Source organism: Lepisosteus oculatus, chromosome 16 (genome assembly GCF_040954835.1).
Source record: "Lepisosteus oculatus isolate fLepOcu1 chromosome 16, fLepOcu1.hap2, whole genome shotgun sequence".
NCBI lineage: Eukaryota > Metazoa > Chordata > Actinopteri > Semionotiformes > Lepisosteidae > Lepisosteus > Lepisosteus oculatus.
In genome coordinates this window covers 16,992,864-17,064,952 of record NC_090711.1, presented here as the reverse complement: position 1 = coordinate 17,064,952, position 72,089 = coordinate 16,992,864, and the positions used below count along the sequence as shown (strand labels likewise).

The following is a 72,089-nucleotide window of genomic DNA, read 5'->3' as shown; positions in this document are numbered from 1 at the left end:
CCTTATCATAACTGCTTAATATTAGACACTCTAAACCTGAAGCAACTCAGACTTGTGGGTTTCCTCGTCAGGGGAAGCACTCAGAATACCATCAACATACTGAGTGATCACAGCCAGTTGAAGCCACGTGATACCCTGTTCTGGATAGTCATTCTTTGTAATGCATAATATTCCAACCCAATAGATCTGGGATAAAACCACCCATTAAAATCTGGTACTTGGCAAGTAAAACTTGCTGCCCCAATACTCCTGTGGGCTCCTGCCATCTCCCCATATACATTACTCTATAGCACACTGTTGAACAGAGGAGTGAAACAAGCATGACAGTAGTGCTCCAGTATCCCCTAACAGAGAAACCAACACTCCATTAACAGTACATTTTTATCCACTGGACTGGGACAGATTTAGGGAGGCTACAAGGGATTTACAGGATCTAATCGTTAGGTAAACAGATCTTCTCACAAGACGTTATTCTCCCCAGTCTCGATTCTAAACCTACAGCGTTTCAGCATGTCTGGTTTCGAGACATTTGAATAAATCCAAATTGTTTCCACTATTGCAACTAATTGCATAAAAATACAAAAACTGTTTATCTAACTCCTTTTACGTCCACCTGTACTGTACTCATACGTTTCAGATGCTCTTATATTTTCCAATCTGATTGTTGATTTTCGTCAAGTCTCTTTAGTTACGTCTCTAGCCAGTCCCGCTGGCTGAACACACTCGCACCGTCATTTAGTATACCAAAACTCACAGTTACAGACATACATGCCGGCACACAAATTCATAAAACACACATACACGTCAAGAATATATTTTTCTCTTCGTACTACAATGTGCTGTATTCTTGTTTCACTTCTACATGAATCCTTTTAATTCCTCAAGCGCACTCCAGGTTCGCTGCATTCCTAATTTCATGTGCGGTACTTTAGCCACCGGTCAATATCTTCCGGTTTTGGATTTGATCGTATGGGGGAATCAGGGAAGGTAGGTGCAAGTGCAGACCCCCTCGACAGGGTGCGAGACATTTAGAGTGACGCAGTCATCAACAGCGCCAGCCCCCGCTACATCAGGCCCTCTCCCACTTAGGGTGAGAGTACAGGTCTGCAGGCGCCCTCTGTTTAAGAAGGGAGTTCCTGTTCTGTCTCTATCACACTCGTACCAGGTGTCATCTCATTCAGACCCCCCGTCTCCATATGGTTACTGTGGGAATTGATCCCAATTATTTTCATTTCCTGCCTGTCTGTTCCCCTATGGGAGAGCAGGATATAACACATTAACTAGTGCAGTGCGACCAGGAACTAATTCTTCCTTTAGTTTCTGATTCTCCTGCACTGCCTCTTTTCGCTTTTGTTCATACTCTTTCGTAGCGAGTAAAGTATCTTTTCTTTTGGGTTTTTGTTTTTCCCATAAACACACTTTTAAAAAGTCACATACCAATTTCTTTCTTTTCTTTTCTCTAATGTATCTGCCACCACTGGTGCCGGCCGTACACCAGGGTGGGAGCTACATGCTTGCGCTTTTGCCAATCAATACTCATATGCTTTCTTTACAGGCATCTTCGCCCCAAACTCCCTCTGACAAACTCAACTTTTCGCATATTTTTCTCCTTTTTTTCTGTCAACTTACACTTTTCCGATATATAAACGGACCCTTCTACCACTTTCTCAAACCATCAGTTAGCACACATGTTCGGTCTCTTTAAGAGTTTACTTTTGTCTCGTGTGAGGTAACAGCTAATACAGTAGGGGGATGCTTTCACTTGAAAAACCTGTGCATTCCTGCACTCATTCAGCTAAGGGCGTCTGTTACCTCCAGATCTAAATGCCTCTCAGAGCCTTTAGAGAGGACTTACACCGCACTGTTCACAGGCAAGGAACGAGACCTCGAAAACCCCCTTTCTTGATCAGTAATTCACCATCCCCAGAACGCCAGCATCCCTGCTTTTGCCCCGGGGTGGACTTACACACTGAGCTCAATCAGGGCAATTCTCGGATCTCAACGTCCTTTTAAATCCTGCTACTTAATGCTTTTCTCTTTTATTATGAGGTGTGTTTATGTTAGTGTACCAAAAACATACATATATATATATATCTTACTTCTGTTTCCTTTAAAACAAAAAACCACACCACGCCAATCCGTGCACGATCAAGGCGTAGCTAATCTCAGGACCCCAGGCGTCCCACACCAGTCCTGAATTACGTGCATTTAATGCACCACTCAGCTCCAGAACCCCAGGCGCAATTAAGGCCCACACCGATCCTGAGCCTCAGAACTCCGGGCGCAATTAAGGCCCACACCAGTCCTGAATTTCAGAACTCCGGGCGCAATTAAGGCCCACACCAGTCCTAAACTTCGCGGTAAAGGTCCAAAACCCGTTCAAAAACTCCACGCGCAATTAAGGCATACTCCAGCTTTGAACGCCTGTACACAATACCGCGGACCGCATGCCAGACCAAATTCTGGGCTAACAGCAAACCACCCATTACATACACCAGTATCTTCCCCGGGCCAGAGGAATTCAGGAACTCACGTTTACTCTGTCATCTCGGGCGATTCTCGAAGGGAGCAGAGACTTCCCAATCGGTCAGAGAGAGTCGGGACTTTTTTTTTTAAAAAAGAGGAGTCCTTACCTCTTAATAATGTGAGCGCTGACCGTCTCTCCTGCCGATGGGAAGTTCTGCGCCTTCTGGAGCATCCTGTAGACTACGCCAAATTTGTTGTAACAGAAAGAATAAGGTTCTGGATCCGAGATGAATTAAAACAGATGAGTTTATTGCATGCAAGTAACAATAAAGCCGAAGTCTTGTTTCCCGCAAGAAACAACAAAACCGAAGTATTGTTCCATGTGCCTGTACAAACTTTTAGGTTATATAGTCCTTCCTTGCTGCTTCGGACATCATTCGGTGTTATGGTAAGGGGGGGGGGGTGGTCATGGTATTTGGCCAGTTGAGAGGCCCTGGCCAAAAGGTCAGTTTAAGATTATGCCCCCAGGGGGTACCTTGCTCGCATCTGGAATCCTTATCAGTTAACCCCCTTTCCTGCCATAAACCCCTGTTGCTTAGAAGTCTAATTTTCAGGCAGAACTGACTTAAGTTATTAACCCTTTTTACATCTTGTCTCTTACTTCAGACCATATCAAGTGTCACTAACTACTGACTGTGCCATCTATGTGACAGGATGAGATCGCTTGACCCACGCATCGCACTTTCACCGAGCCACAGAACCAGAGACTGAGTGAAAAGAAAGAAGGATGTTGTTACTGTTTCTGTGTCTGATGCTTCCTAAGGTGGACCAACAGTGTGCTTGTTAGGCCTGAGGAGCATTACTGGGCATATGGTATTGTAGCGGCAATGCTTGTTAATAAGACAGAATTAAGTGTTCTGAGCTGTCCTAAAGGAGGCCCCATCTCACCCTCCATCTCTGGGTGCAGCCACAGAGAAAGAATTCATGCAGGCTGATTTAAGATGTTTTCTTTAGATAAGAAACAAGCTCCCAGACGGGGATGCAATTACCTAAGCCTGGCTATCATGATCAATGGTCATCCATTGGCGCCTATCAGTCTAGGGAGTGCCGAATGGACATCTGGACTGCATTCCTAAGTGTCAAGAGTAAGTGACTTATATCTCACCTTGACCAACCAATCACGGACTGGCAGGGCGTGGTAATACCACGTGGGTCTCCAATGCCCGCCAAACTCTCAACCAATCAGCACACATCTGGGTCTTGATCAAAAAGGGAGCGCAAGCTCAGATCGGGGCTCTCCTTGGCCATTTTCACGCATCCTCAGAGACAATCACGTGACAACTGCTGTTGTCTGCAAAAGGGCTTGGACTTTGTTCTAAGCGTGAGGCCGAGGATCCCGTACGTACTCAGAATTCTACCAACGTGAATGCTCCGCTTGATCAACGGCAGCCTACAGTTGGACCCTCGTCGACAACCTGAATAGCTTATTCAGAAGCAGCGCTGGACCAGGAACGAACCAGTTTCTTCCCAGGAAAAAGAGTGACTTGTGAGGACTCGCGGTCACACTCTGTGCATAGAGACTTTCTACTAGCCAGCCGGACTGCTGGTAGATCCGCTCGGAGCAACGACTGCCCTGCGCCGCAGTCAGATTCCTCCGCCCGTCCTACTCCGAGCTGCACCTCGACTGGTTGGCCGGTAGCCAGAGGACGCCGACACAACGCCCATTGGACAACCGCTGGAACAGAGGCTGCAACAGAGCCTGTCAGCTGGTTTGGTGTTCGTGCCGGGAAATTCCAAATCCAAACACAGTGGATAAGTAAACCCCATGTTCTACATTGCGTCTCGAGAATTCAATTGTACCTCAACACAAGTTGTTATCAATTTAATTCATGAGCAATGTATTTACTTCCGAGTTTAGAGTAACAGTGGGTAATAACGCTGATTAGCGATTTGGTAACCGAACGATATATATTGACATATATTCTCTGTTGTGTATCTCTTTGTGTTTGCATCTCTTCGAGATTATATACCTTGTTTATTAATAACCCTCACAGTAAGGTCTGCCACTCGTATCCAGGCAGACTAGTATATGTTTGGTGCACAGTTTATATTAATAAATGTATCTCGTGTATTGAACCCGTGTGTGTGCGTTGTTAGTTGTTCTGACGATTGATTTTCTAAAAGCCCCAACGAACAACCTCGTGATTACTGCTATAATTAATAATTGTCTCAGTAAACCCATCAAACCACTACATTTAATGGCGTCCCTGGGTGGGCTGAGTTAAGAATGAAATGAGAATCAATCGCACAGAATAACTGATATTGCTGTGAGTTCAAGTTCAGCACAGCACCGCGGCCTCTATGCGCGAATACCGGGTGTGCTGATAACTGCGTAAAGAAATCCCCCTGTTTTCTAGCGTTTAGTGTAACGTGTGCTGATTGGAAATCCATCTGCTCGGGTGTTTAGATTCCATACTGTATTTTGGTAAAAAGAAAAAAAAAGTAATACTCTTAAAGTTTCTCTGACGTAATGACAATGGCTGCTAAAATGTCTGAAGTGGAGTCGCTTATAAGTACTATTTCGAAAGACGACAATCCTGGTTACTGGAGCGGTATCGAAAAGTTGAACTTTGATGATATTGAGAAGCTGCAAGTAAATTTAGTAGCTAAAGTAGCGAACCAGCTTAACACAGGAGGGTCCGTGAACGCAGTTCAGGTCCTATATAGTTTTGCCTTAAATACAGCTAAACAGCTGGAACTCTTTGTCCGAGCTGACAAAGTTTCAAAAGCTTCAGGGAAAGCTAGAAAGATATAAGGCGGAGCGAGTTGAGTTGTTGGATATAATCAGAGAAAAGAGAGTGAAAAATGAGGAAAGTGAAGACAGACTCAGGGAAGTCTTAGGTAAATTAGATGACCTGTCTGCTAGAGAAACTGCGGCTGAGGTAGCTAGGAGAGACCTGGAAGCGAGCTTGAAAGAAAAAGAAAAAGAAATTGAGAGTTTAAATGAGCTCAGCCAGGAAAGGCAAAAGGAGTTAGATGCTGCCGTACTGGAAGCAAAACAGGCTAGATCCCACTCGCATGCCAGCCCACCTAGCAGCCCGGAGCGCTCACCCAGCGCGCCGGGAGGAGGTTTCTCCCGGCCAGGGTCTGTGGTCGGATTGGCATGGGGGAGATCGCCGAGTCCTGCGCGAGACACAAGGGTGATGCAATTCAGGCATAGACCCCCTGCTCCTGATCACGGCCGTCTCCCTGCCCGCGGAGAAACCGTAAAAATTAACCTCCACTCCCTGAGGCAGTTAGCCAAAGATGTAGAAAGGTTTGACCCGTCAGTGTCAGGGAATAATGTGGAAACCTACATCGATGAGCTGAGATATACTTTGCAGTTTATGCCCGGAGCGTCCGAACAGGAAAAGGCTATGTTAGTAAGGAAAACTACCAGCCGAGCGGTCCACGAGTGGATGTCTAGACAAGGACCGGAGGTCTGTAATAACTTTGAGGAGCTGTGTCAGGCAATGATCGGAGAATTTTCGGCTTTTATCGATCCCATAGCTGCCGTGGCCTATTATGAGAGGCTTAGGCACACTTATTTTGCAGGGCGGAATGAAGAGGGTTGCGAAGAGAACGTGAATTTCAAAGGTTTATTCATTGCTAATCTGCATCCCTCAGTCAGGAAAATGATTGTGATGCACACTGATGCAAAAGCCATGCAAATGGCTGACATTAGAAGGTTGGCTCAAAAAGCCTGGGGAGCTGAAGTCTCTGCTTCCTCAGAGCGAAAACCTGCTAAAACGGCCGTGTTCGCCACTAAAGCCAGCAGGGTTGACGACTCGCTGCAGCTCGAGGGAGCTGAGGTTCCTGAGCCCGCTAAGCCCCGGCGCAAAATAGGCAGGCAGGACCGCACTAAGCGTCAGAGCCACCGTGAGCGCTACGGGGAAGGCAAGGGCTCAGGCAGAGCCTATCATAAGGCTGGACGAAGGGAGTTGACTGCAGTCCGCCTGGCCCGGCTTGAACAAGCCCTGCTTGAGAGATCAGGACAGGGAAAACCTTCCGCACCGAATGCCGGAAGCGTGAATGAGCTTAGGGGGACCACGCCCCTTCTCACTGGAGGAGGCGGGGATCCACCCCAAACCCCTCCCTCAGTCTATCTGATTGGGTGGGAGGGTTCCTGCCTGGAAGAAGGCTGTGACTCTGAGTTGGGCGCTGACCCCGCCCCTGAAGTCAAAGAAAAGGCAGGCTTCCAACAATTCTTAGGGAATCCCAGCCAGAAAGGCAAAGCAAGGCGTATTTATATCAAGGTTTCTCATGAAAACGTCTTAGATAGAGAAGCACTGATTGACACTGGGGCTGAAATTAGTTTGATGTCAGCCGATCTACTCAGCGAGCTCAAACGAGTAGCGAAAGGAAAAGGCATCATACTTAAGGTAGAACCGTGTAAGATAGATATTTCCAGCTATACCCAGGATCATGCCAGGATCACACACCGAGTGTGGGTGGCACTTAGGTTCGGGCCAATGAACGTGGTGCATCCTGTTTACATCTCTAGGTTTAAAACAGAGCCACTACTCATTGACCAAGACCTGCTTGACAGGCTGGAGCCTCTGGTGGACTGCCAGCGTGGAAAATCGTGGGCTCAGGTCAAAAACCCTAAGCCTGTCGTACAGCAAAAAGGGGAGTTCAGTGGTTATGCTGTGATCACACAGTGCCCACTGAACACTATAGCTGAGTTGGAGGTTCCTCCTGGTTCCTCTGGAAGAGAAATAAATGTCTCTTCTTGCTTTCCAAAACTACAGGGAAGTCCTGCCCAGGCCAGCACTCCCACGGTCTCCCAACTACAGGAGCAGTGCTCCGAGCAGCTGTGCAGTTTATAAGACTGAACCTAGCAGTCTGTGGTACCCCCAGACTGGAACGGAATGGCCAAGCCACCTGCCTGTTGGTGCAGAACATAGCAAAACAAGATGTCAAAATCCCTGCTCGCACTGACATGCATGGTAATTGACAATGGTTTCTATGATTTCGAACTGGCCATCCCAGTACTGGGGCAGCTCCCTGGTCCCTTGGCCAGGGAGGGGGGAACCGAGCAGGTGTACTACACCTACCCCCGGCGGATGATTGCAATTATGCCAATAGAGGGATTCTGCAACCAGGAGGTGTGCAGGGTGGACCTTAGCGATAAGGATGAGATGGTTGTGTACACAGTACACGCAGGTGTTCCGACGGACCACTCAGCCGAGAGTGCGACCCGGGATACCGCCATGCCGTCCAAAGCGGGGTTCCTAGAACAGGTACAGGAACAGGTTGGTAAGGCGGATGCCCTGGAAACGGAAAGCCAGCGTCAGCAGCTGCGTCAGATCTTCCAGGATTTCCAGGAAGTGTTTGCACGTGACGCCTATGACTGCGGGGTGACAGATTTGCACACAGTGCGCATTCCCACAGCCCCTGGCGCCCGCCCAACCTATGTCAGGCAGTATCGCATTCCCCTCACGGCATACGAGTCCATAAAGCAGACGTTGGATGCTCTACTAGAGCGCCAGATCATAAGGGAGTGTAACTCCACTTATAACTCCCCACTGTGGCCGGTGCTGAAACCCAATGGTAAATGGCATCTGACCATTGACTACCGGCAGCTGAATAAACTGGTTCCTTTGTCACGATGGCCAATGATCTACCTAGATCAGGAGTTAGCCAAGGTGACAACAGCGAAATATTTCACCACAGTAGATGTGGCCAATGGGTTCTGGACCCTTAAGGTAGAACCGACAGACCAGTACAAACTGGCCTTTTCCTTTGGAAACAGGCAGTTCACCTGGAATCGATGCCCCTTTGGGTTTTCCAACTCCCCAGCGGAGTTGAACATATTTCTGCACAAAGCCATGAGTGATGCAGCCGCCAGGGGCAACCTGGTCTATGTGGATGATGTTCTGATGCGGAGTCAGACCTGGGAAGAACACATGGCTGAGATCAGGCATGTGTTGGCCCAGCTCTCCCGTGCAGGGGCCAGACTGTCCCTGGCTAAGGGACAGTGGTGTAGGACCCTAGTGGAGTACGTGGGACTATTGGTTGGAGCTCAAGGCATACAGCCACAGTCCAGCAGAGTCCAAGCTATCCAGAATATGAAGTCGCCCACTAACCTGTCTGAACTGCGCAGCTTTCTGGGAGTATGTAATTATTCCCGGCAATTCATTGAGGATTACACTGAAATAGCAAGGCCCCTCCACAAGCTGTTGCAGAAAGACGTGCCCTTTGAGTGGGGGCCTTCCCCAGAACAGGCTGTGATGGAGCTGAAGCGCAGACTCGGTAGTGGGCCGTGCTTGGCCTACCCTGACAAAAATAAGGTCGTCTACCTTGAAGCAGGGTTCTCAGAGCACTGCCTTGGGGCTGGTCTGAGTCAGGAATATGACCAAGAGCGAAGGGTGGTGGAGTATGCCAGTCGAGCCCTGAGCCCAGTGGAGCAAAAGTTCTTGGACTGCGAGAAGGCCCTGTTGTCTACGGTCTGGTCGGTAGAACACTTCCGTAGTTATGTTGGGGGACAAAAGATCATCATCGAAACCTGCCACCAACCTGTGACATTCCTGCATAGCCAGAGACTGAAAGCGGGTAGGGTGTCAAATAGCAGGATTGTGGCATGGATGATGGCCCTACAAGGCTATGAGATAGAGGTACATTATGCACAGAGCAAGAAAATGTACCTGGGACAGGGCCTGGCTTTGGGCCAAGTGTGTCACGGCTGTGACACTGACATGGAAGCTCCAGAAACAATTCCCACTGCTGAGCTACCGAACAATCATCGGTACTACGATGAGAACGTGGGCCAGGGCTTACCCATGGCCTATGTTGACGGTTGCTCTTTTCGCCACGAACAGCAGGTGCTAGCAGGGGTAGGAGTAGTCTGGCAAGACAATACTGCCTGTGGGCCGACCCGCTATAAGCTAGGACCAAAGACTAGTCAGTATGCGGAAGTACAGATGCAGCCATTCAAAGTGCGCGGTACAGACACGTACCGGAGGTAATTGGCTACGGCGTCGTGCATCGTGACGCGCGATGACGCAAAATACCGCGGTGCGTGATTGGTTGACCGACAGGGGCACTCGTGGTCCGTTGGTCTGTCGTAGAAAGACTTACTGTAAACGTCTTTACTGTGCCCGTTGTAGATATTGAATTTTACCACTGAAGGGAAATCTTAGTAGCTGAGCATAAAAAGAATAGGAGCATACTGTAACGCGTGTGAAGGCCATAAATGATATTAATTTTGGAACATAAACATACAGTATATAGCTGGTCTTGGTACTTTAAAGAAAAAAATACACACCAGTATTCCATTTCTCCCTAAACATTGTAAGCTTCGAAGTCTTTAACGTGATACCGGAGTCAACAAGCATACTTTTAGAATTTGATTAAAAGGGAATATAATATGGAATCGCGTATCTCAAGAATTTAATAACAGTATGATTACATCCGTGTGCTGCGACAGGGCTGTGTAGGGCTGTTTCGCCTGCCTGTTCATGCGAGCTGTCTTGTAGCCTACTGGTCTTGGTGCATGACTACCAACTGAAAGGTTAAGTGTTCGAATCCAGCTGGTGCTGGACTTTTCATTTTTATTTATTTATTTTTTAATTGCGTAACATAAACATATTACCGTATGCAAACTGTACTGTATACAGTATGTATATGTATATTTAATGTCTTAACTGTGCCCGTTTAATTGAATTAAAAAAAAATTATTTAACACGAACATTAAGCTGTTTACCTCTTCCGCCTGAGAACAGTCACCCGTTGCTACCCAACGCAGAAACACAGCCACTAACTAGCAAAGAGAGGACATTAGCTACCCAATATGATAAAGAAATAAATGATTATTTTGTTTATTTCTTTTGCACATTTATTTGAACATGTCCATCGATTGTACAAGCACTTGGAAACTGTCCAATCCCTAGTTCATCAGACATTTTACCGGTCTGGCGCCGGTCTGTGTCTTCCAGGATATAATGCCAGCGAACTCTTGTTTTTATGTCCACTATAACAGACAATCTCCTTTGCTTTTAACCGAGCGTTTAATAATTTCCTAAAATGAAAATGATTTACTTTATTTCCCTCACGGGATCAATAAAAGTATCTATCATCTGTCTAAACTATGGGACAGAATTCTGGGGTCTCCCCATACCAGAGATTATGGTAGGGCTTCAGAATGGTGATTGGCTGACACCATCTGACACCCCTCTGATTGGAGAAAAAAGACGTGCTGGTTTGCTATACATACTGTACCAGGAAGAGGATTTCTTTCTATTCAAAACGTGTATTTTAAAAGTTTAAGAAGTAAAAACCTTACAGCGTACACAGATTTCTAAACTGATCAGGATCGTTATCTTTGTCTTATGCATAATAATGTTCACCGCTCTGTCCAGCAAATTAATAATAAACTTTATTTTATATAGCTTATTAAACGTAATTAGATTGCTCATAAACCTAATCACTTGCTTTTTCTTTTTATTTAGGCTCAGATTTCAACTATAGATCGTATTATTAATAACCATAATAACAACCAACCAACAAAAACAACCATATAAACATAATACCAACCAAAAACATAGATAACAACCACAATACAAAATCAAATATATCAAACCATTTTACTCTCGCAAAGTCCTCCAATTATCATAATCCCGCCCCTTATGCAAAACAAAACCCTCCTCCCATCCCAGTTTATCCTGTTTATCATAAACAAAATCCACCTCAATTTTCAACATAAAGCATTACACAAAATCAATACCTCAACACTCCATACTCAACAACGATAATTCACAAACAGCCAGAACATGTAACTACACATTCCCAAACATACCTAATTTCCATAGCCCCGCCCCTTATGCAAAACCAACATCCCTTCCCTGTTCTCTCTCTCCCCTGGTGGTTGTAATTGTTTTTATTTTCAAATAAATTTTAGCAAAGTCATGTATTTTAAAAATCTTAAGATTTTTATATTTATGTCTTTATTTAGTGGTTTCATTAGTGACAAATGCTAAACTTTCTTGGAATAATGTATTTTATGTAAACCATGTTTGCTATTAATTCATTCAGGGCTAAAATATGTTCATTGTCTTCTAATGAAAGAAGGGTTCCTTTCGCCGTAGTCGGGTTGAAATTAGAAGCTTGCCACGCCCGGACTGTTACACCAACGCATTAGCATGTTAAAGCGATTTCATTGAGGAGCCTAGCCTTTAACTAGTAAGTACTGTACTTACTGGGTTTTTGAGGGGGGAGGTGTCTTTCGCTGGAAATCTCGCCTCCTACTTTGAAAATACCCATGAAACCGGTTCAATTCGTCACAGCCAGCACTCCTGCAGAGAGGGGGGTTGTACTTGCAGTGTATACAGTACACGCGTTATGCTCTTCGTTAATGTCTAAGCCGGAACATATCATTATATCAAATTTTGTATTTCTTAAAAAAAAATCGTTTTCCCAGCCTAAAAAGGCGCCATATACAATAAAGTTCATTATTATTACAATTGTAAATTTGCTGGACAGAGAGGTGAACATTATTACACAGAAGACAAAGATAGCGATTTACGTTGCATTGTGTATTGTGCTGCTTTAATACAGTTTTAAATAATTAAAAGTCTAAACAGTATCAGCTTTATTTATGGGTTTTAAATAAAGGTGATTTAAACGCGATTTAAATCAATATAAATGTTTATATTGTAACGCATAGGTGACTATTCATTGTTATTAAAATGACTTAAATTCGATCATGTTGTGATATTTAGAAATATACATTTGTTTGGTGCGAGTGAAGTTTTATTTAATCTCTGAGCCATACTGATTCTTCTGGAAGCCAGTTTCCGCTAGGGAGTAAAAAAAACAACACACTATGGTATTCTCTCCAATGCAGTGCAGTTAAAAACATACCTCTGATGCTGCTCCTAAATGAATATCGTTTATGACCATCAGAAGCCTTATGCTCCTTTTCTTTTTTCCAGTGGATTGAACAGGGAGAGACTTTTCACTGATGAAACAACAGTGGCTCTGGAACAGTTTTCAACCATGTCGTTTTATTAAAAAGGGGAGATATGTACACGTTACTGAAGCTAAAAGTTTGGCCTTTGTCACTAATGTAACCACTAAATAAAGACATATAGAAATCCCTACGTTACAGACTGTATATGGCTGGTATTGGTAGTTTAAAGAAAAAATACAAACCGGTATTCCACTTTCTCCCTAAACATTTTAAGCATCAGAGTCTTACATGTGGTTATTTCGGAAACGTTTGTACGTGCTCCTTCTGACCATGTTACTGTTTACTGTTACTGACCATATTAAGTTTAAGTGCCTGTGGGCACTTTTCCTGTCCGTGGGGGGTGGACCGTCTTTCATTAGAAGGTTAGTCTGTTCTAATCTGAGAACGTAGAGGGGGTGGAAAGTGCCCGCGGTCATTTAATTAGTATTAAAATTCACACTGATTCCCTTGCGAAGATACGGACATAGGAATATTCGTGCGTGGTCAAAAAATGGCATAAAAACGACAAAGTGAAGGCTGTGAAAACATTCACAATGTACTTTATACACAAAGCAAATATACCCCCCCCCTCTCAATTCAATTCAAGCTGCTTTATTAGCATGACAGATGGGTACAATCAGTGTTGGGTATTTACTTTGCTTTGAGATGCCAATTTTAAAGGTGATATATAAAATCAAGGCTTTAACTTGCTTTAACTCCGCAAGTCTGAGTTCTTGTGTCTGTCCTATCTGAACCCGAAAATATTACAATATGTATCTTTATAGCAGGTGGTGTACAGCTTTTTAGTATAGATTACACTTTTCTAAAATGTATTTAAAAAATAAAAACGATTACAATCTAATCTTTCCACGTTTGATCCCAAAATAAATCTCAACGGGGAGAAAGCTATGCTGAAAGTTTATTAAGATACTTAGAAGACAAAGATATCAATTTATGTTGCATTTGTCTGATTGTGAATCAAAAAACACATATATTTAAACCCGCATTTGCGATTTAAATCAAAACGTTATTTAAATCAATATAAATGTTTATATTGTAACACCTAGGTGACTATTCATTGTTATTAAATTCGATCATGTTGTGATATTTAGAAATATAAATTTGTTTGGTGCGAGTGAGGTTTTATTTAATCTCTGACTCAGTGATGGCCTGGCATGGTGAGGTGCGCTGGCAGCAATGTGGTGTTACGCAGTGGTGGCCTGACACGGTGAGGTGCCCTGGCAGCTGTATGATGCAGTGGTGGCCTGGCACGGTGAGGTGCGCTTGCAGCTATGTGACGCAGTGGTGGCCTGGCACGGTGAGGTGCGCTGGCAGCTGTGTGATGCAGTGGTTGTCGGGTATGTAGAGGTGCACTGGCAGCTGTGTGTTGTGACGCAGTGGTGGCCTGGCACGGTGAGGTGCGCTGGCAGCTGTGTGATGCAGTGGTGGCCTGGCACTGTGAGGTGCGCTGACAGCTGTGTGGTGTGGCGCAGTTGTGGCCTGGCACGGTGAAGTGCGCTGGCAGCTGTGTGATGCAGTGGTGGCCTGGCACGGTGAGGTGCGCTGGCAGGTGGGTGATGCAGTGGTGGCCTGGCACCGTGAGGTGCGCTGGCAGCTGTGTGGTGTGACGCAGTGGTGGCCTGGTACGGTGAGGTGCGCTGGCAGCTGTGTGGTGTGACGCAGTGGTGGCCTGGTACGGTGAGGTGCGCTGGCAGCTGTGTGGTGTGACGCAGTGGTGGCCTGGCACGGTGAAGTGCGCTGGCAGCTGTGTGGTGTGACGCAGTGGTGACCTGGTATGGTGAGGTGCGCTGGCAGCTATGTGGTGTTACGCAGTGGTGGCCTGACACGGTGAGGTGCGCTTGCAGCTATGTGACGCAGTGGTGGCCTGGCACGGTGAGGTGCGCTGGCAGCTGTGTGATGCAGTGGTGGTCGGGTATGTAGAGGTGCACTGGCAGCTGTGTGTTGTGACGCAGTGGTGGCCTGGCACGGTGAGGTGCGCTGGCATATAATGAATATATTCATGTGCATCCAACACACAGTTCAACGCTAGCAACTACACAAAATCTAAAATATGAGCTCTACTTGCCACTTACAATACCAACAGTACCAGCTAACTTTAGTAGTGACATTTTCATGGATCTTTTTAACAATAAAATTTACAACATCAGACTTCAGACACAATTAAACAGGCCTCAAAAAAGTCTGGTACAAACCACACAGCTGCCAGCGCAACTCACCGTGCCCGGCCACCACTGCATCACACAGCTGCCAGCGCACCTCACCGTACCAGGCCACCACTGCGTCAAACCACACAGCTGCCAGCGCACTTCACCATGCCAGGCCACCACTGCGTCACACCACACAGCAGTCAGCGCACCTCACCGTGCCAGGCCACCACTGCATCACACAGCTGCCAGCGCACCTCACCGTGCCAGGCCACCACTGCGTCACATAGCTGCAAGCACATCTCACCGTGCCAGGCCACCACTGCATCACACAGCTGCCAGCGCAACTCACCGTGCCCGACCACCACTGCATCACACAACTGCCAGTGCACCTCACCGTGCCAGGCCACCACAGCGTCACACCACACAGCTGCCAGCGCACTTCACCGTGCCAGGCCACCACTGCATCACACAGCTGCCAGCGCACTTCACCGTGCCAGGCCACAACTGCGCCACACCACACAGCTGTCAGCGCACCTCACCGTGCCAGGCCACCACTGCATCACACAGCTGCCAGCGCACCTCACCGTGCCAGGCCACCACTGCGTCACAACACACAGCTGCCAGTGCACCTCTACATACCCGACCACCACTGCATCACACAGCTGCCAGCCCACCTCACCGTGCCAGGCCACCACTGCGTCACATAGCTGCAAGCGCACCTCACCGTGCCAGGCCACCACTGCATCATACAGCTGCCAGGGCACCTCACCGTGTCAGGCCACCACTGCGTCACACATATTTCAGCGCCATATATTTCATGGATATTATGGAATATAATGGATGGGTATCTTAGTTATCTTTCTAGTTCACAGGTTTGCATGCATAATTTAATTTTGAAAGCCACTGAGACATCAGGTACTACTGTTGTATTTATGAAAAAGAAACAAAACAAAAAACATACTAACAACTGTGCCATCCTACTCCTTAGTTAATACATTTTATTATTTATAAACAGTTAACATTGTTAGCAAAATATTTTGAATTATATTTAACCCTATTTTTTCTTTAGTTTTTTATTTAACTTATTATATGATAGTCAGACTTAATGTATATTTGAACAATGAAAATATATTTTTACAAGATTTTACATTAAGCACTTAAAATTAATATGGTTAATAATAGTAAACTGTAACATGCTGTAACAAGATCGGTTAAACTGCGAAGAAAATGCTTTCAGAGAAAATGTTTCAGGTGTGAAGAACATAGATCTCCAATGCAATTTCAACCAAACCTGTTCCCACACACCCTGCCCCCACTACCATTAGAATATACACAAACATTTTAGCGTTTCATTCTGAGCAGAAGACCTTCACACCTGAAGAGTGCTGGCTGTGACGAATTAAACCGGTTTTACAGGTTTCAATCACAGACCATGTGACATGGGAGTCAGGAAACTACAGTAACACACAGCCAAAATCCGCAATATGGAAACAGAACCTGTGTAATTGTTGATAGATGATGTACTCGTAACATTTTTTCAAGACGAACTACAACATTTAAAAAATGACTTGTTTGTACTTGATATCTCTAATCAATCCACGGGTCCAGCACAAAACGAAACTAAAACGCATACCGTTTCGCGCTTCTTATTAGTTGCTCTAAAGTAATTTGACCGTATGAAATGCATAATATAAACCTAGAAACATATAGGTGAGCAGTACTTAGGCACTGTAGTATCGGTGTTAAGACATACCTCTCAAATACTGTAAATCAAGTTAAAAATATCTCAAGACCGATTCTGGTCATAATGAAACCATGTTTCGTGTATGTTTTCTTTTTCATCTTGAAATAACTCATTTCTAAATACCTTTTTCACTGTTAACATCTTGCAGCAACTCTGCGACAAAATATACACTCTGACAGTTCATCCTGCTACCAACATTAAATAAAACAAATCTTAAGATTTCTATATTCATGTCTTTATTTAGTGGTTTCATTAGTGACAAAGGCTAAACTTTCTTGGAAAAATGTATTTTATGTGTTGCGGAAAAAACTGACTTGCTTTAACAAAATATGTTTACAAATCCTTTTACCTGGCATTTTCGTAGTTAGAAATTATGGAACGCTCTGTTAAAAGCAAGGGAGTTTTTATGTCCGTTGCAGTTCTTTTGCAACATGAATATAATTATATCGTTATTAATTTCTTGAGATACGCAATTCCATATTATATTCCCTTTTAATCAAATTCTAAAAGTATGCTTGTTGACTCCGGTATCACGTTAGTTAAAGACTTCGAAGCTTACAATGTTTAGGGAGAAATGGAATACTGGTGTGTATTGAGGATCCTTGTGATATTTTAAGCTCTAATTTAATGATAGGTGTCGCATTTTAAATCATTTTCATAGTTAGAAATTATGAAACGCCCTGTTAAAAGCAAGGAAGTTTTTATGCCCGTTGAAGTAAAACAAAATGCCTGACAAAGTATGGCTTGGACAGATTCCAAGTGCTTGTACAAATGTGCTAAAGAAATTATACTTTGAGTATACAGCTTGTCCAAAGTCATCCATTATTAATACTATTAGTAATATCTTCAGTAAAGGCTTTGATGCATAAATATTTCTGATAAAGGTAGGTTGTGTACTTTTGTCCAACTGAGCAATCTTGCTTTCATAAAATATACCAACATTTTAATGACTGATGATTAACATGCTGTAATACACAGTTCAAAATTAAAGGTTCAAATGCTGTACATGAGAGGTTAAGCTCCCCCTGGCGGTTTTACAAGGCGACGCCGGATGGTTAGTCACGTGACACACGTGAACTGCGTGATACCCCGGTGGGCGTGTCGCGGTATGCCGCGAAATACCTCACCCATTTTGAATGGCTGCATCTGTAGCTGGGGTGCTGATCACCCTCCAGCAGGCCCTGACAAATGGCCTTAAACAGTTTGTCATCTGTAGTGACTCGAACTACGCCCGACATAGCTTCGTGTCCCATCTTCCGTATTGGAAGGGTAACGGCATGAAAAATGCCCGGGGCAAGGAAGTAAAGAACAAAGAGTTGTTCCTGGCCAGTGACAAGCTCACGACCGAGGCTGGAATGATGGTTTACTGGAGGAAGGTGAAGGGACACTCCCAGGTGAAGGGACCCGACAAAGACGGGAATGATGAAGCCGACCGGCTGGCCAAATCTGGCGCCTTAGAGGGTGAACCCTGGCAGTTCCAGCAGGAATGGCTACCCCCAGAAACCGTGGCTGAGGTCAAGGCGGTCACCCGAAGCAGGGCTAGACAGGATGTCGGAGCTGACCCTCAATCTGTAGTGCTTGGGTCACAGGGTTTTAACACCGATCTTGCGGAAATGCAGAAACAGGACCCAGCAATTGGGCAAATGTATCAGCATATCGCTGACCCAGTGCGTCAACCTCTTTCGGAGCAGGTGCTGAGCCTGTCTCCGGAGCTGAAGGAGCTGGCAGAGGTGAAAGACAACCTAAAAATTATAAAGGGGTTGTTGGTTTGTGTACCAGTTGCACAAGGTGTCCCAAAGTGGGTAGTTCCCCGCTGTCATCGGGGGGTCATGATTCAACACGCTCATGACGAACCCTGTGGGGGTCACCGGGGAATCAAGGCCACGTATGACACTATCCAGCAGGTGGCATTCTGGCCTCACATGGGCCAAGACATCGCCGCGTATGTGAAGGGGTGTCTGACGTGTAGCCAGTTCCAACCATCACGGCCCTTGCACCGTGCACCACTCCAGACAAAGGGCATGACATTCCCCTGGTCCAATCTACAAATGGATTGGGTGGGGCCACTGGTGAGGTCATCCAGAGGGAACAAATATTTCCTCACTGTTACGTGTGCATTCACAAAATGGATTGAGTGCCTCCCAGCACCCAACGACACGGCAGAGACAACTGCAGTGCTGTTGGTGAACCATGTGTTCAGTCGATGGGGACTCCCCCTGACCGTGGACTCGGATCGGGGAACCCATTTCACAGCTACAGTAATGGCAACTCTGTGGAATATGCTTGGGGTCAAGGCCCAGTTGCATATCTCCTACCACCCTCAATCCTTGGGCCAGACAGAAAGGGCAAACCGAACTGTGGTTAGTATGCTCAAAAAGTTTGTCTCCATCAGCAGTAGGGACTGGGACATTAAGGTGCCCCTGGTTCTGATGGCCATCCGAGCTACGCCCCATTGCTCTACGGGGGTCCCACCTTTTGAGATGATGACAGGTCGGAAGATGACTCTTCCCCTACACTGTCTTTATGGGGTGGAGGACCTGAGCACGATGGGGGCTGCTACGGCCCATCAGTATGTGTCAGACCTGCGAGCACATCTGCAGGCAACCTTTGCTTTTGCCCAGAACAATCTGGGAAGGAGTGCAGAGGGTAGGAAAGCATATTATGACCGAAAGGCAGTTAACCAGGAACTCCAAGTAGGAGACAAGGTCCTGTACTTCCAATTTGCCAAACCCACAGGGGTGGCCCGGAAGTTCTAACCCAGTTGGACAGGACCCCACGAGATTGTCGATAAGGTATCACCGGTAGCTTATCGAATTCGGATTGGAAAGGGAAGGCAATCTCTGGTCTACATGTGGGTGCATCGCAACCACCTCCGGTTGTATCGCCCACCTCAAATGGCGCCGGAGGACACAGAATAGGGTTAAAAGTCCAAACCCGATCATAGAGGGGGGTGCCCCTTTGTAGCTGCAGGTAGTTAGGTACTGTAGTGTAGGTCCTGCTAGGAAAATATATTCAAAATTATAGTGGAACTGTACCTCATCTGTGTTCCAGAATGGGAATCCTAAAACTGCCACGGCTGGTCCTGACAGTACTGTGGATCGCCTCGACACAGCCCCTTGAAGTTGTGGAACCCGGTCCTCCTACCGGCATAGTCCTGCAGGACGCTCCCGGATTGTTGTTTACAAATTGCAGAACATATACTCAGCGAGTGTATGTACGGCTGGACCCACATGATGTGTTTCGGAAGCACATCAACATGAACAGTAGGGTGTCCTATCATGGTAGGCAGTGGGCTGGGGATACTGTATGGCATGCCCAGCTAGACACTATACACATGCTCCACCAGCTGAGGAAGGCAACAGTCACCCAGGAGGAGATGACAGGCCTCAGCCGCCCCAAAAGGTTCTTTGGGGGGTCTGATTGCTGCGGCCTCCGCCGTGGGTTCGCTATTTTCAGCGGGTCTGTTTGCTGCTAACACTGTCACCCTGACCACCCTGAGAAGGCAGGTGTCTGGGTTACGTAAGGAAATGCCAGAAATTTATGACAGGCTGTATCAACAACAGCAGCGGCTGGAAAGCCTAGGGAAAACCTTACAGGGCACAATGTTAGCAGTAAACCTTCATGCAGCAGTGTTAAATAACACCCTCCACACCGTGGGCAGGATTGTCGACGTGTTACAGTGGGACTATGCTTATGTGCAACAGGTCAGAATGCTGATGCAGGATCTGCTTAGGGAGCTTAGTGCCACAGTAACTAGCCTAGCCATGGGACAGATTCCAACCTACTTGGTTCCACTGTCCTTAGTAGAAGAAGTACTGAAGACAACCACTTCCGAGATGGTGCAGCCATTGCAAGTACATCTTGCATACAGTCTAGGCAGTGCCATTCCCATACATGTCAACCCCGAAGCCAAGGAAATAGGTTTCCTGTTGAACCTTCCCATCGTGAGTAGCAAGGATATCTATAGACTCAAGTCTATATCGAACGTTGGCTTCTGGAGGGGGGACATGCATGTGAAGTTGACCACCCCACCGCTCGTAGCTTACCAGGAGGATGATCCGAATTTGTACCTTGTTCCAAACCTGGAACTGTGTATATCAACCAAGGATATCCACTGGGTATGCCCAAGTAAGCCATTCCTTAGGGACACAACTCAGAGGTTGTGTGGTATCAGAAAGGGGGCTGCCACTGAAAAGTGTAAAGCCACAGTGACGAGCAAAAGTGAGGTTAACGAACCCCAGGTTGAGCAGGTGGGAAAGAAATGGCTGGTCAGCACACCACAGTTAACGGTTACAATAACCTGTGACAGACATGATACAGCTACCGAAATGCAGCTACCCAACCAAACAGTTTTTCTACAAGTTCCTGAAGGAGCTATAGTGCATCTCAATGATTTAGCACTATATCACCTGGAGTCAGAACTGTATGAAACGGAACTCGAGATTGTGGACGCTTTCAGAGGACACAGCGTTGACTTGGATGAGAGAATCCAAGAGACTTGAGAAGTACAGGTAGTTGAATTTGTTCTCAACGACACAAACTTTAAAAACTACACTGGTAGGTCCCAAGCACAGTCGTTGTGGATCCTCTGGGGCGCTAGGAACAGTAAACGTGGTCATCTTGACACTGCTGCTGGGTAGCTGGATCATGGCTGGGGTAATGTGTTGGATGCTGTTCTCTTGTATCAAAGCCTTGCGGGGTAGTTTGAATGAGACAAAGGGAGCAATGGTTTATCACCGAAATCAGGTAACCACTCCCAAACGTCTGCCTGCTGCAGAGCTATCCGATACTGATAGTGAACTGCCGGAAGGTCTAGGGCTAATGATGATGCCCGATGCTTCATTTCTGTGTACCTTATAACTGAGAGCAGGTATACGCAATGTTCTTCCCAACACTATTTCCTGTACAAATTCTCGAGAGGTAATGTGAATATTGGTGGTAGAATCCACCATGGTACAACAAACACCACTTAACTCTGTTTTTGTTTTGAAGGCAACAACGCCTCAGGACCTCGTGACCTTCAAAAAGGGGGGATATGTAGCGGCAATGCTTGTTAATAAGACAGAATTAAGTGTTCTGAGCTGTCCTAAAGGAGGCCCCATCTCACCCTCCATCTCTGGGTGCAGCCACAGAGAAAGAATTCATGCAGGCTGATTTAAGATATTTTCTTTAGATAAGGAACAAGCTCCCAGACGGGGATGCAATTAGCTAAGCCTGGCTATCATGATCAATGGTCATCCATTGGCGCCTATCAGTCTAGGGAGTGCCGAATGGACATCTGGACTACATTCCTAAGTGTCAAGAGTAAGTGACTTATATCTCACCTTGACCAACCAATCAGGGACTGGCAGGGCGTGGTAATACCACGTGGGTCTCCAATGCCCGCTAAACTCTCAACCAATCAGCACACATCTGGGTCTTGATCAAAAAGGGAGCGCAAGCTCAGATCGGGGCTCTCCTTGGCCATTTTCGCGCATCTTCAGAGACAATCGCGTGACAACTGCTGTTGTCTGCAAAAGGACTTGGACTTTGTTCTAAGCGCGAGGCCGAGGATCCCGTACGTACTCAGAATTCTACCAACGTGAATGCTCCGCTTGATCAACGGCAGCCTACAGTTGGACCCTCGTCGACAACCTGAATAGCTTATTCAGAAGCAGCGCTGGACCGGGAACGAACCAGTTTCTTCCCAGGCAAAAGAGTGACTTGTGAGGACTCGCGGTCACACTCTGTGCATAGAGACTTTCTACTAGCCAGCTGGACTGCTGGTAGATCCGCTCGGAGCAACGACTGCCCTGCGCGCCGCAGTCAGAGTCCTCCGCCCGTCCTACTCCGAGCTGCACCTCGACTGGTTGGCCGGTAGCCAGAGGACGCCGACACAATGCCCATTGGACAACCGCTGGAACAGAGGCTACAACAGAGCCTGTCAGCTGGTTTGGTGTTCGTGCCGGGAAATTCCAAATCCAAACACAGTGGATAAGTAAACCCCATGTTCTACATTGCGTCTCGAGAATTCAATTGTACCTCAACACAAGTTGTTATCAATTTAATTCATGAGTAATGTATTTACTTCCGAGTTTAGAGTAACAGTGGGTAATAACGCTGATTAGCGATTTGGTAACCGAACGATATATATTGACATATATTCTCTGTTGTGTATCTCTTTGTGTTTGCATCTCTTCGAGATTATATACCTTGTATATTGATAACCCTCACAGTAAGGTCTGCCGCTCGTATCCAGGCAGACTAGTATATGTTTGGTGCACAGTTTATATTAATAAATGTATCTCGTGTATTGAACCCGTGTGTGTGCGTTGTTAGTTGTTCTGACGATTGATTTTCTAAAAGCCCCAATGAACAACCTCGTGATTACTGCTACAGTATCAATATATTCCGGGTGTTGTCATATTTATCAGCCAAAACTGATAATCAGAATTGGGTCCTGGGGTAGGACTTTATTTATTTGTAGGATTAGGATTGTTTTATATGTATAATTGTAACTATCTTGTTGTAACTGTGGAACGCACAATGTCATGGCAATGCTTGCCTGTTCACCTAGAAAGGAAAGATCTGCCCAGACATTGTATGTGTAAAAAATAGGCAGTACTGACGTATGCCATATTTTATTAGGGGGGAATGAAGTAAAACTAAAGATGGGAGTGAAATTAAGTCCTTTCTGCTTCTCCTTTTTCTAGCTTCTCTCAACTACACGCCTTAGTAAATTGGTATTGTGTATGAAATCTACACAATACCAGAAGAAGGCTCCACAGCTGAAATGTCATGTTTGTTTTCTTCTCTTTTCAGGATGGAATAAACATTTACTTATTCCTTTGCAGCCTACGCTTGCTGCCACGGCTACCTACTTGACCTATGTCAATGTATGACTCCCCCCAAAGCAATACAGACAGTGGGACAGGAATCAGTAACAATTTACTGTAAGTACACACTGGCTGCCCAGACAGGAAGCAATTGCCACAATTTAGGTACTAATGCAAGGAGGTTTGAGGGGTTGCTTAGCCAATTTGAAGCAGACCTTGGACAAAGGGGGGAGCAGGAAAGCAAACAAGAAGGGATAAGGGCCTATGAAACCTAAAGTCTGAACACTCACAGTTCTTACTGACCCAAGCTTCCTCCTGATGATCTACTGGGCACACCCGCCCCTGACAGAGACAATGGAAAAATCCCTGAGAGGGAATGTCTAATGGAAGGAATAAAAACCTCTGAGGCTGAAAAGAGGGGGGTTCTCTCCTCCTGATGAGCCTTTCGAATCAAGACAGACAGCCCAAGGAAAGCTGCAGCTTGTGAGACTACTCACTGAAAGTGAATTCTGTGACAGTCTTTATACAGATCCAGCCATTCAGAATGCACAACAAATAATGCAACATAATGTGCCATCCATACTAGGTTATATTGTGTTTTTTAAAAATTAATCTGATACAGGACTGCACTACTTTCCAAAAAACCACCAAGTGGTGTAGTGAATGCTTAATGTGGAGTATGGAAGTATTTGGGCAACTAAAAATGACTGGTTTCAAATCCCAGTCATTGCTCAGTCCTGTAGAAACAATCTGTTTCCAATTATAGAATTTAATTTGTGTACTGTTTTGTATATTGTGGTAAATTTAACATTGAATAAATATTGAAAATTAAAGTAGGACTCTTTACAAAGCAAAATTAATTATCTGGATATATCTGGATAATATTGTTTATTATTATATCTTGTTGTGAACACAATGTGCTTTTTTCAGGATTACATCCACATTAAAATAATCTATATTTTGTCTTTATGTTTTGTCCTAATTTCAGCAACTAATTAATTAGCAACTAATTAACAAAGTATTTAGGAAACAGTTTTACTTTATTTTTTATTGGGATTTTTTTTTATTTTGAAAAATATTTTTCACACTTGCTGTACTGTAGTGGGTTTAAAACTAGATGGTATCACACTGTATTTACTGTATATGCAGTATATTTATAAGGTATACCAATCATTTTGCAGTTCATTGACTTGTTTTGGCGTATCTGTGGATATGACATCATGTGCTTAGCATGTGTATCATGTCGGAAATTGTAGTCTTTGTACACATATTTATTTTAAAACTACAGGATACACTGTGAAGAAAATATGTTCTGTTTTAACTAGACCATACAGTCTCATAATAATTATGGAGTTGGACCAGCTTTAATTGCACAAACATATTCACTTAGTACCTCCTTAGTAGGGAAACTTGAGATAGATTAGTATTTAAGTACTTCTGAGTATACTGCTGTTGCTTTGTCCTGGCCAAAGGATGTCTAGCCTCTGTTGTTGCAGGCCAATTTACTGACAAGGCTCCGGGTGTCCACTCTGCACTGACATCAGAGGAAGGGTTGGATTATGATACTTTTAAGGCGGCAGTTTCACACACCTATAAATTAGCCCCTGGGGCATACCGTTAAAGGTTTTGAAATTAAAAAAAATATATATGTAAATAAAACCTTTGTTGAGTTTGTAAGAGAGAAGGGGCTTCATTTTAAGAAGTCTTACATCAATTGCAAAGTAGCTGATTTTGACAAACTTAAACAGTTAATTTTGCTTGAAGAACTTAAAAACTGTCTGCCTGATCATATTTTGACTTTTGAATGAGCAGAAAGTTGCCTTGCTCTTACAAACAGCTGTGTTAGCAGATGAGTTGTGTACTACTTTTGTTCAACACTCCTCTCAGGGGAAATTATATAAACTCGACAGTTCCAAAATCTACTGTGACATCTGATTTAAACTAAGGGTTTGTTTTTTGGTGCATTAAGGAAAAATAAGAGTGTTTTTACTGCCATAAAACAGGCCGCTTGATTGCCGATTGCCTTATGATAAAGGAGAAACAACAAAGTTCCAAAAGTAGTTCAAGTAGGGAGCTGCATCAGCATGCGTAGGTAATGGGTTTATTCCATGCTGAAAAGAAAGGAAACACAACATTCGGCTGTGGAGCCTTCTTCAGGTGTGAGAAAGACAGGATAGATGGCAAAGATTAAATAGCACAGGAAAACAAAAGCTAGAAAAGTGGAAGAGGAGGGAGAGGGGAGAGGCAGAGAGGCCACTCAGGAAGTTACACGAAATTATAATTATTAGTTCCAATAGTGTTGCTTTGATTCAGACATCCTGTGTGTTCGCATGTAATGCAGAACAGGCCATCAATGAGGGGTTATAATCCTTTTATTTTAGAGGTGTTATGACCACTGACCACTGTCTTGACCACTGTCTTGCAGCATCTCTCAGCTAGCAGTTGCTCTGGGAAACTGTCATGTTCTCATGAGGGTTCACAGTTTTCTACTGCTTGCTGTTCTGACCGGATCTCCTCCTGGTGATCTGCCTTAATTAGTAGATATCCAGTCTCTTATTCAATTTCTGTTTCAAAGCTAAGGCTGCCACTTTCAGAAGGCAGCTTCCCTCTTCCTGGATCCCATGGCTCTCCCCATGGAGTATTTTTCCCTCTACCTAGCAGCCCTGTTATATTTCTGTGGAGTCTTGCCCTTGCCCAAACAGAGCCTTCTGGGGGCGGTGCGGTGATGAGGATCTGCGCCTGTGGCTGGAAGGGTGCTGGTCCGTATCCTGCTGCTGGCAGTGGAATCCTGCTCCATTGGGCCCCTGAGCAAGGCCCTTAGCGTTTATACTGGGAAATGTCTTGGATGGTGGGAAAGTTTTGCCTGTCTTGGAAGTTTTAGATAAACCAGAACTCATGAGTGATTGGGATGAACTAGCACACACATTTCCTGAGGTGTTTTCTGCGTGTGTTGTCACATGCTCACAGTTTCAAACCCCAAACTTGCAAGATGATGTCGATTTATCTGAAACATTTTTAGCTGCTTCTGTAAGGGAGGATAAGTTTCCTTTGACTTGTCCAGCTTCTCAAAATCCGAGCTGTAATAAGCAGGGCTCAGATCCAACCAAGAGACCAGGCTGCAATGTCTACTTTACAATTTGCAGTAACTAGGGAACAACTTATCAATATCTTGAAACAGTACTATAACTGAGAAGACAGATATCAGCATTAACTTGGATTTGGGTTGAGTGTTTATCTGTGTAACTATTTAGGATTATTCTGCAATTTTAGTACTCATGAGTATCTAGATGAAGATGGTGATTAAAGTTATCGTTGTAATGGATTCTCTTGCCATGAAGAGCAGCTCTAAGTCATGGAGTGTTAAACTCGCGGGACTATAAATGCTCCCAGAGCACTGAAGCATATGCATCTTAGTGCAAAGTGTTACCTTTCTCTGTACTCGCCTCTACTGCTTCGGTCTACTGCGTGCCACAGCTAACCAGCTTTTTGTCTAGCTGCAGCAATCCTGTGTTGTCCTGTGTCCGTGTGCACACTTCTGTTCCCCTGACACTCATGTTGTATTGGAATTGTTCTGCAGTGGGAGGAAGTTGTTTCTTGTTCCCTGACACCCTGATATGTATCCCCGCAGTATGTTTCTGTTACGTCCTTGGTGTGTGCTCTGGGGCTGGGGTATGCTTCTGCGCCCTGCTTGCAGTATTTATGTGGTGCTGTGGTCGACTGGGACCTGATAGCTCACAGGGTCCACACAGCCTCCCTGGTAGCCCGGCACCTTGGAGCTCTGCACAGCTGCTGGCTTTGATGTCCTTTCCGTCCTCTCAAGCCCTGAACTCCAGCTTGTCAACTCACTCTGCCCAGGCATTCTTCACTGGTCTCTGGACACCCCCCGAAGAGCACACACTCCAATCAGCCGGGTAACAGGTGCAACTCCTGGCGAGCCACCCCAGTGTGCCCTGTCCTACCCGGATCCAGGTGCAGACTGACGTGCCCTGTCCCTGGTTTGGCTCTGTGAAGCAGAGTCCATTCTGGAGCTCATTGGCCGCTCCCTCTTGACTTGGGTCTGGAACACTCTGCCCCACTGTCCTGGTGGGCATCGTGGTGTAGCGACGAGGCTTATTAATAAGAAAGAATTAAGTGTTCTGAGCCTTCCCAAATGAGGCCCCATTTCTCTGTTCATCTCTGTGGTGCAGCCACAGAGAAACTATTCATGCAGGCTGATTTAAGGTTTACTTTGATAAGGTTTCCTAGGACAGCTCCCAAAGGGGGATGCACTTAGCTAAGCCTGGCTATCATGATCAATGGTCATCCATTGGCGCCTATCTGTCTAGGGAGTGCCAGATGGACATCTGGACTGCATTCCTAAGTGTCAGGAGTAAGTGACTCATATCTCACCTTGATCAACCAATCAGGGACTGGTAGGGCCGAGTAACCCACGTGGGACTCTGATGCCCATGGAACGTTCAGCCAATCAACGAGCTGAAGTTCCTCCAGGTAAAAACAGGCAACACAGAGAGCCTGGGAGATTCAGTAAGATTCAGTGGAGGATTTCTGGAGAATTCTGTGGACTTATTCTAAAGGGAATTCAAAGGAGAATTCCAGGGCAGGACGGTCCAGGAGCAGAAGGCTCCCAAGGGCAGGACATTCTCGCAGCGCGCCTCCTGAGCATCCTGAGACTCAGCCCGGACAACCACGGAACGGCCAGTGTGTCCGAGTGCCAGAACTTTCCTTTGTTCTAAGAGTCTAGAGCGGAGGTTGCCAGAGAGTAACCAGAGGATCCACCCGAGGTGAGCACCAGCAGCAAGCCTCGTGAACAGGTCGAAACTGTGGAAAGCTGAATCACTATTCAGAACTGGCTCTTCATCAGGAACGAACCGGTCCTCTTCTTGACTTGCTGGGACCCACAGTCATCTTTTCTCCTGTGCGCAAACTTTGCTAGTTAAAGCCAACACTAACTAGCCGGTCAGTGAGCATCAGCAGCGCACCGTCGCAAGCCGCACAGCACAGCCTGGCACCGAGCCAGAGAGCGCGATTGGACAGCAACAGCCTGCAACTGTTTCTTTGTGCCCGCAGGAGATCTGAATCCCCAGAGATTGGATGAGTATTCAACTTCAATGCATTACAGCTCGAGAATTCAATTGTTATCCCAACCAGTTGATATCAATTTAATTCCTAAGAGTTATGTACTTGTTTCGAGTATCTAATGTAGAAGTTATAACCAAGTTCATTTATGAAACGGTCTTAATGAATGATACACTGAACGTATGTCCTCTTGATGTGTAACACTTTGTAACTGACTGAATATATATCTTTTGTATTCTGATAACCCTCTCGATAAGATCTGTTAGGTTTATATGCATATTCTATGTATTAATAAATGTATCCTCGTGTATTAGTACCCGTGTGTGTGTGCGTTGTTTGAGTTATGTCGCATGGTTGGATTCTAAAGCCATCAAAAGAAATAATTTTGTGATTTACTGCTACAATTAATAATTGTTCCAGTAAATGCCCAAACCCTACAGAACTGGTGCCTTCAGAGAGCCACTACATTTACATTTTGGCTATGGCAACGTTACAGTGGCATAACAGTCTCTTCTGTTTTGTTTACTACTTTAGGCAATGGTGCAGTACAGATAACGTCTTTGTATGTAAAAATGTATAATAAATAAGGTAAATTGTCTAAATTTTCTATAAATAAAACATTTCTGTAGCAAAGTATTTTTAAATAACGCATTTGGCCATTATTATAAGATAATTAATCTACAGTTTTTTGATAATTTATTATATAAGACTCTTTAATGAAATTTCAACTCTAAGGTGTTAATCTGCAGTAAAATTAGAAGGTCTCTTTAGAGAAACTGGTTTTCAGCCTGTGAGCTGGGACCCAGGAGCGCTTTACTCTATGGGCTGTGAGGTAGGCTCTGCTGTGGTGTGTGGCTCTTCCAAGAGCAACAGAACATAAGAATGGTTACAAATGAGAGGAGGCCATTCCTAACATCTAATCTGATTTGTAATCCCTAACCGATTTGAAGACCTTATCCAACTGTTTCTTAAAAGGGTGGTGTCAGATTGGACAACATGGGTGTGCAGCTTAATCCACACTTTCTGTAAGGAGGTGCCTGCCCTTTTCAGTATTAAATGCACTTCCATACAGTGTCACCTTTTGCCTTTCACTGATAATCCTGAAGAGCATAAATCAGGTAAATTTATGTCTTTTCAAAAAGACCCTATACAGTTTCAAACCTTCTGAACAAACAGTAAATACAGATGCAGCTATCTAAAATGTGCCTTAAATAATGTGTTAGCGGTAAGCAAACTGTGGTGTGCCGGTGTATTGCACTCTGTCCTGGTATCTCCCCAACGATCAATAGGTGGTGTTGGGTTAGATGTTAGTGAAACAGTAGTTCACTTTCTTACACAATGGCTAGTTGTAGCCGATAGCTGCAGTTACTAACAGGCAGGAATCTAATTGCAGGCACTTGGCGATCTTTGGCTGCTGGGGACCTGCCAGAATCATTCAAGGGTAAACGGAGATGGGATTTTGCTTGGAGGATTGGTTGGCAGATTTAAGTGATTTATAGAGTGAGGAGTACACTGACAAATGGCCCGAGCATGCTAGAATCTGAGAATGCGATAACTCTTAGGAACGTTCTGCATCCTTGGGCAACTGAGAACAGCGAGCTGCCACCCACCCAGGCATGATACATTTGATCTTCCTTAGTCTAATAGTCATATTCTTGGAGATGTAATACAGTGCCTTGCGAAAGTATTCGGCCCCCTTGAACTTTTCAACCTTTTGCCACATTTCAGGCTTCAAACATAAAGATATAAATTTTTTATTTTATGTGAAGAATCACCAACAAGTGGGACACAATTGTGAAGTGGAACGAAATCTATTGGATTTTTGAAACTTTTTTAACTAATAAAAAAATGAAAAGTGGGGCGTGCAAAATTATTCGGCCCCCTTGCGTTAATACTTTGTAGAGCCACCTTTTGCTGCGATTACAGCTGCAAGTCGCTTGGGGTATGTCTCTATCAGTTTTGCACATCGAGAGACTGAAATTCTTGCCCATTCTTCCTTGCAAAACAGCTCGAGCTCAGTGAGGTTGGATGGAGAGCGTTTGTGAACAGCAGTTTTCAGCTCTTTCCACAGATTCTCGATTGGATTCAGGTCTGGACTTTGACTTGGCCATTCAAACACCTGGATACGTTTATTTGTGAACCATTCCTTTGTAGATTTTGCTGTATGTTTGGGATCATTGTCTTGTTGGAAGATAAATCTCCGTCCCAGTTTCAGGTCTTTTGCAGACTCCAACAGGTTTTCATCCAGAATGGTCCTGTATTTGGCTGCATCCATCTTCCCCTCAATTTTAACCATCTTCCCTGTCCCTGCTGAAGAAAAGCAGGCCCAAACCATGATGCTGCCACCACCATGTTTGACAGTGGGGATGGTGTGTTGAGGGTGATGAGCTGTGTTGCTTTTACGCCAAACATATCGTTTTGCATTGTGGCCAAAAAGTTCGATTTTGGTTTCATCTGACCAGAGCACCTTCTTCCACATGTTTGGGGTGTCTCCCAGGTGGCTTGTGGCAAACTTTAGACGAGACTTTTTATGGATATCTTTGAGAAATGGCTTTTTTCTTGCCACTCTTCCATAAAGGCCAGATTTGTGCAGTGTAAGACTGATTGTTGTCCTATGGACAGACTCTCCCACCTCAGCTGTAGTTCTCTGCAGTTCATCCAGAGTGATCATGGGCCTCTTGGCTGCATCTCTGATCAGTCTTCTCCTTGTCTGAGCTGAAAGTTTAGAGGGACGGCCAGGTCTTGGTAGATTTGCAGTGGTCTGATACTCCTTCCATTTCAAGATGATTGCTTGCACAGTGCTCCTTGGGATGTTTGAAGCTTGGGAAATCTTTTTGTATCCAAATCCGGCTTTAAACTTCTCCACAACAGTATTACGGACCTGCCTGGTGTGTTCCTTGGTCTTCATGATGCTCTCTGCGCTTTCAACAGAACCTTGAGACTATCACAGAGCAGGTGCATTTATACAGAGACTTGATTACACACAGGTGGATTCTATTTATCACCATCAGTCATTTAGGACAACATTGGATCATTCAGAGATCCTCGCTGAACTTCTGGAGTGAGTTTGCTGCACTGAAAGTAAAGGGGCCGAATAATTTTGCACGCCCCACTTTTCATTTTTTTATTAGTTAAAAAAGTTTCAAAAATCCAATAGATTTCGTTCCACTTCACAATTGTGTCCCACTTGTTGGTGATTCTTCACATAAAATAAAAAATTTATATCTTTATGTTTGAAGCCTGAAATGTGGCAAAAGGTTGAAAAGTTCAAGGGGGCCGAATACTTTCGCAAGGCACTGTATATATATATATGTTTTTATAAACATATCAAATACATAGCTCAAGTAGGTAGCTGCGTTAGCATGCGTAGGCTGCAAAGGAACAGGTAACGGGTTTATTCCCTGCTGAAAAGAAAAGAAAGGAAACACAATATTTTGGCCGTAGAGCCTTCTTCAGGTGTGAGAAAGACAGGGTAGACAGCAATGATTAAATAGCATAGGAGAACAAAAACCTGAAAAGTGGAGGAGGGAGAGGGGAGAGGTAGAGAGGCCACTCAGGAAGTGCATAGTGGAGAGGGGTGGAGAAAGGTGTGAGGTCAAAACCTGCATGAGAATAGAGGAGATTGCACGAATTGAATTCAATTGAATTCAATTTATATTTATACAGCATCTTTCACGGGTTGCCCCAAGGCGCTTAACAATGCAATTGACGATACATTTTGTCAATACAGAACAGAAGACCAGAAGACAACAGAAGAGAGGAACCAAAAACTCCTTAGTACAGAGAAAAAAAACCTCTAGGGGTCCAAGGTAACTGGTTGCCCAACCCCTTTGGGCATGCTAACATTATATAATTTAAAAAAAGGAAATGATGAGGGTATTAATCCATCCATCTATCATGTCTACTGTGTGTTAGTACTCCATGCAGATCTCTGTAGACCAGTAAATTCCTCCTAAATGATAGCTATATCCACAATGTCCAGTGATGTCCACCATGGCACTGATGCAGCATCCAACTCAGATGGTACCCTGCCTGGGCACCATCCGAACATGTGGGGAGGAGAATAGGATAGTTTGGTCAGAACAGATGTATCTACCTGGTGGGCAAACATAGAGACACACAATGGCATGTACAGCAGCACCAGCAGCCATGGTTGCAGCAGGCTATAATGTAAAGTGTGAGTAGGCTCAGCTGAAGTAATAGGTCTTCAGTCTGTATTTGAATACTGAGATTGACTCAGCATCCCAAATATGAGGTGGGAGACTGTTCCATAAACTAGGGGCCCTGTAACTAAAGGCTTTACCGCCAACTGTTATTTTATTAATTTGTGGAATATGAAGACGACCTGCATTCTGTGATCTAACCAGTTGACTTGGATGGTAAAGATTAATAAGTTTCATTAGACAGACAGGTGCCTGACCTCCGAGAGTCTTGTAAATACTGTAAGTAGAAGGATTTTGAAGTCTGCCCTGTACCTGACAGGAAGCCAATGAAGAGAACTTAGTATGAGGGTTATATGGTCGTACTTTCTGCTCCTAGTAACAATTCTAGCTGCTGCATTCTGAATTCGCTGTGAGGTGTTGAAAGAGTGGTGGGTGCTCCCTGATAGCAGGGCATTGCAGTAGTCTAACCTGCTGTATATAAGAGCATGTATTTCTCTGTGTCTTGAGTGGAGAGAAACTGCCTTAGTTTTGTAATATTTCATAACTGTAGGAAGCATGTTTTCGATACTGTTTTAACATGAGAGTTAAATGAGAATCTTGTGTCTAATATGACGCCTAGGTTATGTGCTGAGTCTTTAAGGCAAATTTTTAAATCTTCTGAGTTAAGTGCTGAAGTTATAGTAGTCCTATCCATATTGTTTCCTTCAAACAGCAGGGTTTGGGGTGGTTTTTGAGTGAACTTGTCTTCGGTTTGGAACAGGGTGGAATTAATACATTTTAAAATAAAAAAGAAAAGTCCCCTAATTAAATTTGCATGTTTGCACACGAGAATGCAAACCTTTCGATAAATTAATAATCTGGTGAATCACTGAATACCACTGAGACTACGCAGATGAAACTATTTTACAACTATCTTTGAGGCCTTAATTTTGACAGCCTCCAGTGGCAGGCTGCAGGTCATTACACACTTGTGTTTTTATACTAGTTTCATTTGAAAACAATGGATAAATAATTTATTGTCTGAAGTGTGCTTGACCTTTTAGTATAATTTATAGTTTTACAAAGTAAAAATTTGAACATAGTAAAGCAGTCATAGTCATAGTGCTTATTGAATTATATACTCCATGTATTACTAAACTCTATCATAACAGTAGTGTTTCTTTCCACATTAAGCAGCATCTTTCTCATGAAATACTGCTCTGAGAAGTCTTGGCAGAGCTGTGGAAAATAGTTATGTGGCTCTGGCTCAGCCTTCTCAGAAACATGTTAAGAAACCCCTCATAGAATTATCATGAGGTCTGGAACAAAGTGGACAGCTAGACATTCAACATTAAAGCATGGCTGAGCGAGACCCCTTAACAATTAACTGCAACCATACGAGCTAAATGGGCATCGTGGCCTTCCATCATTCAGCATAATTTCTATGACTTCTTTATTAGTTATTAATATAATTTATTTTTGTGACTTATCATTGTCACTCTCAGTGCTTAATTAATTTAAATTCTAATGTTTCAACTCATTAATCATGTCCTTATTCATAATTTTTTTATGGCTGAGATAGATCTTGGGTTTGCTCACAAGGAGCAGAGGGAGGAAGGCAACACTGACAGAAGGGGTATTTACTTTTCTTGGTGGAATTTAAACTTCATAACCAGAAGAAACGAGAAAATACTTTAAGCACAAAAAGGAGGACTGAAAAACATTTATACTTAAGGTCTCATAGGAAAACTTTTTCTTGTAAGTCATGGGTTCATTGTTTTGGTTGCTCTGTCACAAGACTGTGCAACATTGAAAATTGCCTAAGAGGCTATTGATGTACTCATAAAATATGCTTAGCAAGTAACTGATATTTGCAAGGCTTTAAAGGCTGTTTATTTAACAATCATCCATAATAAGTAACTAGTTTCAGTGGAGCAACATGAGATGCCTGTTAAAGAAACCTGAATTTTGAGAGGACAAAGGACAACATTTTCGACAAGTTCAAGTGGTCCAGGTACCTTCCTTCACACTCAGATACAGTACATGTTGTTATCCAATTAATTCCACATGCTGAATAGAGTGGGAATATTGTAATTGTTCTTATCCACCTGCTTGTGTATCTGCAAAATAATGTGAGAACTGTGAGATGGGTTTTCATAAACCTTTGTGGATATACATGAATAATATGAGGACCAAAGTTATGTTTTTTGGCTCTGTAGGTCAGAAAATTTTGTATTACTGCAGTGGAAACCTGTCTAATAGCATCAGATCATCATAATCATAATTGTTACTCAGATGCCTTTCCTGTCATTTGTGACGTTGGTAAAAAAAATTTTCTCTCCATATTCTGTTTTATATTTATATGTAGGATTTCAGGTATTCAGTATTTGACAAATAACACACCTTCAGTTAAAGTGTAATGTATTGCTTTTTCATCAATCTATGGGCCCTTGTTAGGTGAAAAGTATGTGAGGCAACTGTAACTGTTTCTTTAGTGCTGAGTGCGTCATACATGTACAATCATATTTGGACAGACAGATTTATATAGGGGTCTAAATGACATTGTTGAAGAAAAGAAACATGAGACATAGTTAGGATAGAGGGAATGGTATCACCTGTCAGCTGAGGTCCTTTTACAGGTGTAAATGTGAAACAGAACTTGAACCAATCCTGTTTTAGAATTGCAGAAATATGGTGTTTTAAAATTATAAATACATGTTTTTCTTTGTAGTCTAATAATCCTATTTCTTGAAAATACATATTTCATATGTATAGAAGACACATACAGTCATCATTTTTTTTTCTGAAAAGGGTGTTACATGCCATAAATGGCGCCTGGAAGCATACCACTGAAAATTATGCCTAACTGTAAATTATATGGCTTGTAGAATAAGGCTAAGTTGACAAAAGACACAAATATATTTTGTTGATTAAACAGCAGAGTTATATTACTATATTAGCTATACCGCATTAGAGAAAGGGACAATATCTAGGTTTACCCTGGGAAAAGTGAATAAAAAAAACTTTTTAACATGAAAAAGGAGTTTTCATTGTCTTGCAGTTTCCTATGATAACCCCACTCTCTTCCAAAATATTATATCTAATCCCTCTCACCCCTCAGTATTCCTTTACCTGAATTTTGCTGTTGTAAAATATTTAAAATAAATTGTATTTTCTGTGAAAAATGCTGATATTACTTCATATTATCAGTCAAGAAGCTTGCCATGAGATTCAGAAACCAAATGTCCTTTTTTAGACAGAATGTTTCAATTCCTAAAAATCCTCTAAGGTAACAAAGAATAAAACAGTGTTTCAGTTTTGTCTCAGACATCCGGACACATGTTGAGTGCAGGCATCTGAAATACAAAACTAAACACTGCATTGTCAGTGGTGTCAAAATGCATGGTTTGTGACAGTGAACTGTGTTTGACAGTGAACATTTTAACTTAGTCCTTATTTCCAAAACCTAATACTAAAACAAAAAGTCTTAACAGTAAGACTTCTAGCACAAGCCAATGCCCATCAATATTTTCCTGCTCAACTTGTCAGTCTTTTACCTCATTTTCCTGCTGTTCCTGCCCCTCAAAATGACTGAAGCCTCTAGTGGGACAGGCTGGAAGCTGCTGCTGGGCCACAGAGTTATGGGAGTCTACAGCACTCTGTTGCCATACTGTATACCCTGGGTTCTTTCAAGAAATTGCTTTATGGGATCCTTGGACTAATTAGCTACAAAGATCAAAGAGGCTAGAAGAAACCAATTGCCTCCTCACGTTTGATTGTTTCTTATGTTCTTATGTTGTTTTGCAACTGAATTGTGTGCTTTTCCCACTTTGACACTATGACACAAACTCAATAAAGTTCAGAGTTGGGATTTACTAAAAAGCAGTACTAAGCCCCTTCACACAAGAGTGAACTACACAATCAAATCAAATAATAATGGTTGCATTTATTAATTCCACCCCAAAAGATGCCAAAGTGCTTTACATACAGGTGAAGACCCATTTCATCCACCACTTGAGAGCATTATGGAGTGTGAGGCTCGACCACTGTATTGTAAATTTACTCTCCTCACATCTGGGAGATGTATCTGTCTCCCTTTGTGTATCAGTAAAATCTTTCATCCCTGCTGCAGTCTCACTCAAATTAAAATAACTCTCTAATCTCTTGTAGCACTGTTGTACTCTATTCTTGATTAATGATATTTGTCTGTTTTTGCTGTCTTTTTTTGGTGGATTTTGCTGTAAATCCCTGGTTATAATAAAGTCCAAATTGAAAATTTAATTAGATGCAAATTAAAATTGAACTTCAGCGTAGCCATTTGGCACCAACTGTCCCACTGTAAATCAACAGATATGGGAAATTACATCATCAGCTGATTTAAGGGACAATAAGAGTGACAGATTTCCCAAGTTATCTGGTACATTATCATATCCACAAAATAAAAGAAAAGATCAAAGATTAGAACCACTGGAAATCTCAACATTTAAAATGTCTGATGATTTTAATAACTAGTAATTTACTGTTCAACTGAAGCACCAACTCCCACACAAGTTGCAAAGAGATGTTGTCATATAACTTTATTTGTTTCAATTTGACAAGATCTTTAAAGTCCTTTGACTTAATTTAGGTGTCTTAAAATTTTAACTGACCGCACTTCTTATCTGTTTCTTAATGCTAGCCTCTCTTTCCTCCATTTCCTGTCAGATCACAGGTACACCTTTATCTCTTGTGCTGGGGTGGCTTTGTGGCCAGCAGAGGAATACTATTCTGTTAGGCCCCTGAGCAAGGCCCTTAACCCAACTGCTCCAGAGGCGCCGTATAAATGGCTGACCCTGCTCTCTGACCCCAAACTTCTGTCCCTGTCTGTGTGTCTCATGTGATCAAGTTGAGGTATGTGAAAAGACAAATTCCTTATCCAAGAAATTGTATATGGCCAATAAAGTGATCTTATCTTATCTTAGAGAGATAAGAGCACATTTCCTTGTCTCTGTCTCCCCTTACAGGTTTCTTCTGGTGACAGGATGGAAAAGTTGGTGGTCAACTGTCCCATCCATCCTTATTGTTCTTGCCATGAAGACAACAGAGTTTTTTAACAGCCACTGTGAAGGTTGCAGGAACATCTCACTTTATGTCTTCTTCCACACTGTCTTTGCCAGTTTGTGCAATATTTTATAACTTCACAAAAATATAACAATGGAATAAGAATAGTTCTGCCAGCCCGTTACAACTATGTTTCAACCTAAATAAATACCATCAAATATAACATGTTAGTCTTCCTCTTCTTTGCAGTTCAAACGTATTTCTTGCTTTTTAAAGAAAAACTGCCTCTTCATTTCTGGCTCATGAAGAAGGGCACACCGAAGACATATAATGGAAAATTTTTCAAAATCTGTGAAATAAGTTTAACATTTTTCTTAAATAAATACACTCAGTGCTGACCAGTGAGTTATTCCTCACACAAGCTACTAGATTACTCTGAAAGTTTCAGATGCCATAGATGTTTAATGTCTTCCTACAACTCCTTCTACAATATTGTGCTCTGTTTATTGATACAGTAGCAACAATGGAACTCCTGTTTGTGTATATACAACTCGTTCTGTCACTATAGAGCAGGATGATGCACTGAGGCAGAACAGACAATTTATACAACTTACTGATATCATAATTCAAAATGATGTCTTACATGCAAATTGTTAAGACCATGCCTACCTGTTTTGCATACAAGGGGTCAGAAAACCATTAAAATCTGACGGACGACTCATAACCACCCTGTGGACATTTGTTCAAATCAGCAAAAGACATGGTTTCGATCATTTCAGTTACCTGGATTATATTATTCTACATTGTGGGTGAGTCTAGAAAACATATTTTCTACCTTTGAATTCTCACAAAAAAAAACATAATGAACTGAAAAGACATTGCTATTAAAATGTGAGCTGTGTATTATACATTGTTATCTTCTTCCTACAGTGACGGAGGGTCAAATCACAATGACTCAGACTCTAGACATTGTCTCGGTGTCTCCTGGACAAGATGTCAATCTCCAGTGCAGTGCAAGTCAGGACATTGGCTGGGGCTTATCCTGGTACCAGCTCCAGCCTGGACACAGTCCCAAACTGCTGATTAAAGCTGGGAATGAGAGATTCGATGGGGTTCCAACTCGTTTCAGTGGCAGCAGATCTGGAACTGTCTTCACCTTCAAAATCACTGGAGTCCAGGCTGAAGATGGAGGAGATTACTATTGCCTTGGTTATAAAAGCAATCAGTTCACACAGAGATGAAAGTCTGTACAAAAACCTCCTTTAGGTCTACAGGAGCTGCTTGAACGCATCAACAGAAACCACAGGGGACTGAGGCTTAGAACAGCTGTACAGCTGGTACAGTTAGATTTGATGGGTTTCAGTGGTAGCGGATCTGGAACTGTCTTTACATTCAACATCACGGAAGTCTAAGATGTACATGTACAGATGCAGCCATTCAAAATGGGTGAGGTATTTCGCGGCATACCGCGACACGCCCACCGGGGTATCATGCGGTTCACGTGTGTCACGTGACTAACTACCCAGCGTCGCCTTGTAAAACCGCCAGGGGGAGCTTAACCTCTCATGTACAGCATTTGAGCCTTTAATTTTGAACTGTGTATTACAGCATGTTAATCATCAGTCATTAAAATGTTGGTATATTTTATGAACGCAAGATTGCTCAGTTGGACAAAAGTACACAACCTACCTTTATCAGAAATATTTATGCATCAAAGCCTTTACTGAAGATATTACTAATAGTATTAATAATGGATGACTTTGGACAAGCTATATACTCAAAGTATAATTTCTTTAGCACATTTGTACAAGCACTTGGAATCTGTCCAAGCCATACTTTGTCAGTCATTTTGTTTTACTTCAACGGGCATAAAAACTTCCTTGCTTTTAACAGGGCGTTTCATAATTTCTAACTACGAAAATGATTTAAAATGCGACACCTATCATTCAACTAGAGCTTAAAATATCACAAGGATCCTCAAGAGCACAGCAAAGAGTGTATTAAAAGACACTTGTATTTATCAACGCTTTCTTTTCTTATAGAACCACTGTGTGCTAAAGAAATTATACTTTGAGTATACAGCTTGTCCAAAGTCATCCATTATTAATACTATTAGTAATATCTTCAGTAAAGGCTTTGATGCATAAATATTTCTGATAAAGGTAGGTTGTGTACTTCTGTCCAACTGAGCAATCTTGCTTTCATAATATATACCAACATTTTAATGACTGATGATTAACATGCTGTAATACACAGTTCAAAATTAAAGGCTCAAATGCTGTACATGAGAGGTTAAGCTCCCCCTGGCGGTTTTACAAGGCGACACCGGATAGTTAGTCACGTGACACACGTGAACTGCGTGATACCCCGGTGGGCGTGTCGCGGTATGCATCGTGCATCGTGACGCGCGATGACGCAAAATACCGCGGTACGTGATTGGTTGACAGACAGGGGCACTCGTGGTCCGTTGGTCTGTCGTAGAAAGACTTACTGTAAATGTCTTTACTGTGCCCGTTGTAGATATTGAATTTTACCACTGAAGGGAAATCTTAGTAGCTGAGCATAAAAAGAATAGGAGCATACTGTAACGCGTGTGAAGGCCATAAACAATATTAATTTTGGAACATAAACATACAGTATATAGCTGGTCTTGGTACTTTAAAGAAAAAAATACACACCAGTATTCCATTTCTCCCTAAACATTGTAAGCTCAACAAGCATACTTTTAGAATTTGATTAAAAGGGAATATAATATGGAATCGCGTATCTCAAGAATTTAATAACGGTATGATTATATCCGTGTACTGCGGCAGGGCTGTGTAGGGCTGTTTCGTCTGCCTGTTCATGCGAGCTGTCTTGTAGCCTACTGGTCTAGGTGCGTGCCAATCAACTGGCAGGTTGTGTGTTTGAATCCAGCTGGTGCTGGACTTTTCATTTTTATTTATTTATTTTTTAATCGCGTAACATAAACATATTACCGTATGCAAACTGTACTGTATACAGTATGTATATGTATATTTAATGTCTTAACTGTGCCCGTTTAAGTATTGAATATTCATATCTAATTTTACCACTGAAGGGAATTCTTAGTAGCTGAGCATAAAAAAATAGGAGCATACTGTAACGCGTGTGAAGGCCATAAACTATATTAATTTTGGAACATAAACATACAGTATATGGCTGGTCTCAGTACTTTAAAGAAAACATACACGAAACATGGTTTCATTATGACCAGAATCGGTCTTGAGATATTTTTAACTTGATTTACAGTATTTGAGAGGTATGTCTTAACACCGATACTACAGTGCTTAAGTACTGCTCACGTATATGTTTCTAGGTTTATTTTATGCATTTCATACGGTCAAATTACTTTTGAGCAACTAATAAGAAGCGCGAAACGGTATGCGTTTTAGTTTCGTTTTGTGCTGGGACCCGTGGATTGATTAGAGATATCAAGTACATACAAGTCATTTTTTAAATGTTGTAGTTCGTCTTGAAAAAATGTTACGAGTACATCATCTATCAACAATTACACAGGTTCTGTTTCCATATTGCGGATTTTGGTTACGTAATATTATTTTCTAGATTTCATGTTGTGAATATGATGGGATGTCTGATGGGATGTTTCTAAAAATCCATCCTCTGTAAAACGTCTTCTCTAGTTGTCCTGCATATGTTTTCGCTAATGAAGCTGTGTGTTCTGAGCCTGGATCTCTACATTTCTGTATGAACCAGCTTAGAGGGCTAAAAGACAGCTTGTGTTTAAATTGAGTGTAAGGAATTTATGCTTCTAAAGTCATGGTCAGCATTTATCTTTGTACTGTGCTGTAAACTTGTTCTGTGCCAAGTCACATTATTTTATAGCGTTTTTATAGCGTTATCAAATACGGTGTTACTGTAGTTTACTGAGTCCCATGTCACATGGTCTGTGATTGAAACCTGTAAAACCGGTTTAATTCGTCACAGCCAGCACTCTTCAGGTGTGAGGGTCTTCTGCTCAGAATGAAACGCTAAAATGTTTGTGTATATTCTAAAGGTAGTGGGGGCAGGGTGTGTGGGAACAGGTTTGGTTGAAATTGCATTGGAGATCTATGTTCTTCACACCTGAAACATTTTCTCTGAAAGCATTTTCTTCGCAGTTTAACCGATCTTGTTACAGCATGTTACAGTTTACTATTATTAACCATATTAATTTTAAGTGCTTAATGTAAAATCTTGTAAAAATATATTTTCATTGTTCAAATATACATTAAGTCTGACTATCATATAATAAGTTGAATACAAAACTAAAGAAAAAATAGGGTTAAATATAATTCAAAATATTTTGCTAACAATGTTAACTGTTTATGAATAATAAAATGTATTAACTAAGGAGTAGGATGGCACAGTTGTTAGTATGTTTTTTGTTTTGTTTCTTTTTCATAAATACAACAGTAGTACCTGATGTCTCAGTGGCTTTCAAAATTAAATTATGCATGCAAACCTGTGAACTAGAAAGATAACTAAGATATCCATCCATTATATTCCATAATATCCATGAAATATATGGCGCTGAAATATGTGTGACGCAGTGGTGGCCTGACACGGTGAGGTGCCCTGGCAGCTGTATGATGCAGTGGTGGCCTGGCACGGTGAGGTGCGCTTGCAGCTATGTGACGCAGTGGTGGCCTGGCACGGTGAGGTGCGCTGGCAGCTGTGTGATGCAGTGGTGGTCAGGTATGTAGAGGTGCACTGGCAGCTGTGTGTTATGACGCAGTGGTGGCCTGGCACGGTGAGGTGCGCTGGCAGCTGTGTGATGCAGTGGTGGCCTGGCACGGTGAGGTGCGCTGGCAGCTGGGTGATGCAGTGGTGGCCTGGCACGGTGAGGTGCGCTGGCAGCTGTGTGGTGTGATGCAGTGGTGGCCTGACACAGTGAGGTGCGCTGGCAGCTGTGTGGTGTGACGCTGTGGTGGCCTGGCACGGTGAGGTGCGCTGGCAGCTGTGTGATGCAGTGGTGGTCGGGTATGTAGAGGTGCACTGGCAGCTGTGTGTTGTGATGCAGTGGTGGCCTGGCACGGTGAGGTGCGCTGGCAGCTGGGTGATGCAGTGGTGGCCTGGCACGGTGAGGTGCGCTGGCAGCTGTGTGGTGTGACGCAGTGGTGGAAATGTTCACCATGTTTCACCATGCTGAAAATGTTTGTACCAGACTTTTTTGAGGCCAGTTTAATTGTGTCTGAAGTCTGATGTTGTAAATTTTATTGTTAAAAAGATCCATGAAAATGTCACTACTAAAGTTAGCTGGTACTGTTGGTATTGTAAGTGGCAAGTTGAGCTCATATTTTAGATTTTGTGTAGTTGCTAGCGTTGAACTGTGTGTTGGATGCACATGAATATATTCATTATATGCCAGCGCACCTCACTGTGCCAGGCCACCACTGCATCACACAGCTGCCAGCACACCTCACCGTGCCAGGCCACCACTGCGTCACAACACACAGCTGCCAGTGCACCTCTACATACCCGACCACCACTGCATCACACAGCTGCAAGCGCACTTCACCGTGCCAGGACACAACTGCGCCACACCACACAGCTGTCAGCGCACCTCACCGTGCCAGGCCACCACTGCATCACACAGCTGCCAGCGCACCTCACCGTGCCAGGCCACCACTGCGTCACAACACACAGCTGCCAGCGCACCTCTACATACCCGACCACCACTGCATCACACAGCTGCAAGCGCACTTCACCGTGCCAGGACACAACTGCGCCACACCACACAGCTGCCAGCGCACCTCACCGTGCCAGGCCACAACTGCGTCACATAGCTGCAAGCGCACCTCACCGTGCCAGGCCACCACTGCGTCACATAGCTGCAAGCGCACCTCACCGTGCCAGGCCACCACTGCATCATACAGCTGCCAGGGCACCTCACCGTGTCAGGCCACCACAACGTAACACCACATAGCTGCCAGCGCACCTCACCATGCCAGGCCATCACTGAGTCAGAGATTAAATAAAACCTCACTCGCACCAAACAAATTTATATTTCTAAATATCACAACATGATCGAATTTAAGTCATTTTAATAACAATGAATAGTCACCTAGGCGTTACAATATAAACATTTATATTGATTTAAATAACGTTTTGATTTAAATCGCAAATGCGGGTTTAAATATATGTGTTTTTTGATTCACAATCAGACAAATGCAACATAAATTGATATCTTTGTCTTCTAAGTATCTTAATAAACTTTCAGCATAGCTTTCTCCCCGTTTAGATTTATTTTGGGATCAAACGTGAAAGATTAGATTGTAATCGTTTTTATTTTTTAAATACATTTTAGAAAAGTGTAATCTATACTAAAAAGCTGTACACCACCTGCTATAAAGATACATATTGTAATACTTTCGGGTTCGGATAGGACAGACATGAGAACTCAGACTTGCGGAGTTAAAGCAAGTTAAAGCCTTGATTTTATATATCACCTTTAAAAGTGGCATCTCAAAGCAAAGTAAATACCCAACACTGATTGTACCCATCTGTCATGCTAATAAAGCAGCTTGAATTGAATTGAGAGAGGGGGGGGGGTATATTTGCTTTGTGTATAAAGTACATTGTGAATGTTTTCACAGCCTTCACTTTGTCGTTTTTATGCCATTTTTTGACCACGCACGAATATTCCTATGTCCGTATCTTCGCAAGGGAATCAGTGTGAATTTTAATACTAATTAAATGACCGCGGGCACTTTCCACCCCCTCTACATTCTCAGAGTAGAACAGACTAACCTTCTAATGAAAGACGGTCCACCCCCCACGGACAGGAAAAGTGCCCACAGGCACTTAAACTTAATATGGTCAGTAACAGTAAACAGTAACATGGTCAGAAGGAGCACGTACAAACGTTTCCGAAATAACCACATGTAAGACTCTGATGCTTAAAATGTTTAGGGAGAAAGTGGAATACTGGTGTGTATTTTTTCTTTAAACTACCAATACCAGCCATATACAGTCTGTAACGTAGGGATTTCTATATGTCTTTATTTAGTGGTTACATTAGTGACAAAGAATAAACTTTTAGCTTCAGTAACGTGTACATATCTCCCCTTTTTATAAAACGACTTGGTTGAAAACTGTTCCAGAGCCACTGTTGTTTCATCAGTGAAAAGTACATCATGAAATGCCTCTCCCTGTTCAATCCACTGGAAAAAAGAAAAGGAGCATAAAGCTTCTGATGGTCATAAACGATATTCATTTAGGAGCAGCATCAGAGGTATGTTTTTAACTGCACTGCATTGGAGAGAATACCATAGTGTGTTTTTTTTTTACTCCCTGGCGGAAACGATCCTGATCAGTTTAGAAATCTGTGTACGCTGTAAGGTTTTTACTTCTTAAACTTTTAAAATACACGTTTTGAATAGAAAGAAATCCTCTTCCTGGTACAGTTTGTATAGCAAACCAGCACGTCTTTTTTCTCCAATCAGAGGGGTGTCAGATGGTGTCAGCCAATCACCATTCTGAAGCCCTACCATAATCTCTGGTATGGGGAGACCCCAGAATTCTGTCCCATAGTTTAGACAGATGATAGATACTTTTATTGATCCTGTGAGGGAAATAAAGTAAATCATTTTCATTTTAGGAAATTATTAAATGCTCGGTTAAAAGCAAAGGAGATCTGTTATAGTGGACATAAAAACAAGAGTTTGCTGTGGCGTTATTGGAAACACAAATTTAACAAAAAAGCGCTGGCATTATATCCTAGAAGACACAGACCGGGAGAATGCCCGCAGCGTAAAAGAAAATGCCTGATGAACTAGGGATTGGACAGTTTCCAAGTGCTTGTACAATCAATGGAAATGTTCAAATAAATGTGCAAAAGAAATAAACAAAATAATCATTTATTTCTTTATCATATTGGGTAGCTAATGTCCTCTCTTTGCTAGTTAGTGGCTGTGTTTCTGCGTTGGGTAGCAACGGGTGACTGTTCTCAGGCGGAAGATGTAAACAGCTTAATGCTTAATGAAGGCTGTGAAAACATTCACAATGTACTTTATACACAAAGCAAATATACCCCCCCCCCTCTCAATTCAATTCAAGCTGCTTTATTAGCATGACAGATGGGTACAATCAGTGTTGGGTATTTACTTTGCTTTGAGATGCCACTTTTAAAGGTGATATATAAAATCAAGGCTTTAACTTGCTTTAACTCCGCAAGTCTGAGTTCTCGTGTCTGTCCTATCCGAACCCGAAAGTATTACAATATGTATCTTTATAGCAGGTGGTGTACAGCTTTTTAGTATAGATTACACTTTTCTAAAATGTATTTAAAAAATAAAAACGATTACAATCTAATCTTTGCATGTTTGATCCCAAAATAAATCTAAATGGGGAGAAAGCTATGCTGAAAGTTTATTAAGATACTTAGAAGACAAAGATATCAATTTATGTTGCATTTGTCTGATTGTGAATCAAAAAACACATATATTTAAACCCGCATTTGCGATTTAAATCAAAACGTTATTTAAATCAATATAAATGTTTATATTGTAACGCCTAGGTGACTATTCATTGTTATTAAAATGACTTAAATTCGATCATGTTGTGATATTTAGAAATATAAATTTGTTTGGTGCGAGTGAGGTTTTATTTAATCTCTGACTCAGTGATGGCCTGGCATGGTGAGGTGCGCTGGCAGCTATGTGGTGTTACGTAGTGGTGGCCTGACACGGTGAGGTGCCCTGGCAGCTGTATGATGCAGTGGTGGCCTGGCACGGTGAGGTGCGCTTGCAGCTATGTGACGCAGTGGTGGCCTGGCACGGTGAGGTGCACTGGCAGCGGTGTGATGCAGTGGTGGTCGGGTATGTAGAGGTGCACTGGAAGCTGTGTGTTGTGGCGCAGTGAGGTGAAAAGACCAATACTTTTCCCATTGAATTTTAGAAGAGGTTCTCACCGGCTACAAGACGGGATGGTAGTTTAGTCCACAGTAGTAATAGCCATGTTATGTGCCCTATTTCAGACTGCCTCCTTGTCTGCCATCTGTCCTGAATCTGCTGGGCAACTGTGCTTTGATGTAGCTGGTCTCTCAAGTTACATTCTGGGCATCTGTCAAAGAGACAGTATAGCATTCCATACCTGGTGCCTAGGCACTCAGGTTCTGATTCGCCACACATCTCGTGGCATTTTTTGTTAATTTTACTTGAGAGGGAACTGTAGCCATAAGGCCCTTCAGGTTACCTCTTCACCAATATTCTTATGCAGGGGAGACGAGAGACATTCTATGGCATTTTCCCTTGTCTATCTGTGACACTGGTATACTGTATATACTCAATACTACCTATCTATAAGTGAGGCATCCCATAGGCTTGTGGTTGCTTATTCCTACTAGGAAACCAGGGTCACATGGGTCAACTTACATTCTATACCTCACCTTATATATGAAAAACAAATTTCAATAAAACACAAAAGAGGATTTCTGAACCTGATAGCAGCTGATGACACAGGTTGGCACAGTGGCACAGTGATCTTCTGAACCTTTCAAGTACTTTCCTAGCACTGATGGTGGATTTCATCCAGCTGATTCTTGAAAGAAAGCAGGGTATTGGCTTAGACAGCATGGCTGGGAAGCTTGTACCACATTGCCACAGCCTCTTGAAAAAAGATTTAAAAAAGGGAAATAATTATTTGAAGAATTAAAGGAACAAGTAATAGGTTTATTCCATGCTGAAAAAAAGAAGAAAGAGAACACAACGTTTCGGCCGTGGAGCCTTCTTCAGGTGTCACCTGAAGAAGTAATAGGTTTATTCCATGCTGAAAAAAAGAAGAAAGAGAACACAACGTTTCGGCCGTGGAGCCTTCTTCAGGTGTCACCTGAAGAAGTAATAGGTTTATTCCATGCTGAAAAAAAGAAGAAAGAGAACACAACGTTTCGGCCGTGGAGATTTCTCGACTCTTTACTAAACTTACGAGGCTTTGCTATTTAACGAATCCGTCATCGGGGCTGCAGTAATCTTAAAGCGTAGTGTGTATATTATATTTGCACCAGGAAGTAGTGAAGAAGGTATTAGTGAAAAGTATTACAAGAGTATGTGTATTTTCGTTAATGTTATTTCACTTTCCATGAGGTCACAACAATATAATTGTTTTGCTTAATAGTTTCTAGTAAACCATTTTTACATGACAGGTAGAATGCGCAACACGTTTTCACGCCTCGTCTGGCAGAGAACAGATAAAAGCGAAATGTTTAAACCATCATGAATGTGTTAATCGAGAAGGCGAAGCTAAGTTCTGTTTCGGCAAAAGTAGCTGGGGGTCCAGTATCTCTCCATTAACACTCCAAAGTAAAGTTTTTTTTCTAGAATCTAAATTACTCTTTATATTTACAGTAATAATTTGTTAGATACTGTAGCGATTTAACCTAGAAAAACCCCGTTCTTGAATATAGTACAGTAAAAATGGATTTGGGCTGATAGGTCAGACAGCATTATAAGTGAGTTCTTTAGCCTGAGGAGGACATTGTCCACCTTGTTGCTTGGTCGCTAGTAGCTGACTGATTTTGTTTTCTTTTAGCCTAACTTTTTTCTTCTGGCCTAACTTGAATGATCTGATTGATTCTTCTTCAACCACATGGGAGGACCTCTGTGAATACATCCATTAAACCCATCATACCCTCCAGTTGAGATTGAAGATATTAAATGATCTGAACGATAAAGATGAAATTGGTTTAGTCTCTTCCGATCAGAACACAATTTTAGAGATGAGGTCTGACAAGTGTTTTGTATAATTCTACCTCTAGTCGAACTTGACTTGATTTAAGTATGAAACATATTTTTATTTCTTCATTAATTTATTTTATTTCATCAGTAATTATTTCTTTTTTTCTGAGTCCCTGAGTGTCTGGTGTGTCTTTGTGACCTGGGGTGTCTCTTCTCTGCAGCCTCACTCCATGTTGCTTTTCTCCCAGGTAACACTCAGCCCTCGCTGACGGTCCTGCCCCCCTCCAGCAGGGAGCTGTCAGAGAAGAAGTCGGCCACGCTGTTGTGTCTGGCCAACCAGGGCTTTCCGTCTGACTGGAGCCTGCAGTGGACAGTGGACGGCCACTCCAGGACCAACGGGGTCACCAAGACCCCCTACCTCCTGGACAGCACTGGCCTGTACAGCTGGAGCAGCACCCTGACACTATCTGAAGCTGAGTGGTCCTCAGTGGGCACTGTGGTCTGTGAGGCCACCCACAGCTCCCAGGCTCCCGTGACAAAGGCCCTGAAGAAATCCGAGTGTCCAGAATAGCCTGGCCTGGGGGCAGCGCCTGCTTCATTCCTAGCTTAGAGCTGCAGATACTGAAGTTTTACTCTAGCTTTCCTGTGCTGTGATTTAATGGGAGGCCATCGCCCCAACGACCTGTGCCAACCTGTGCGCCAATGTGCTGTTTTTGTTAGAAACCTCTTTGACTTCACATCTTCACGTCTGTGTGTGCAAATGGCCTGTAACTGGTGTAAGTGCTGTTAGTGACCCAACAATAATAGTAATAAAGAATTTCTGAATCATGAACATTGGTGTTTGGATCATTATTCATATGTTGTTAGTCAATAATAGTTTCTCCTGTTATTAATGCCAGTAGTTAGACTTAAATGCAAATGATCTGTTTATCATGCCAGGATCACCAGCCTTCCATGTTCTGTAACATGTTGTTAAGTAGGACGACCACGCAGTGCAGATGATGCAATATAAGATGGGGAAGAAAGACAGTGGTGTGCTGTATGTGCCCTATGATCAAGTGGGCTAAAACATTCTCGCAGCCAGTTCATTCCATTGTGAATACTAATTCTCAGAACATCTGATTAAAAATCCATTAGAAAAATATGTTTCTGCACAGGGTGCTACCAGTTAGTGCAAATCTTTTAGGTTAACAGACCAGTAATGTACCATTTATTTATTGAAGGCTTTACCAAATACAGATTTTAAAATGATTTAAAAAAGAAATCTCCTAGGGCTTTACAATATCGTTTTTTTGCAGAAATGACCACAGGTTAAACCCAGCTCATGATGTGCTCTAGTTAACCAATGATGCTGAGCCTCTGCTATTTCGTGTTTTATGTTGGTTTTGTTTGAGATCTGTACAAGCTCCTGAATGAAAATGCTTCACACTATTCACAGCTGCCCTAAATAATACAACCCACCTTTCTTGGTAGAATTACAGTGAAAGGATAGTCATGCAACATATTTTTTAGGTTTAGTAAAATGGAAATATCTGGTTTAATATACAATATAAGGAACAGTTTTACAGTTTAGGGATAGCCTGTCTGCAGGAGCTTATATGCATGATTCATATACTATACTGTACATTTTGTGTGTTCTTCATCCTTGCCAATTTGCGCCTTGTACCTATTATTCTTTCAGCTGAGAACCTAGTGAAGCAAATAACTTGCTTCTGGTGAGTGTGGGAGTGCAGAATCTATTCCCTAGCTCCTTGTTAATGCTGAATTCGTTGGATGGGATTTTTGGATTTGTGAACTACTAGAAACTGAAGAGTGAAGATCAACCATGATCATAATCTGTAAATGCCCACATACAAAATGAAATGTCAAGCCTTTTACAAGCAATCTTTGTCCAAAAACTACAATGTTATCTAAAGGTCACCGCATAAAGGCTGTACATCTGCTATCTTCTAACTGACCAGGCCACAGTGCGGTTAATTAGAAGGCTTTGTACTGTTTCCAGTCACTGATTACATGTTGTTATTGTTATTTAAAATGTAGTTATAGTCATCAACCCATGTTAACACCTGTGTGTGCAAAGCACCAGTGAGCTTCTAATGAAAATACACAATGTCTGTGCCTTTGAGCACACTGGCAAAGGGCACCATTCAGGGTGGCTGCAGGACTGCAAGACTGACTGGGAATACAGACAAAACCTGTGGGAATTGTTGGCAGAATCTTCTTGGACAATTTGCGTTCTTCACCTTTGCAGGGGCTGCTTGCGTTCTTCAATGTTCTTACACTTTTAGAGTTAGTCAGTTTTATTGTATTACTCCATGAAGGGAATGTTGTGGAGTTGTGAGAGTGTTAGAAAAAGAGTACGGATGGAAACTAAGTGCATGTCTAGCAGGGATTAGCAGCCAGAGCAAGATGTGACAGAAATGTTTCTTTCAAGAGACTGTCATACCAAGAGATGTAGGAGAAATTTTTCAAACCAGTCTTATTGGATCATATCTATAATCAAACCAGGAATTTCTTGTGTAACACAAATCTCCTTTAGTATTACAGTGACTCATCACCTGAGGAGAGGTATGCTGTATATTTTGTCTTAGTGACTTAAGAAGAAGTCTCTCATGAATCTAACGTGCTTGTCTATATTGGATGAGGAATTAAAGGTAAATTCCTGACACATTGTCTTGTGGGAATTGGAAAGATATCACCAGACGAATAGGAGAGACATTATCTTTAAGAACTTGCTTAACACGGCACCTGGTTCAACCAAAAAGTGTCTTGGGCCAATATCTTCTGTCCTTTTCATAATGGTGCTAGACAGTATGCAGATTTGGGGTTGGAAATGTTGGATGTCCATTTGTTCCTATTGGAACAGCAGAAATGTCAATGCCAGACTTACTCCATAAATCATGAATTATTTGTGTGCTTAAGGATTTTTAAGGAAACTTAAAATCTTAAAGGATACTACAGGCATTTTACTCAATGATCCCGAAACTCCACTCTTCACAGATCATTCATGATAGGCTGTGGGAATAACTTACCTTTCAAGAGACATGAGTTTTTTTACCAGCTCTTGGCACAACTCTGAAATCAGCTTTAATATATTTGAGGACATTGCTTGCCTCTGGATTGTTGTTTTTTTTTTAAATCTGGAGAATTATTACAGTATGTTTATTATATGGCAGACCTATCTTGGAATTCATTTTACAACCATCTTGAGGGAAAACACAAAGGTGAGTAAGTTAAGTGTGAGTAAGTCACATGTGAGCAAAGAACAATCTGTGGTCAGATATGAGTTCAATGTGTTCAAGAATTGTAGAGTGAATACGAAGCCCTACTTGCATTGTCTGTTTTTCTGCTTTATACAGTATATACAGTATATATTCCCGAGACAAAATCCCCATAATCAAGGATAATTAACTGAAGAATATAAACAAAACATACACAGTGCAGAAAGAAGAGGGAATCGGATAGAGGGAACACTCAGACACGCATAGTGTATTGTCCAACAAAGAAAATAACCTGTGTGAATGTCAGTACCTTCTGATCAATCCTGTTAGTGTTCACACTCCAGATTCAGAAAACGGACTTTCCCAAGACCGAAGCAGGGCATCAGGAATATAGTGTATACCTTTATGAAAGAAGCAGATTTCACTGTCTGTCACAACCATGATTTAGAGATTTACCCTTAAATCTCTCTTTCATAATTCACATTCAAGTTCAGGCAGTTCAGTTTTAAGTTCTAGTTCAGTCTGCCTTGTTTAATTACATTTGAATTCAATGCCATTTCAAAGTTTTCTCCACCAGTTTTTAAACTCCAAATAAATTCCAGCACTACTTTTCAAAATCGTGTTCATTAAAACAAAGCTTGTTCTTCTATTCATTGTCACTATAATACATAAATCATTATTCCTTTTATAAAATGAGGAGATCATTTAATTGTTGAGCCTAAAGTTTTGAAAATTTCTCTGAAGCAGCACATAACCAGTACTTTAAAATTGTAATGTGAAGAAATAACATGTAAGATATATTTGCAGTGGTTAAAGAAAAGTACATTATTGGCCAAAGGCTGTGTTTTCTCTCTCTGGAGAAGCAGCAGGTTTTTGTACAGAGTCTCTATGGCAGTAAAACACTGTGGTACACTTTTGGGCAAGGCACCAAGGTGGTTGTTAAAAGTAAGTGACTTCTCTTCTTTCACTCAACTCAGCAGTCTTGTTTGCCTTTTATAAGTTGTTTTACTGTGATCCAGTGTCCTTGGTGCCTCCTGACCTTGGTTATTCCTAAATGTTTAGTTGTACAATATGTTATGGTTTAGGAGGCAAATCATGATAGAACTGAAATTGCTTCAAACAGGTTCCGTGGAATTTTCAACTCTAATGATCCTAAAATGTCCTTTACTGTATTTGGTAATATCTAATCTCCTGGATGTATTGAATGTAATGCAGATTCCTTGCCAGGGAAGAAGGGTTTCACACACACCTTAAACCTCTTTGTAAATCTGAATGTAGTGTTTGTGGGTGTTTTGACACTGAATTAGAGCAATACAAGAGGAAAGACTGGAACATAGAACCTTCATTCTTGAAAGAGCTATTCCAATTCATTTGAACAGCAACACACAATTAGATCCCAATTAACTTAAATGAAGTAATAAAGTATAGTAAACCAATGTATCATGGAGTAGGAGGTACAGTACACCTCATAGCTGTGTTTTCTCTCTCTGGAGAAGCAGTAGGTTTTTGTACAGTGTCACTATGGCAGTAAATCACGATTTCGGGCAAGGCACCAAGGTGGTGGTGAAAAGTAAGTGACTCTTCTCCTCTCATTCAGATCAGTAGGCTTGAAGTTTTTGGGGAAATTTATTTTATAGCAGTATGGAGTGTTTCATTTCTTTTGGTACCAGTTTGCACTGTTACTTTATCAGTATTAAAATCTTGCTTCAGCCCAGATCCTTTTGTTTAAGTTTTATTGATCATTTACTGTTACTGTACCAATGTTGATGTGCAGGCAGGGAAAAATGTTTCTGCTCCCAGTGTCAGTGACTGAAATCTGACTTATTGTTTTCCTGTTTTGTGCCAGTTCACTACAAGTAAGTCATACTTCTATCGGGCACCTCTCTTAAAAATTTCCTGTGCAAGTTACAAAACAAACTGCTGATACCAAGGCTGCTTACTGCTGCTGCTAATCTTAAAGAATAGATGTTGTCAGTTAGATTTTACATGCAGACTTCACTTTCAGAAAAGACTGGTGAAGACAGCTGTTTCTTTTTTTCTTTTAATTGGATTTGCTTACCACAGAAAAACATCCTTTTTTGGCTTTGTATCTAAAAGTTTTTTGATAAAATGCAGGCCTATTTTGATCTTCACCAGGTTATTTTGTAATACAGGTCTATAGATCTGTAGATAACATAACAGACTCTAACTAAACAGAAGACCCAGTTTTAATTAAATGGTTGATGTTACTGTTGTGGGTATTTTGCTAGAACAATATAAGATATTATTTATTAGTAGTAGTCAAAAATATATAAACATGATAATTTCATCTCTTCTGTAATACTAGTGGTAATTATATCACTAGAATACCCATCATTCCAGTCATTAATTAATCTATAAACAATTAAGTGAAGATACTGAGGGGGTTGGCACAAATGTAGTGCACTGAAAATCCAGAAAAAAATACATTGTCCAAGAATTTAAATATGGACAAACGGTCAGGTCATGTAATGGTCAAAACACAATAGAAATTATTATTTCATATACCTTGTTAACTTAATCCTCAGATTTTGTTGGCGGGTCTTCAGAAACAAACAGCTCTGCATGAAAAGGACAGTGGAAGCCAGGTTTTCTTAATGTTTCGCCTTGTTTTTCCCTCCTTGAACTCTCCTGCAGGAGACAAGTCTTAGATTTGGCCTCTTTTTAAACTGTGCATCTAACTAATGTGAGTTGCAGGACACATTGATCATCAACACTGCTTTGTCATCTATTGGGACCAAAACTCCACAGTCGCAATGTAGTAATTATTTTCTTTACGTTTCAGTCAGGAAAGAACGTTTACCTGTTTTTCCTTAATGTCTAACTATGGTACTATGGTAACGGTGAATGTACTTCTACAAAGTATGACACGTGTTGGTGCGAAGTTAGCGAGATTTAGTCTCCTACTGGGCGCCAGTCCTTACTCTCTGCCCTGCTCTGTCTCTCCGTCTCCCAGCCGGCGCCAGCGTGAAGCCCACTGTGTCGCTGTTCCCCCCGTCCCCCAATGAGCTGTCCGCCGGCTCGGCCACGCTGCTCTGCCTGCTCAGCGGCTACTTCCCTGAGGGGGCCAGCATGGAGTGGACGGTGGACGGCTCCAAAGTGACCAGCGGGGTCCTGACCAGCGCCGAGGAGGGGAGGGACGGGAAGTTCAGCCGCAGCAGCTCCCTGAAGCTAAGCAAGGCCGAGTGGGAGGCCAAGGAGGAGTACGTGTGCACGGTGACCCACGACAACTCGCCGGCCTCCTACAGTGTCCGCAGGAGTCAGTGCGCAGGCGCCGCGGCGTGACGCACCAGACGGCCCTGTCCATCCTTCGCCTGACTGGAGCTCGGGCCCCCCCTGTGGAGCTTGAGGAGAAGAGGGGTAGAGAACCCTCTACTCAGCCCCTGTATGTCTGCAGCTCCTGTCCCTCAGCAAAATAGCTCAGCAAGCTTGTACAGAGTGTTAGTTTAATCACTAGTGTTTATCTGTTAATTGTTGCTTTTTCTAAGACATTTTTATTGTTTGCTGTACTCTAGAGGTGAAAATAAAATGCACTATGTCAAAGGCAGAATTTGGAATTGTTTCATTTCTTTTGGGTTTTGTTGATAAATGTGGTAAGGAATAATAAATTTACATCTGAGAAAGCACCGCATTTGACCAGTACAATGACAGGAAGAGGGAATCGCCACACTGAAGGCAGCAGGCAGCCTTGACCTTGAAAGACAGGGGAGGTAACTTCTCCTTCTCATGATAAAAGCGACAATACTTTGATGATTTTGTCTACCTTCATCGTAGATGTAGATTCATGTTCAAAACACTGCAAAATATGAAAAAGGCAAAATATATACTGTACGGTGTGGTATATTCAACATTACAAGTATATTATCACATAATTCAATTATTTATACAGAGATGTCAATGAGACCCTTTCAATGAAGTTATTATTCTATGTGAGCTGAGGGATTTGCTGACACAGCAAGGAGTGTCATGAGGAGTCAGTGCGCAGAAGAGGGTGAGGGGGGCACTAGTCGAAATGAGAGAGTGAAGATAAGAGGAGGCAGAGGGATGCAGAGAATGGGCACTTAACATTCTACTTTATATTGAAGGAAATGTATATTTAGACTTGCTGTAAAGATATTGATAAAAGAAATAAACATTTCAAGTGCACACAGTGTCAAAGGTAGAGTGAATTCCATCATTTATTTGTAAATTGATCTGATTTTCTAGGTAACACTCAAGCTTTCTGAGAAATTACAGTTTAGAGGATCTGGGAGAAAAAAACACACAGTAGCATAAGTTTTATTGAAGAAGACCAACAGGTGCTGAGGCTTATGATACTGAAAAGAGTGCTGACAAATCACTTGGAGACACACAACCATGAGCTTAGTACCGACAAACTGGGAGACACACTACTGTGAAGTGTGTTCTGAAATGATAGGAGACACATAACTAGGATCTCTGTGTGGACACACTTTGAGACACACTACTGTGAACTGAGGACTAACTCATTAGTAGACACACTATTATGAACCAACACACAGTACTATGAAATAATTACTGACTCACTGAGTGACACACTAATGTTATCTGAGTATTGATAGACAGTGTACTAAGAAACGAGTATTTTCACATTGTTACACAAACTACAGTGAACTGACTATGACAAAACGGGAGACAAACTAAAGTGTACTGAGATCTGAAACACCAAGTGATACACCAAAGTATACTGAGAACTGACACACCAAGAGACACACTAATGTGAACCGATTTCTGACACACTGGGTGACACACTAATGTGTACTGAGTTCTGATACACCAGGCGACACACTAAAGTGAATTGAGTGCTGACACACCAGAAGACACACTAATGTGAACTAAGTGCTGACACACTGGGTGACACACTAATGTGAACTGTGTGCTGACTAGCTAAGAGACATACTAAAGTGTACTGAGTTCTGACACACCAGGAGACACACTGATGTGAACTGATTGCTGACAAACCAGGACATACACTAATGATCCGATTGCTGACACACTGAGAGCCACACTAATGTGAACTGAGTGCTGACACACTGGGTGACACACTAATGTGAACTGTGTGCTGACTAAGAGACATACTAAAGTGAACTGAGTTCTGACATACCAGGAGACACACTGATGTGAACTGATTGCTGACAAACCAGGACAAACACTAATGATCCGATTGCTGACACACTGGGAGCCACACTAATGTAAACTGAGTGCTGACAAACTGGGAGACACACTAATGTGAACCGATTGCTGACACACTGGGAGACACACTAATGTGAACTGAGTACTGACACACTGGGAGACACAGTAATGTAAACTGAGTGCTGACACACTGGGAGACACACTAATGTGAACTGTGTGCTGACACACTGAGAGACCACTAATGTGAACCGATTGCTGACACACAGGGAGACACAATAAAGTGTACTGAGTTCTGACACACCAGGAGACACACTAATGTGAACTGAGTGCTGACACACTGGGAGACACACTAATGTGAACTGAGTTCTGACACCAGGAGACACACTAATGTGAACTGAGTGCTGACACACTGGGAGACACACTAATGTGAACTGTGTGCTGACACACTGAGAGACCACTAATGTGAACCGATTGCTGACACACAGGGAGACACACTAAAGTGTACTGAGTTCTGACACACCAGGAGACACACTAATGTGAACTGAGTGCTGACACACTGGGAGACACACTAATGTGAAATGAAAGCTGACGCACTTAGAGACACACTAAAGTGTACTGAGTTCTGACACACCAGGAGACACACTAATGTGAACTGAGTGCTGCCACACTGGGAGACACACTAATGTGAACTGAGTTCTGACACACCAGGAGACACACTAATGTGAACTGAGTGCTGACACACTGGGAGACACACTAATGTGAACTGAGTGCTGACACACCAACAGCAAACTAATGTGAACTGAGTGCTGCCACACTGGGAGACACACTAATGTGAACTGAGTGCTGACACACTGGGAGACACACTAATGTGAACTGAGTGCTGACACACCACAGACACACTAATGTGAAACGATTGCTGACACACTGGGAGACACACTAATGTGAACTGATTTCTGAGACACTGGGTGACACACTAATGTGAACCGTGTGCTGACACACTGAGAGACCACTAATGTGAACCGATTGCTGACACACAGGGAGACACACTAACGTGTACTGAGTTCTGACACACCAGGAGACACACTAATGTGAACTGAGTGCTGACACACCAACAGGAAACTAATGTGAACTGAGTGCTTACACACTGGGAGACACACTAATGTGAGCTGAGTGCTGACACACTGGGAGACACACTAATGTTAACATATTTCTGACACACTGGGTGACACACTAATGTGAACTGTGTGCTGACACACCAGGACATACACTAATGAACCGATTGCTGACACACTGGGAGACACACTAATGTGAACTGAGTGCTGACACACTGGGAGACACACTAGTGTGAACTGATTGACACACTGTATACTGTGAACTCAGTACCAACACACTCAGTGATAGTCCTATCAACTTAGTACCAGCAGTCTAGGAGATGCACTATTGTTAGCAGAGAACCAAAAAACTGTGTAGTGACACAGTGAGAGATATGCTACTCTGAACTGGGAACTTACACTGGGAGACACACTGCTGTGAACTGAGTACTGACACTGTGTACTGAGACCTGCCATTGTGCATTACATCACAACACATTGCAACTGAATGCCGACTCATTGTGAAGCATAAAATTGTGAACTAAGCATAGACACAGTATGAGACTAATTTCAATGTTACAGTGGACTCTGTAAATTATTGACCTTTAAGTGAGTTTCACAAAAGTGCACAGTTTTTGAGACTATAATGGGTTTTATATACTGTGTGAAGCCTGGTCTTAGGTAAATTAAAGAGACATAAATCAACTGATCCCAGAGTGTTTGATTACAATCAAGCAATGCATTCTTAAAGTCATTAGGAGTTAAAGTGTTCAATGCCTTATATTTAAAAGGGAGAACCTTTAAATATACTTTGTCTTTTCTATAACTGACTTTTGCAATACTTTCCTCTCAACTGCACCCAAGACTACCCTCAATAAACTAAATACTACTGAAAACATGAGTGGCAACTGCTCTCATGATTGGGCTGACAGGGCTTAAGTGAACCTTAAGTCACTGAGCCTATAGCTCTCATGCTATTTTGGAATTGTAGAACATTCTTCAGAAATATAAAAGGATATAACTTTCAAATTGTCACAATCGCTACTCCTCCTCTTAAGGGTGCTCCAGCCCTTCCTTGTTCTACCTCATTCCCCACACCTGTTCCTTATTCCAGCCCATCTTTAGTTCCACCTTAAAAGCCAGACGTAGACGTTACTCGAGGTTCCTCATTGAATCCCGTTTCATGAGAGCCCGGGTCCTGCAGCGTCTGGCTCAGTTATGATTTTAACTTTCTGTTCCTGATTCCCCCCGCCGGTTCCGACCCGGTTCCTGTTCCTTATCCCCCGGCTGGATCTCCTGGCCATGGATTTTTGCCTGTGTTTTTGTTTACCGGTTTGGATTTGCTATATGGATTGTTCGCCCCAGACTCACTTCCCCTAGGCACCTGCACTCCTTGGACACGTCCCCTGTTTCCATACCCTCTCCTGCATGACTTTTTCCCCAGTGTTTCCTTACAAATCCGGATTGTGTCATCTGCATAGGGCCCGGGAAAACTGTTTCGTGACACAAATGTTATATCCAATCTAGAAAAAAAGGTATTTTATGTTCCTGCTTTACCATTTGTTTGAATTGCATTAGCCTTGATGTATGTCTTATTTTTAAGTGATATTTCCATCTTTCTCTTATCAGTGTGCCTCTAATCCTGGAGACACAGAAAGTGACTTTTTGTCAAATAGGTGGGATTCCAGTGCATCGCAGAGACATGGACACTCCAGAATCAATGAAATACTTGGCAGAAACCAACATGGACCTGGAGAGAACTCCACATGAACAGCTATTTAATGTCTTTAGACTGTGGGAGGAAACCAAAGCACCTGGGGACAACCCAAATGAACACAGAGAGAACATACAAACTCCTTCCAGATAGCACTTCAGGTCCAAAACTCAGAGCTGCCAGGCAGCAATATTAATAACTGCACTACTGTATCTCCCAATTTCATTTGTACTGTTAATATTATATTCTTAATTGTCCAAAAGCTGAAATCTCCCCAAGAAATAAATATAGTAGGAGTTATCTCTATACGCTTGTGTGTATGTGTAATATACACTCACTGGCCAAAATATTAGAGACAACCATCCAGATCAATAGATATTATTTGTGTAAAGTGATGTGCAGTAAAGGATTACAATGGAACAAGTAATAGGTTTATTCCATGGTGAAAAGAGAAGAAAGAAAACACAACACCTGAAGAAGGCTCCATGGCAGAAACATTGTGTTTTATTTCTTCTCTTTCCAGCATGGAATAAACCTATTACTTGTTCCTTTGCAGCCTACGCATGCTGACACAACTACCCACCTGAAGGATTACAATATATGGGTGGACCTCTATAACCTTCCCTGGCCAGATCTCAATACTCTGAAAACCTATATGGAACATCTTACACCTCATGAACCTCATCACAGCCTCAGCTGAAGGCTTTTACTCTAAAAGAGCAGATGGAGCATGAGTTCCAGTGTTCCCACACTTGTGCACCACTGGCACCATCAGGTTCATCTGTCTTTGGGGTCACAGAGGTCCAGCAAGTGATGAGAGCTCCTAGCACTTCGTAGGGCAGACTGGACGTTTTGTACCTATATTCTGAACAATACTTTGATCTTATTGTACTTTGCATGCAATAAACTCAGTTGTTTTAAACTTCATTGGGATCCAGAACTTATTTGTCTGTTACAATACCATCATCATCATATATGAATTCTTACAATTAAGCTCTCTTTCTTCCTACTTGGTCACTACTTATTTTGAATAAAAAAACTTGCTGAAAATGGCAATACACACAATATATCTCAAATCACAGGATATACGCATTGCCCTTCTTCTAGTGACTGGCTCTGAGTGGATTTTTTTTTTTGTTCCCACCTTACGTTTTTACTTTCCTTACTGCCCTGTGAATGGTTGGAGTGAATATTAATATTAATAATGTTAATGCCTTTAAAAACGTCTGAGAGTCCTCAAATTATTCTAAGTGCTGAAGAAAGAGAGTTATTCATCTGTCATGGCAGTAATAGCAGTGAGAAGACTCATCTGCAAGACTGGGCCTGCCTGAAGATGTCTGATGTTCTCGAAGTGACTGAGACGTCTCAAGCTGATCTATTCTGGGATCGTGTCGGTCACACTGGAGCAGCTGCAAAGCTTTCATGCAAATCCTCCTGGCAGCAGTTTTAGTTTCTCTTCCACATCTTCCAGTTTCACAGCCAAAAATACCCTGGGGGCTCTGGGACGACTGGTGAGATTTGCCTAATGTGGCCGAGAGCAGGCAGGTCTGAAGCAAGCAGGATTCACGCTGGAGTGATTTCAGACAGCCACACCTGTTTGAACTGTAGAGAGGTGCTGTAGTGAGGAACATATGTTAATTATGCCTTTCATGAATTAAATTACTTGATTAAACGTGATTTTGTGTGACTGAAGCATTTTGGAAGATCTGTTAACTATACATTACAGAGCTACTGTATGTATTAAACCTTTAGAAAGTTTTCTGCTTGATTTGATGTTGACTGTTGTAGGGAAAACCGGTTCAGGGACGCCAAATATGTAATCATAGTGGCTCTCTGAAGGCACCAGTTCTGTAGGGTTTGGGCATTTACTGAGACAATTATTAATTGTAGCAGTAAATCACAAAGTTGATTCTTTTGATGGCTTTAGAATCCAACCATGCGATATAACTCAAACAACGCGCACACACAGGTACTAATACACGAGGATACATTTATTAATACATAGAATATGCATGTAAAACTAACAGATCTTATCGAGAGGGTTATCAGAATACAAAAGATATATATTCAGTCAGTTACAAAGTGTTACACATATCAAGAGGACATACGTTCAGTATATCATTCATTAAGACCGTTTCGTAAAGTGAACTTGGTTACACTTCTACATTAGATACTCAAACAAGTACATAACTCTTTGGAATTAAATTGATATCAACTGGTTTGGATAACAATTGAATTCTCGAGCTGTAATGCATTGAAGTTGAATACTCATCCAATCTTTGGGGATTCAGATCTCCTGCGGGCACAAAGAAACAGTTGCAGGCTGTTGCTGTCCAATCCGCGCTCTCTGGCTCCGTGCCAGGCTGTGCTGTGCAGTTTGTGACGGTGCGCTGCTGATGCTCACTGACCGGCTAGTTAGTGTTGGCTTTAACTAGCAAAGTTTGTGCACAGGAGAAAAGATGACTGTGGGTCCCAGCAAGTCAGGAAGAGGACCGGTTCGTTCCTAATGAAGAGCTAGTTCTGAATAGTGATTCAGCTGTCCACAGTTCCGACCTGTTCACGAGGCCTGCTGCTGGTTACTCTCTGGCAACCTCCACTCTAGACTCTTAGAACAAAGGAAAGTTCTGGCACTCGGACACACTGGCCGTTCCGTGGTTGTCCGGGCTGAGTCTCAGGATGGTCAGGAGGCGCGCTGCGAGGATGTCCTGCCCTTGGGAGCCTTCTGCTCCTGGGCCGTCCTGCCCTGGAATTCTCACAGAATCTTGTTGAATCTGAATCTGAATCTCTCAGGCTCTCTGTGTTGCCTGTTTTTACCTGGAGGAACTTCAGCTCATTGACTGGCTGAAAGTTCCATGGGCATCAGAGTCCCACGTGGGTTACTCGGCCCTACCAGTCCCTGATTGGTTGATCAAGGTGAGATATGAGTCACTTACTCCTGACACTTAGTAATGCAGTCCAGATGTCCAACTGGCACTCCCTAGACAGATAGGCGCCAATGGATGACCATTGATCATGATAGCCAGGCTTAGCTAAGTGCATCCCCCTTTGGGAGCTGGTTTCTTATCACAAGAAAACATCTTGCATGAATGGTTTCTCTGTGGCTGCACCACAGAGATGAACAGAGAAATGGGGCCTCATTTGGGAAGGCTCAGAACACTTAATTCTTTCTTATTAATAAGCCTCGCCGCTACATATCCCCCCTTTTTGAAGGTCACGAGGTCCCAAGGCATTGTTGCCTTCAAAACAAAACAGAGTTAAGTGATGTCCCTTGTCATTGGAACATTAACCTTAAATGTCCACATTACTCCTCGAGAATTCATACCGGAACCAGCATTGGATACAAACAGGATGAATAACATCTGGAGTATGTATAAACACGGTAGGAGACATTATCTCAGTCTAGGAATTACACATGAGGAAGTTCACTGTCAATATCTGATACCTCCGTAGTAGATATTTGGGGGAGAAGTCACTTCCTTTCTTTTGACATGCTACTTTTGACTCATTCATGCTACCCAGAGTACATCTTGATGCAAGAGTACAGCATTCAGAGTACACTGTCAGTCATGATCCAGCTACCCGGCAGTAGTGTTTTAATAACAACAGTTCCTGTTCCCAGCCCCCCTGATGAACCACAACACCTGTGTTGGGTATCTGCTAGGGTGGTTTGGAGGTTTGTTCCATTAAAGCAAACTAACTACCTGTACCTCTTCAGGGCTTACTGTTTCTTGGATTTCTATCCTATTCAATAGTGTTGCACCTGAAGGCATCCAAGACCTCAAGTTTGGTCTTATATTGTCTGGTTCCAGACCGTACAGTATTAAGTCATCAAGCTGTACTATGGCCTCCTCGGGAACTTACAGGAAAACTATTGGTTAGGTAGCTGCATTGTGGTAGCTATATCATGCCTGTCACAAGTCATAGTGTCAGTTAAATGTGGTGTGCTGACCAGCCATTTACTTCACTCCTGCTCTTCATGGGGTTCATTAACCTCCCTCTGCTCGTTAGTAGCTTTACACCCTTCATTGGTGAATCGTTTAGACACAGCCAATGGATAGCTTTGGTAGCCATACCTATCTCAAGATTTGGAACCGAATTCAATCTTGGATTGCCTTCTGGGTGAGCTATGAGCGATGGGGTTAATGTCACATACTCCTCTACTGAGAAGAGTGGAATCAAGTGGGTTGGGATTTGTGCCATGGCTAGACTGGCTACAGTGGCACCAAGCTCCCTTAACAGGTCTTGTGTCAACATTCTGGCCTGTTGCACACAAGCATAAACCCACTGTATAACACCAACAATCATGTCCACTGGTTGGGGAATAAGGTTTAACCCTGTTGCATAGGAAGTTGCCTGTAGGGTTTTCCCTAAGCTTTCCAACTTTTGCTGCTGTTGATACAGTCTGTCACTACCCTCTGGCATCTCTGACACCTGCCTTCTTGGGGCAGTCAGGGGGAGAGTGCCAGTAGCACACAAACCTACCAGAAATAGGAAATGCACAACAGTGGTGGCAGCAATCAGTCCTCCCAAAAGTCTTTTCGGGTGGCTGATCCCAGTCATCTCCTTCTGAGTGACTGTTGCCTTTCTAAGCTGGCGCAGCGTGTACATGGTGTCTTTCTCAGTATGCCCTGTGGCATCTTGGGCACCAACATCCTGGAAATCTGGGGAGATCTGACAGAGCTGCTGATGCTGTTCCTCCTTTTCCAGGGCATCTGCTTTTTCAATTTGTTCATGCCTGTGCTCTAGGAACCCTACAGGGGGCGGTGCAGCAGTGGAGCATGCCTGACCCTCGGCTGAGTGGTCATCTGGAGCACCTGAGTGATCTGGGATTGTTACCCCATTCTCACTGTTCAGGTCCACCCTGCACACTTCCTGATTGAGGAATCCCTCTATCGGCATGTTTACAATCGTTCGCTGGGGGTAGGTGTAGGACACCTGCTCGCTCCCCCCTTCCCTCGCTAGGGGTTCAGGGAGCTGCCCCAGCACTGGGATAGCTAGTTCACAGTCTTTGAACTCACTATCACTCACCAGGCCCATGTCAGTGCAGGCAGGGATTCTGACACCCCTCTTTGCGATGTTCTGCACTGGCAGGCGGGTGGCTTGACCATCCAGCTCCAGTCTGGCTGAACCACTGTTGGTCAGACTCAGACTGACAAACTGAGCTGGTGGCTGTAAGAAAACCGTCTCGGCTTTCATTCCCTGTCCCTTCTGGGGGACTGGGTGTGTAGGCAACCCTGCCGTTGAGGCAGGAACAATCAGGTCAGTCTCACTCACTACCTGGTAGTTGTGAGAAATAATGTTACCTGACTGCAGGTTCCCTGGGTCAAAGCAGAGGGAATCGGCATCTGGGATCAGGTGTGTCCACAGCGCAGTAGTCTCAGCGTCCAGCTGGACCTCCTGTCTAACCTGTGAATGTTGCACCAGGGGCACCTGGCGGTGGCCCTGTGACAACTGCTCAAGCAGATCCTCACTAATAGAGGACCTCTCAGGGCTAAGGGTGAGGGCTACATCACCAACCTGCTCTCCTGCCATCTGGATCCCTTCCACCACTGCGGGGTGGTGGTCCTGACCCCTCTTGGGTGCCAGGGTGCACAGGGAAAGCTCCTTTTCATCGCCAGGTGGGGAGATCTGCTCCTCTTTAGGGATGTAAAAGGGGTGTGCTTTACCTGGTGGATCAGGCGGCTGCTTGGAGCACCGCTCCTGTGGCAGGGAGGCTGTTGGGACCTCAGCCGGGACACGACTTCCCTGTATATCCGGGGAACAAGAAAATATTTTTATTTCTTGTCCAGAGGGAACAGAAGGAATCTCCACATAGGCTTCTGTGTTCGGTGGGCACTGTGTGAGCACAGTCTGCCTCTTGGCCCCCCTTTCCTTCTGTACAGAAGGCTTAGGAGCCTTGACCTGTTTCCACACTTTGCCTTTCTGGCGATCCACCAAAGGTTCCTCTCTGAGTCGCATGCCCTTTTCTTTTTCTACCCGTTTGAGCTTGCCGTGTGACATCAAACACCTTTCAACCTCAGTGTCAATCAGTGTCTCACTGGGTAAGACATCTCCCATGGCAGCCTTGAGGTAAAAGCTTCTTGCTTTTCCTCTGTGTTTTACTGCCTGCTCTGTGACTTCAGGGGTGGAGTCAGCACTCACTTGGGAGTGGCTGAATTCATCCAGGCAGGAACCCTTCCGCTCAATCAGATAGACTGAGGGAGGGAGAGGGGGCGGGTCTCCGCCTCCTCCAGTGGAGAGTATCAGCTCATTCACCCTTCCGGCAGCCTTGGGGAGCAGTTGTCCCTGTCCTAATAAAGCTTGTTCAAGCCTGGCCAGGCGGGCGGCTACTGAATCCTTTTGTTCAGCCTTTTCTAGCCCTTTCCCTCCCCCGGTGTTCTCATGGCACTTAGGACGCTGGGTACGGTCCTGTGTGCCTGCTTTGGAACGGGGCTTAGCCAGCTCAGGAGCCTGTGCTCCTTCGAGCAGGGGGGAATTAACCCTGCTGGCTCTGACGGCGAACACAGTCGCTTTAACAGCTTTTTGCTCAGAGCGACTTTGGACATCATACTCCCAGGCTTTCTGCACGAATCTCTTAATATCAGTCATTTTCATGGTCTGTGCATCTGTATGCATTAAGATCATCTTTCTGACTGACGGGTGGAGATTCGCAATGAATAAACCCTTGAAATGTGTGTTCTCTTCGCAACCCTCATCATTTCGCCCTGCAAAATAAGTTCGTCTAAGTCTCTCGTAATATTCGCGAGGGGACTCTGCTCTCTCGTGCTTAATGTTAAGAGCGGCGGCTATCGCAGCAGTCGGGTCAATAAACGCACTGTATTCTTCGATAAGTGCTTGACATACAGATGCAGCCATTCAAAATGGGTGAGGTATTTCGCGGCATACCCCGGTGGGCGTGTCACAGTATCACGCGGTATCACGTGTGTCACGTGTGTCACGTGACTAACTATCCGGCGTCGCCTTGTAAAACCGCCAGGGGGAGCTTAACCTCTCATGTACAGCATTTGAGCCTTTAATTTTGAACTGTGTATTACAGCATGTTAATCATCAGTCATTAAAATGTTGGTATATATTATGAAAGCAAGATTGTTCAGTTGGACAGAAGTACACAACCTACCTTTATCAGAAATATTTATGCATCAAAGCCTTTACTGAAGATATTACTAATAGTATTAATAATGGATGACTTTGGACAAGCTGTATACTCAAAGTATAATTTCTTTAGCACATTTGTACAAGCACTTGGAATCTGTCCAAGCCATACTTTGTCAGGCATTTTGTTTTACTTCAACGGGGCATAAAAACTTCCTTGCTTTTAACAGGGCGTTTCATAATTTCTAGCTACGAAAATGATTTAAAATGCGACACCTATCATTCAACTAGAGCATTAAAATATCACAAGGAAAAATACACACCGGTATTCCATTTCTCCCTAAACATTGTAAGCTTCCAAGTCTTTAACTAACGTGATACCGGAGTCAACAAGCATACTTTTAGAATTTGATTAAAAGGGAATATAATATGGAATCGCGTATCTAAAGAATTTAATAACGGTATGATTATATCCGTGTACTGCGGCAGGACTGTGTAAGGCTGTTTCGCCTACTTGATCATGCGAGCTGTCTTGTAGCCTACTGGTCTAGGTGCGTGACTACCAACTGGCAGGTTGTGTGTTTGAATCCAGCTGGTGCTGGACTTTTATTTTAACAAACATTTCTTCGAAAAAATAGGTAAGCAATATTATGGACAATCAATTGACTTTTATATTTCAAAATATCGCAACATGATCGATATTTGCGATATTTTGAATATATCTTCCCTTCTGACAGCGGTTCCTGCTTCTATTGTGTGCGTGTGTGCAACAGTAAATTTTTATAGAGAAATGGAGGCTGGACAGTATGCGTTACAATATAAACATTTATATTGATTTAAATCGTGTTCTGATTTAAATCGCAAACGCGTGTTTAATTATGTGTTTTTTAATCATGATCAGGCTAATGCATTTCTACATTTTCTGTATGAACCAGCTTAGAGGTTCATACAGAAAGACAGCTTGTGTTTAAATTGAGTGTAAGGTAATTTATGCTTCTAAAGTCATGGTCAGTATTGTTGTACTGTGCTGTACTGTGTCACATTATTTTATAGCGTTTTTATTGCGTTATTAAATCCGGTGGCGCTGTGTTAGTTTCCTGACTCACATTATTTAAACTGCGACACTGATCATTCATCTCTAAATAAACTTTATTTTATATAGCGTTTTAAGCGAATAGGTAATTAGATTGCTCATAAACCTAATCACTTTTTCTACATAAACACAGCGTGATTGCTCTCTGAAAATGCTTTTCCTTTATTTTTAAAGTAGGCTCAGATTTCAACTATAGATCGTATTATTATAAACTTTCTTGGAAAAATGTATTTTATGTAAACCATGTTTGCTATTAATTCATTTAGGGCTAAAATACGTTCATTGTCTTCTAATCGAGTCGAGTTGACATTGGAAGCCTGCCACAACCGGACCATTAAACCAACACATTAGCACGTCAAAGCCCATTGAGCCAGTATTGGCTTTAGTATCCCCCCCTTCTCCCCTCAATTCAATTCAATTCAAGGTGTTTTATTTGCATGACAGATGGGTACAAGCAGTGTTGGGTACTGTATGTATATTGTAACGCTTACGGCAGACAGGCACTGTGTAGGAGCCGGCGCACCAGAGCAGCGCCTGCAATTTTTATATTTATAACTTAGTTTTTAAAATTAGTCAAGCAATACGAAGCATCTCCTTTTACTTAGTGCCTGAGCATACTGCAACGCGTGTGAAGCCCATAAACGATATTAATTTTGGAACTTAAACATACAGTATATGGCTGGTCTCGGTACTTTAAAGAAAACATACACACCAGTATTCCATTTCTCCCTAAACATTTTAAGCATCGAAGTCTTTAACTAACGCGATACCGGAGTCAACAAGCATACTTTTAGAATTTGATTAAAAGGGAATATAATATGGAATCGCGTATCTCCAGAATTTAAAGACCAGACAATCGCAAACTCGTTTTCAATAAAATTATTTTATTCATTCAGCAGTTTGTGAGAGGGACATCCAGCAGGGAGAGACACACACACCGGTTTTCATTGACAACATTGTTTTTTTTTCAATTCCTCTTGTCTAACAGGAATGTTTTGTTTGTGGACAGACTGTTAGACAAGAGGAAAAGACCGCCTCCTCCTACGAACCATTTCGTTGATCCGATCACGAATTCTTTTCCAGTCGTACGCAGCAAGGGTTAAGAATCTCCGATTCACCATCGTACTAATGGTTTCCCGGAGATTGGGTTAAAAAAAACAAAAAACATACTAACAACTGTGCCATCCTACTCCTTAGTTAATACATTTTATTATTCATAAACAGTTAACATTGTTAGCAAAATATTTTGAATTATATTTAACCCTATTTTTTCTTTAGTTTTGTATTTAACTTATTATATGATAGTCAGACTTAATGTATATTTGAACAATGAAAATATATTTTTACAAGATTTTACATTAAGCACTTAAAATTAATATGGTTAATAATAGTAAACTGTAACATGCTGTAACAAGATCGGTTACAAGAAGAAAATGCTTTCAGAGAAAATGTTTCAACCAAACCTGTTCCCACACACCCCGCCCCCACTACCATTAGAATATACACAAACATTTTAGCGTTTCATTCTGAGCAGAAGACCCTCACACCTGAAGAGTGCTGGCTGTGACGAATTAAACCGGTTTTACAGGTTTCAATCACAGACCATGTGACATGGGACTCAGTAAACTACAGCAACACCGTATTTGATAACGCTTTAAAAACGCTATAAAATAATGTGACTTGGCACAGAACAAGTTTACAACACAGTACAAAGATAAATGCTGACCATGACTTTAGAAGCATAAATTGCCTTACACTCAATTTAAACACAAGCTGTCTTTAGCCCTCTAAGCTGGTTCATACAGAAATGTAGAGATCTAGGCTCAGAACACACAGCTTCATTAGCGAATACATATGCAGGACAACTAGAGAAGACGTTTTACAGAGGGTGGATTTTTAGAAACATCCCATCAGACATCCCATCATATTCACAACGTGAAATCTAGAAAATAATATTACGTAACCAAAATCCGCAATATGGAAACAGAACCTGTGTAATTGTTGATAGATGATGTACTCGTAACATTTTTTCAAGACGAACTACAACATTTAAAAAATGACTTGTATGTACTTGATATCTCTAATCAATCCACGGGTCCCAGCACAAAACGAAAGTAAAACGCATACCGTTTCTCGCTTCTTATTGCTCAAAAGTAATTTGACCGTATGAAATGCATAATATAAACCTAGAAACATATACGTGAGCAGTACTTAGGCACTGTAGTATCGGTGTTAAGACATACCTCTCAAATACTGTAAATCAAGTTAAAAATATCTCAAGACCGATTCTGGTCGTAATGAAACCATGCAAGGGAGTTTTTATGTCCGTTGCAGTTCTTTTGCAACATGAATATAATTATATCGTTATTAATTTCTTGAGATACGCGATTCCATATTATATTCCCTTTTAATCAAATTCTAAAAGTATGCTTGTTGACTCCGGTATCACGTTAGTTAAAGACTTCGAAGCTTACAATGTTTAGGGAGAAATGGAATACCGGTGTGTATTTTTTTCTTTAAAGTACCGAGACCAGCCATATACTGTATGTTTATGTTAAGATTTCCCTTCAGTGGTAAAATTAGATATGAATATTCAATACTTAAACGGGCACAGTTAAGACATTAAATATACATATACATATTGTATACAGTACAGTTTGCATACGGTAATATGTTTATGTTACGCGATTAAAAAATAAATAAATAAAACTGGAAGGTCCAGCACCACCATTATGTTTATATGGTTGTTTTTGTTGGTTGGTTGTTATTATGGTTATTAATAATACGATCTATAGTTGAAATCTGAGCCTAAATAAAAAGAAAAAGCAAGTGATTAGGTTTATGAGCAATCTAATTACTTATTCGTTTAAAAAGCTATATAAAATAAAGTTTATTATTAATTTGCTGGACAGAGCGGTGAACATTATTATGCATGAGACAAAGATAACGATCCTGATCAGTTTAGAAATCTGTGTACGCTGTAAGGTTTTTACTTCTTAAACTTTTAAAATACACGTTTTGAATAGAAAGAAATCCTCTTCCTGGTATAGCACACCAGCACGTCTTTTTTCTCCAATCAGAGGGGTGTCAGATGGTGTCAGCCAATCACCATTCTGCGTTGGGTAGCAACGGGTGACTGTTCTCAGGCGGAAGATGAAAGCAGCTTAATGTTCGTGTTAAATATTTTTTTTTAATTCAATTAAACGGGCACAGTTAAGACATTAAATATACATATACATACTGTATACAGTACAGTTTGCATACGGTAATATGTTTATGTTACGCGATTAAAAAATAAATAAATAAAAATGAAAAGTCCAGCACCAGCTGGATTCGAACACACAACCTGCCAGTTGGTAGTCACGCACCTAGACCAGTAGGCTACAAGACAGCTCGCATGATCAGGCAGGCGAAACAGCCTTACACAGCCCTGCCGCAGTACACGGATATAATCATACCGTTATTAAATTCTTTAGATACGCGATTCCATATTATATTCCATTTTAATCAAATTCTAAAAGTATGCTTGTTGACTCCGGTATCACGTTAGTTAAAGACTTCGAAGCTTACAATGTTTAGGGAGAAATGGAATACTGGTGTGTATTTTTTTCTTTAAAGTACCAAGACCAGCCATATACTGTATGTTTACGTTCCAAAATTAATATCGTTTATGGCCTTCACACGGGTTACAGTATGCTCCTATTCTTTTTATGCTCAGCTACTAAGATTTCCCTTCAGTGGTAAAATTCAATATCTACAACGGGCACAGTAAAGACGTTTACAGTACAGTAAGTCTTTCTACGACAGACCAACGGACCACGAGTGCCCCTGTCGGTCAACCAATCACGCACCGCGGTATCGCGTGTCATCTTACCTGCGGTATCTGTACTGCGGTGTCTGTACCGGGCACTTTGAATGGCTGCATCTGTAGCTGCTCAAAGTCATTACAGACTTCTTTCATCTGCCTAGCCATCCACTCATGTACAGCTGTGCTGGTAGTTTTCCTGACCAGAAACACTTTCTCCTGTTCTGTGGCGTTTGGCAGGTACTGCAGGGTATACCTGAGGTCTTGAATATAACTCTCGATATTATTATCTGACACTGCGGGGTCAAATCTCTCTATGTCCTTCGCTAGCTCTCTCAGAAAATGGAGATTTATTCTAGCTTCTCCGCTGACGGAGATATGGAAGAGATCGTGGTCAGACCTGTCGCTGCTAGAGAGAGTGCTTAATAGCGACTCGAATTCAGACCTTTTAGCAACCATCGTTAAACTTAAAGAGTATTACTTTTAAGTACGAAATTACAGTTTTACCACAGAAAACCACAAGATCAAGTATGCAATCAACCAGGTAGATCGCAAAAAATAACAAAACAATCAAGCACTGCTTAAAGAGCAAGGGGAACTTTTTTTCTTTCGGCTTTCAGCACACTGTATTGTCGTGTATGAAACCCGCGGCGTTTTATATGAATTATTCTGCTTGGTTGACTCATTTCAGTCTTGCCACGCCCGTGCCAGGGACGCCAAATATGTAGTGATTCATAGCCGTTCAGGGACGCCAAATATGTAATCATAGTG

The 72,089-nt window shown here is 42.6% G+C and overlaps 2 gene segments (V, D, J or C); both read left to right on the top strand.

Annotated features, from left to right (window-relative positions):
* Nucleotides 1-38,182: 38,182 nt before the first annotated feature.
* Nucleotides 38,183-48,965, top strand: LOC102685293 (Ig lambda chain C region-like). The segment is given in 2 exon segments: nt 38,183-38,248; nt 48,382-48,965. Coding segments are annotated over 2 exon segments (372 nt in total).
* A 3,854-nt stretch (nt 48,966-52,819) lies between these two features.
* On the top strand, nt 52,820-54,913 carry LOC102692049 (Ig kappa chain C region, B allele-like). The segment is given in 2 exon segments: nt 52,820-52,924; nt 54,329-54,913. Coding segments are annotated over 2 exon segments (378 nt in total).
* The last annotated feature ends 17,176 nt before the right edge of the window (nt 54,914-72,089 follow it).